Source organism: Silene latifolia, chromosome Y (genome assembly GCF_048544455.1).
Source record: "Silene latifolia isolate original U9 population chromosome Y, ASM4854445v1, whole genome shotgun sequence".
NCBI lineage: Eukaryota > Viridiplantae > Streptophyta > Magnoliopsida > Caryophyllales > Caryophyllaceae > Silene > Silene latifolia.
Genome location: NC_133538.1, coordinates 179,919,264 through 179,991,352, shown reverse-complemented (window position 1 = coordinate 179,991,352; position 72,089 = coordinate 179,919,264). Strand labels below are relative to the sequence as shown.

The window sequence follows — 72,089 nt, the reverse complement described above, 5'->3', positions numbered from 1 at the left end:
TAAAGGATGTGTTTGAGAGATGTGATTATGGATATGTAATCACATTGATGCCTTATATGACTAAACAGTTAGTCAACATGTTGATGAGACGATTATTTAATGCCGATTAAATAATATTAGCTGAGACGAATTAACTGTCAATTCGTAAATTGAATATAATAAGTTATATTAATTAATGTATATAATGTTAGCTTGGACGAATTAATATGTTAATTCGTAACTAAATGTAATCGGTTAAATTTAATAAGCTAATTATAAATATGCGATATTTATAATTAAAGTATATATTATACAATATTGTCACAGACCGACATTAATAAATCGACTCCAAGCTGTTGTGTGTAGACTTATTAATACGGAATTAAATAAATGACAATTTATATATAATACATTTTATACATTTTGTATACTACCAAAATAAGAAGATTTAATCTCCTTATTTTTGGTAGGTAGAAAAAACCGAAAAAAAGAGAAAATATCTCCCTCATTCACTCTTATTTTCGGTTACAATAAGAGGAGTGTAGAGATCATTTTTCTACCCTAATTCTAACCTAATCTTGCCTCTCATCAAAACACAAAACCCTAAATAATTTTACAGAAAATTGGGGATCGATTCTAGCAAAGAACAAAGCCATATCTCATATCATCTTGGGTGCAACTGATACGAGAATATCATTGCGATATTGTTCATAGGTCATATTAGCTAGGACCGAAGGTTATTTCTTCATCCTCTTCAATTTTGTTTATGTAATTTTCTTTTATGACTCGTATTCGTCATAGTAAATTCGTTATAATCCTTATAATTAAAGGGAAGCATACAGATAATTCCCACAGAGTGTACTTGGTTAAGTGGAAGAAGGAAACTCGGCCGAGCTATAAGCACTCGATCGAGTGCTCCTACCACTAGACTTAGTGGTCGATTTTCCAGAATCTAGGAAAATCTTGGAGATGGTGCACTTGGCCGAGTAAGGGGCATACTCGATCAAGTGTGGTCCACTCAACCGAGTGTCCCCGGGCACTCGACCGAGTGGACTGTGTGGCAGAATTAGTGTCTTCCTTGAAGGTTGGGCACTCGGCAGAGTATGGTCGGGAACATACTAGACTGAGTGGTATCTCACACTCGACCGAGTGGATCCCTAATTGGGTAAATGTTGTTTGCCTCTTATTGTGAGACTTATGTTGACATTTGCCATGGTTATTGAAGCTATAATGGTTCCAAGAAGAGCTAACTCGGCATCCGGACCACCCTGTAGGTCCGATGAGGAGGTGGAGAGAATAGTAGCACAAAATGAGGCTCTCACTCAGGCTCTTAAGAATGTTGCCAAGGAAAGGGAGGTGGTGGTCGATGCTTCGGCTATAAGTATGGCCATGGCTCGCTATCGGCCTACCAAGTTGATGGGATAGGTGAACCCAACCTCTTTGGTAATTGGGTGAGGGAGATGGAAAACATCTTTGAAGTGTATGCGGTGTCCCGAGGAGCTAAAAGTGGAGCATGCCGCCTTCTATCTTAGGGGTCAAGCGGGAGTGTGGTAGTACAAGGAGAGGCAAGCTATGAAGGAGTACTATAGGAGCAAAGGAAAGTTTGCCATCCCTTGGGGAAACTTCAAGGCCGAGATGAGGGACGAGTTCATTCCCGAAAACGTCTGGAGCAACCTCCGAGCGGAGTTTGATAGCTTCGTGATGACCGAGGGGATGACCATACAAGAGTATTACGTCAAGTTTAACGAACTTCTTACCTACGTGAAGGACCTACATCTTAGCCTACCACTCTTGGATCTTAAGTTTGAGAAAGTACTAACCTTTAAAGTTCTCGAGAAGCTTCCGGCGGTCGTGTTTGCGGATGTGAAGGATGTTTACGCTAGAGCCGGAAATGCGAAAAGGCTAGTCAACATGACTTGGGAAACTAAGGAAAGGTCTGGGGAGAAGATATCGATGGTGAAGGGGTGGATCCCTCCAAAAGAAGCTCAACTATCATCAATCGAAGTCATACTCTGGAGGACCTCACATGGGCGGCTATGCAAAGTCAAGTGGCAATGGAGGAAGGACCGCTAGAGAGGGCGGAGGATTGAGATGTTTTAACTGTGGTGGCCTTGGCCACAAAAGGAATGAATTCACTAGTGCCGGAAGAAGGTCCAACCGAAGATATGGGCAAGAGGGCTCCTACCAAGCTCCCTCCCAAAGTATGGTGACCAACCGAAACTCATGGTCTTCGACCAATCAAAGGAACCCGAATTCGAACTTCAGCAGTGGATATGGATGTGTGAACTTTAACTGCGGAGAACCATCACAAAGGCCAAGCTAAAATGGGAGTCAAGCCTCAGAAGCTAGACCTACTACTTCGGCAAGTACCGTGCAAGGGGCGCCTAAGGCAAGTGGAAAGCTATTGCCATGGAAAAGCAAAGTGCCGAGGAGGATGCTCACGTGGTTTCGGGTACATTTCTTGTCAACTCTCAACCTTGTTTTATTTTATTTGACTCGGGGGCTATGCATTTGTTCGTCTCTAAGAGTCATGTGTTGACCCTAGGTTTGGGGGAAGGTGAGTTGGTGAGTGACGATGTAGTGTTACTTTCGGGTGAGTACGAAGTGTGTTCAAAGTTGTTTAAAGAAGTGTCGGTCATGATAAGAGAAGTGAACTTTCCGGTCAATCTTTTTTAGTTTCCTTTGGAGGTGTTTGAAGTGATATTGGGAATGGATTGGCTAAGTAAACACAAGGCCAACATATATTTCCATCAAAAGAAGATAGCTTTGAAAGGATCCAAGGGTATTAGAGTGTCATATAAAGATTTCGTGGTTAAACCCAAAGTCAAGCTCATTATAGTGATGACTTTTAAAGTCATGTTTAAAGCGAGGTTGCCAAATGATTTGTGTCATGTATGGGACACGAGAGTGGAGGGACAACAAGCCCAAGATATACTGGTGGTGGGAGAGTTTGTGGATGTATTCCCGGAGGAGTTTCTCGGATTACCTCCACCAAGAGAGATCGATTTTAGTGTGGACTTGATACCGGGAGCGGGACCAATCTCTAAGGCCCCGTATCGGATGGGTCCAAAGGAGTTGAAGAAGTTGAAGAAGCAACTTTGTGAGTTATCGGATAAGGGATACATTAGGCCAAGTGTTTCGCCATAGGGATCACCTGTACTCTTTGTGAAGAAGAAGGATGGTAGCATGAGGCTATGTATTGATTATCGAGAATCGAACAATGTTAGCATCAAGAACAAGTATCCATTGGCAAGGATTGATGACTTGTTTGATGAACTAAGCGGAGCTGGAGTGTTTTCCAAGATAGACTTGAGGTTGGGTTACCATCAACTAAGGATAAGAGATGTGGATGTTCCCAAGACTGCGTTCCGATCAAGGTATGGACATTACGAGTTCGTGGTGATGCCGTTTTGGTTGACAAATGCTCCATCCGTGTTCATGGACCTAATGAATAGGGTGTTTAGTTCGTACTTGGACAAGTTTGTGGTGGTGTTCATAGATGATATCTTGGTTTACTCTAAGACCAAAGAGGAGCATGAGGAGCACTTGAGGATGTTGGGGTTGGTGTCCTTAACAGTTAGTGCAAGGACTTATAAACCTCTAAAAGGATCAAAGGGCATACTTTTGGTATTATTATCAATTGATCCACGTTTATCAATAACGGTTGACTTGCTAGATAAGTTTGACGTTATTGTCATACAGATGGCGGTGATCAACTGGTCCCTAAAAGTCACACCTATAGGATACGTTTGAGAGATGTGACAAGTATAAAAAATACGATCATGTAGATGCCAAATTTGACTAACCAGTTAGTCCGAGTTATTTGACTAGTAATTAGTCAAAATATGATGTTGAGATATTATATTTAATACGGATTAAATATTATGGGCTAAGGCGAATTAAACAGTTAATTCGTAAATTGAATATAAGCGTTTTATATTTAATTAAATGTATATTGAATATAAATTATACAATATCATCTTTGTCGGACATGTATTAATACTTCAACTAACCCGTGTTATTAGTTGATGTTTTAATAGCCGATAACCGATGACGATTTATAATAAAAACCGCGTCATATACATTTTAGCGAGTGGGGTCGGTTCAATCGGATCACGAGTTAAATGAGGAGAAAGTGGAAAGCCCACTCCCTCCTCTCATGACCCGCGGACCGAGGCAACAAAAGGAGAGGCTCCCTCTCCTTTTGACCTAGACAATTTCATTTACAGAAAAACTAGGGTTTTGGAGATCAAGCTTTCTCTGAAACCGAGATCTCACATCTCGAGAAAAACTCACATCAAGTTCTCCCAATATTGCAAGGCAATCGGAGAACACCTTCTAGCACAAGGGCATTTCTCGGACAAATCTTGGGTGCAACAATTAGGAGGGAATCTCGTTTGATTTCTGTTCTTTACGCCGTGCATCAAAGGACCCGAGGTTGATTCTTTATCTTTATCGTTTCTTTACTGTATTTCGTTTATGACCATATTTCACATGTTAAATTTACGTTATAGTCCTGAATTTAAAGGGTCTTATACGGATATTACCCCACAAGTGGTATCAGAGCGAGGCCACGTAAATTTTCATTGTGATTTTTCATAAAATCGATTTGAGACGATCTCGGATTGCCTAGAAAACCGTGAGGCAGCAACTTTTTCTCTCGGCTGAAATTTTTTCTTTTGCTGTTGCGTTTTCGTGCTTTGAAAACCGTGCGGCCAAACGTGTTTTCATACATTTTTTGTTTACGTTTTCAATTTATTCTTTCACATATTGTTATTTTATACGGAGATTATAGCAATATGTCAAGTTTTGTATTTTATAGAATTGATTTTATGCGGTTTTGATCAAAATCAAAGTAGGTTTTGCATTGTCAAACTGTTTTCACGAGGGTTTGGAATTTTCAGCCATGTTTGCATTCGATCGAGCGTATTTCTACTCGATCGAGTGCTATTTATGCCTTGTTTTTGCTCGATCGAGTCCCTGTTGTACTCGATCGACCCCTTTTCAAAACCCCTCTGCTCGATCGAGATGTCCTCGTACTCGATCGAGCAGATTTGCTGATAAAGGTACTCGATCGACCACCAGTTTAGTCGATCGAGCACTTTCTGTTTGGCAACCCTCTCGATCGACTTGCAGTTCAGTCGATCGAGCCCTTTTGTTCCTCGATCGAGCACTTATGTCCCTGGATCGAGGGTTTTTGTTTTGGCAGCTTTGAAAATTTATTCTTTTTGCTTTAAATTTTCTTTTGGCCTTATTATGTACTTTATACGGATATTGTACACTCGCTATGATTGTGAAACGGTTCACACACGTACCATTAAGTTATTTTAAAGCGTATTTAAAGTAACGGACTGTATTAGATTAAAATTAAATTGATAGAAGCAGTTTTATCACATGAATTTTAATCATTAAAAGGTGGTTTGGATAAATTTAACATAATTACGGAATTATGTCACGAATGAATTTGTTTTTAGTTGATGCATTTAATTATCGTTTTGTTGAATGCCTTGAATGCCTTTTATTACGTATTTATTTATTTTTGCAAACGGTTGTAACTTAGTGTGGCCTTAGTAGAACGTGTTACCGTAATGATGGAACACGGTCTTGGTTGTATTTTGAGATCTCGTATCTCCATTTTATTTCTTTTAATTACAGTTTTTAATTAGAATGTAAATAGGTTTATATTTGTAATTTTAAATTGTAATTTTTGAGAAGACCAAAGATGGAGACCAGATGCTCACTCCCGCTACTTGGATCAAGATGGAACATCAAGACAAGCTTCTCGGGTCCAACGGTGGATTCCAAAGTTGTTTTATGTTTTGTTTTACTAGGATAGGCCACACTAGGAATTTTTATTTACGTATTGCATTCTTTTATTTATTTTTCCGTAACGATAGTATGCATCATATTCCGCCTAAAAACCAAACCACCTAATTATTGCATGAAAACTGACACATATAGAGGTCACGAATTAGTTTTCATTGACATTCTCTTGTCACACGATTTTTAAGCCATCACCCAAATTAATTCATTCACGCAGACGCTAGTTATTCGTTCACTTAATATGAATTATAATTTAGTTGATGGGATCTTCCTCGTATAAACAAAAATTGAGAACGGTCTTTATAGGTCAAACTCCAATGAGTCCCTTCTTCGTCGGTAGGCATAATATGACCCCTTCTACGTCGGGTAAGTTGGAACCGATTGACCTATTTTATCTCAACACTATGGTCACTCGTACGATCCTGTGACTATGGTGGACTATAGATAGGATTTACGGAAATCTATCGACCAAGAGTTCTTACGGAAGAATTAGCTAAACAGTTGGCTTATCAATTTAATGAAATTGAATCTTGGGATCACTTGTATCATTCTTGAGGGAGATCAATTATGCAAGTGCGAGAGTCTACATGTTTAAAATGAATTTTAAAATAGACTTAAATCACCTCGATGAGTTGCTTATTTCGTTTTGTTTTTCTTTCTTTTTCGGTGTAGATCACGAATTATTAAACTGCTAATATCAAATGGTGGTTCTCCGATAACCCAATGCCAAGTGCCACATTGGACCGTGAGTCCGGCCGGATCTTCATGAATCGGATGAATCGGTCTACTCGATGAAGAATGATGGATCAAACTTCGCGGACTGGGAGGCGGCATTACGGAATCTGCCGCCGCTGGCGACGGAAGCTCAAATATCTATTGGAGCCCATCCCGGCAAACCCAAGTCCCACGGCTAGAGTCTCTTTGAAATCACCAAGTTTAATGATTTACGTATGGAAGCGGGTGCGATTAAAAACGTACTCATTTTTGCAATGGAACCCAATTTGCGAAACGCTTTATAGCCCATGGTGCAAACAAGATTTTCACCACGCTCACCAAGGAATTCTCGAAAGCACCGAGAATCGTGACCTATGAGCATACCACTCGCTTCTTTGATGCGAGACTCGAAAGGGCCAACTGTTAGCCCACACATTCTCAGCATGATTGAGAATGTCGAGAAGTTGGAGACCTTTGATTGTAAGATCAGCGAGAACATTGTGATCGACCGCATACTTCACTCACTCCACGATGGTTATTCGCAATTTAGAGCGAATTACTATATGAATGATTTGAAGAAAACTCCCCATGAACTCCACTCCCTCCTCGTACGGCACCGAGAAGGACATGAAGTTCGGTGGGAGCATGAAACAGGATGTTCTCGTTGTGACAAACAAGGGAAAGGGTAAGGGCAAAGCTCGTGCAAACCTAGCAAAGAGGTAAGGCGAAGTTCAAGAAGTCGGGTTCGGGTAAGAGTGGGCCTGGTGAGTCGAGCACCTCATCGGGCACGACAAAGAGCAAGAATGAAAACATGGAATGCCATCACCGCCACAAGATGGGCATTGGAGACGCACATGTCCTGTTTATCATGAGGACATAAAAGCGGTCGCGTTAAACCTGTTGGTATGTCTTCTTCTTCTACTTTTATTCATATGATTGAGATTAACCACGCAAGTTACGGAACTTGGGTACTTGATACTGGTTGTGGTTCTCATCTGTGTAATCATGTGTAGGGCCTCCGAAATCTCGAGCCTCTCGTAAAGGGTGAGATTGACCTGCGTGTCGGGAATGGAGCAAGAGTGGCTGCCGTCTCGAGGGGAACATATGTGATCCAGCTTCCTAGCGGATTTGAGTTATCATTATATGATTGCTATTATGTACCCAGTCTTTCGAAAAACATTATTTCAGTTTCTGCACTTGACAAACTTGATTTTTCATTTGTAATAGAGAATAATACTTGCATTTTCTCTTTACACAATATGATTTATGGCAAGGCAGTCTCCATGAACGGAATTTATGTTTTAGATCAGACCACCGAAATATTACACGTAATGAATAAAAGGTTAAAGGTTGGTGACAAATATCGACGTATCTATGCACTCTGCCGTATGGGACACATTAATGAGAAACGCGTAAAACAGCTCATTAAACATGGAGCTATCTCGGCCTTTGATTTTCAATCATTTGGCACGTGTGAATCATGTCTCATCGGTAAGATGACTCAAATTTCCTTCAAAGGTGTTGGAATGCGCGCTGCTGACCTATTAGGACTCATACACACGGATGTATGTGGACCTATGTCAATCACCGCACGAGAAGGCTATAGGTATTTCATCACTTTCACGGACGATTTAAGTAGATATGGATATGTCTACTTAATGAAGCACAAAAGTGAATCCTTTGAGAAATTCAAGGAATACCAGAATAGGGTGCAGAACCTATTAGGTAGGAAGATTAAAACACTGCGTTCGGATCGTGGTGGCGAGTATCTTTCTCACGAGTTTGATCAACACCTAAATTTGTGGGATTGCCCTACGTTAACTCCACTGGAACACCTCAGTTGAACGGTGTGTCCGAACGGAGAAATCGAACACTACTTGATATGGTTCGATCCATGATGAGTCACACCGTGTTGCCTGACTTATTGTGGGGTTATGCTCTTTTGTCAGCCGCTCTAATACTTAACCGAAGTCCGTCTAAAGCTGTTGACAAGACTCCATATGAACTATGGAAGGGAACGGTCCCTAACTTGTCCTTTATACGGGTTTGGGGCTGCGAGGCTTATGTCAAGTGGAGACCTGAAGATAAGCTCGGCCCGCGATCGGTCAAGACATACTTTATAGGTTATCCTAAAGGAACACTTGGTCATTACTTCTATTCGCCAACCGAACAGCGTGTATTTGTTGCGGCTAGTGCGACATTCTTAGAGAAGGAATTTCTCGAGAATGCAAAGAGTGATAGAACCTTCGACCTGTCGGAGATTCCAGAACCAAACACCGAGCAACCATTGGAGGAACCTGTTCCTTCAATCCCGGCTGCGGTGAATATTCCTGAGGAACCTAGGAGGTCGGGAAGAGTCTCTATTCCTCCGGACAGATACATTGGTATGGTCGAGGAACATGACATAGATGACGTTCTACTCTTAACGAGTAGTGAACCCGCAACCTATAAAGGTGCCATGACTAGTTCTGACTCAAAGCTATGGCTTGAGGCCATGCAATCCGAGATGGACTCTATGTATGAGAACAACGTATGGGATCTTGTTGACTTACCTGCTAAGGTTCGTCCCCTTCAATGCAAATGGCTTTACAAGATAAAGCATTCGTTGGAAGGTCAACAAGATATCTATAAAGCACGACTAGTTGCTAAAGGTTTCACCCAAGTGCCAGGTTTGCACTACGATGAAATTTTTGCACCCGTAGTCATCTTTGCGTTCCATTCGGATTATCTTAGCGATCGCCGCTTTTCATGACTATGAAATTTGGCAAATGGATGTGAAAACCGCCTTTTTAAACGGCTTTTTGGAGGAAGAGTTGTACATGGTACAACCCGAAGGTTTCATTGATCCACAACATCCTAAGAAAGTGTGCAAGCTTAAGCGTTCCATTTATGGACTTAAGCAAGCATCTCGGAGTTGGAATCATCGCTTCGACCAAGTGATTAAAGAAAATGGATTTACTCGATCGGTCGAGGAACCATGTTTATATATCAAGTCGAGTGGGAGCAAGACTGTTTTCCTAATATTGTATGTTGACGACATACTCCTGATTGGGAATGACATACCTCTCTTAACTTCGGTCAAAGTATGGTTGAAAAACCATTTCCAGATGAAAGATCTGGGAGAGGCACAAAGAATTCTAGGCATCCGTATCTATCGAGATAGATCACGACGGATGCTATCTCTCGATCAGAGTCTTACATAGACAAAGTCCTAGAGAGATTCAGCATGACTAACTCCAAGAAGGGGTTCCTTCCTATGGCTCCAGGGGTGCATTTGAGCAAGTCTCAGGCACCAGAGACACCGGAAGAGAAAGAGCGCATGACACGGATTCCTTATGCTTCGGCTATAGGATCAATCATGTATGCCATAATATGCACACGTCCAGACGTGGCATATGCATTGAGTATGACAAGTCGATTCCAACAGCACCCAGGTGAATCACATTGGTTAGCTGTCAAGAACATTCTTAAGTACCTCCGGAGGACTAAAGATTGGGCATTGACTTATGGAGGCGAACAAAAGCTATGCGCAACCGGTTACGCAGATGCTAGCTTCCAAACGGATCGTGATGACTCGAAATCTCAGTCTGGATTCGTTTTTACTCTTAATGGCGCTGCAGTCAGCTGGAAGAGTTCGAAACAAACTGTTACAAGCAGATTCTACGATCGAGTCCGAGTACTATGCCGCGTACGAAGCTACAAAGGAAGCGATATGGATGCGTCAATTCTTACATGGACTATCTGTAGTGCCTAGTTCGAATGACCCGATCACCATCTATTGCGACAATAGTGGTGCCATCTTCCAAGCTAAGGAGCCAAAGTCTAGCAACAAGTCTAGACATGTACAACGGAAAGCTCATCTAATCCGGGATTACGTGGAGCAAAAGGAAGTAGTGATAGAAAAGATTGCTACAGATGATAACATAGCAGATCCTCTCACTAAAGCATTACGACAAGATAAGCATGAAGGGCATGTTAATTCCATGGGAATTAAACGTGTTCCTAAGTTGTAGTACTCTTTTATGGATTAGATTCATTCGCTTTTTTACTCTATACAACATCATCGTTTTGATATTTTATATATATTTTGTTTTTCATGTGGATTTGTACGACAAATTTTGAACACCACAAAGTGAACTGAACGAACATTATATTTTTCAGTCCTTAATTGCCCACATGAGTGATAACTCGGCAATTATTTTGTGATGTTGGTTGATGGTGGGTTCAACGAGCCATAAGTCAACCGGTTGTGACCAATCACGAGAGGCGATTTATACGGATATCTCGTAGGACACAATTGTGACATCGACGTGGAGTCCTAAATGTTTTATAACATTCGGTGCCCGGTCGTGGATAGGACTTCCATGGTGATCCTAAGAGTCGATTCTTTTGACTATCAATTGTCTCTTGAGACTAAGGCAGATTTTGGGTGACTTTGGTTTCTTTCTCACGGTCATCCGTAACAGGGGGCCAAGTAGATTTTTTCTGGGTCATTTCATGCTGTGCTTAGATCGGAAGGAATTCGAGTTGAAGGAAATATTCAGCCTTTATCAGGTACTCGATATTTCTCAGGGCCACTCGAGGAGTCAGAATCGAAATGCATGGCCATGCTCGAATACGGATTCGTTTTATCGGTTAAGTTACTCTCTAGTCGGGGAAACCACTCTAGATACGGATCGATTGTAAAATACGACCTTTGCGGATCCGGATCTGCAAATTGTTTTACATTGAGTGGGAGAAATTTTAAATGAATATGAGAATCGGTTATCGCACATACACTTGTACGGACAAGTGGGAGTTTGTTGGAGCTTGTGTCCTCCAGTTAGTGCGGATAACGTCATTGCACATACACTTGTACGGACAAGTGGGAGCTTGTTGGGGTTGGTGTCCTTAACAGTTAGTGCAAGGACTTATAAACCTCTAAAAGGATCAAAGGGCATACTTTTGGTATTATTATCAGTTGATCCACGTTTATCAATAACGGTTGGCTTGCTAGATAAGTTTGACGTTATTGTCATACAGATGGCGGTGATCAACTGGTCCCTAAAAGTCACACCTATAGGATACGTTTGAGAGATGTGACAAAGTATGAAAATACAGTCATGTAGATGCCAAATTTGACTAACCAGTTAGTCCGAGTTATTTGACTAGTAATTAGTCAAAATATGATGTTGAGATATTATATTTAATACGGATTAAATATTATGGGCTAAGGCGAATTAAACAGTTAATTCGTAAATTGAATATAAGCGTTTTATATTTAATTAAATGTATATTGAATATAAATTATACAATATCGTCTTTGTCGGACATGTATTAATACTTCAACTAACCCGTGCTATTAGTTGATGTTTTAATAGCCGATAACCGATGACGATTTATAATAAAAACCGCGTCATATACATTTTAGCGAGTGGGGTCGGTTCAATCGGATCACGAGTTAAATGAGGAGAAAGTGGAAAGCCCACTCCCTCCTCTCATGACCCGCGGACCGAGGCAACAAAAGGAGAGGCTCCCTCTCCTTTTGACCTAGACAATTTCATTTACAGAAAAACTAGGGTTTTGGAGATCAAGCTTTCTCTGAAACCGAGATCTCACATCTCGAGAAAAACTCACATCAAGTTCTCCCAATATTGCAAGGCAATCGGAGAACACCTTCTAGCACAAGGGCATTTCTCGGACAAATCTTGGGTGCAACAATTAGGAGGGAATCTCGTTTGATTTCTGTTCTTTACGCCGTGCATCAAAGGACCCGAGGTTGATTCTTTATCTTTATCGTTTCTTTACTGTATTTTGTTTATGACCATATTTCACATGTTAAATTTACGTTATAGTCCTGAATTTAAAGGGTCTTATACGGATATTACCCCACGGAGGATTGTGTTGCAAACATTGAGGGACAATCAACTCTATGCCAAGCTAAGCAAATGTAAGTTTTGGTTGGAGAAAGTGGCCTTGTTAGGGCATATGGTGTCAAAAGAGGGAGTGTCCGTGGACCCTAGTAAGATAGAAGCCGTGTCAACACCAAGGAATGTAGCGGAGATACAAAGCTTCCTTGGTATAGCCGGATATTATCAAAGATTGGTAAAGGATTTCTCGAAGATTGCTAGGCCCTTGACGTTCTTGATGAGGAAACAAAACCGTTTCAAGTGGGACGAGAGTTGTGATACATCCTTCCTAACCCTAAAGGAGAGCCTAACCACGGCTCAGGTGTTGGCTTTGCCGGAAGGAAGTGAGAATTTCGAGGTTTACACCGATGCTTCAAAGAATGGACTGGGATGCATACTCATGTAAAGTGGTAGAGTTAACGCATATGCGTCACAACAATTGAAACCATATGAGGAGAATTATCCAATTCATGACTTAGAATTAGATGCCATCGTGTTCACCTTGAAAATATCGAGGCATTAGCTTTATGTAGCAACCTTCAAGGTATTTTCCGATCATAAAAGTTTAAAGTACATTTACATCCAAAAGGAGTTGAACATGAGGCAAAGGAGGTGGATAAAAGTTATTGGGGATTACGACATGAATATTGTGTACCATGAACAGAAGGCTAATGTCGTAGTTGATGTTTTGAGTAGAAAGTCGGTTCACTCTTTATGTACCGCTTTATCCATGATGAGGTTAAAGGAAGAAGTGGGAAATATGGGTATTCATGTGATCCGAAAAAATAAGGCTATGGTGACTTGACATTGGAGCCCGAATTATATGATGAAATCCGGGAGAAAAAAGTGAATGATCCCAAGATTCAAGAGTGGAAATGAGCTTTGGGGAGGAACGAAACATCAAGATTTGAGTTAAATGTGGATGGTAGCCTTAGGTTTAAAGGAAGATGGTGTATACCCAATGATGATGAACTTAAGAAGAAGATTATGGATGAAGCTCATAATACATCTTACTTAGTGCACCCGAGTGGTGATAAGTTGTACAAAGATTTCAAGAAGACGTTTTGGTGGCCAGGTATGAAGAAACAAGTAACGGAATTTATGGCAAGATGTTTGACTTGTCAAAGGATGAAAGAGGAGCACAAGAGACCGCAATGGAAAGTTCAACCTTTGGATGTGCCAGAATGGAAATGGGAATCGATATCAATGGATTTCATAGTGGGACTACCTAGGATCCAAAAAGGTAACAGCATGATTTGAGTTATTGTAGATAGGCTTACCAAGTCGGCTACTTTCTGCCAATGAAATATACTTGGAACAAGGTAGAGTTAGCTAACGCCTACCGAAAGAATGTGGTTAAGTTGCATCGGATACCAAAGGACATTGTGTCAGATCGTGATTCTAGATTCATCTCTAGATTTTGGCAAGAATTGCAATGCTTCATGGGTACTCAATTGAAGATGACTACGGTACGGTGATTCACCTGGCAATGGATGGAAAAACGGAGAGAACTATCCAAACTTTGGAGGACATGTTGAGAGCTTGTTTCATGGAGTTCAGAGGTACTTGGGAGGAAAAATTGGACTTGATTGAGTTTTCCTACAACAATAGCTACTATTCAAGCATTGACATGGCCCCGTTTGAGGCCCTATATGGGAGAAAATATCGAAGCCCAATATGTTGGGATGATAGTACCGAAACCGTCATGTTGGGACCCCAAATGATCCAAGATATGATAGACCAAGTGCATGTGATCCGGGAAAAGATGAGAGCGGAGCAAGATAGGAAAGACTTATGCCGATTTAAGGAGAAGCAATATCGAGTTCGCGGTGGGAGATAAGGTTCTACTTAAGGTTTCTCCTATGAGGGGAGTAATGAGGTTCGGGAAGAGAGGGAAATTGAGCCAACATTTCATCGGCCCATATGAGATATTGGATATGGTCGGGGAAGTGGCCTACCGTTTAGCACTTCTCCCGACACTTGAGCGAGTTCACAACATATTTAATGTGTCTCAATTGCGGAAGTACATAAGTGATCCTTCCCATATTCTAGAAGCGGAAACAATTGAGTTGGATTATGCCTTACCTTATGTGAAGACTCCCAAGGAAATCCTAGACCGGAAGGTAAGAAAGACGAGGCACGGGGAAACGGTGTTGGTGAAGGTATTGGTATAATCACCAAGTGGAAGAGGCTAGATGGGAAGCCGAGGAAGCCATGAAGGAGCGGTATCCTCACCTTTTCGAGCAGGTATGAGTTTGGTTACGGGGCCGTAACTTTTTTTTAGAGGGGTGGAGCGTATTACGCAAAGTGCAAATTTCTTTTGTTTAATTAGTTTACTAAACCTTAATATTCGGTTGTTAGTCGTGTTAGTCTTTAGTTGTCTTGACGTATGTGGGTATCTAAGTGTCACGAGTAGAAGAGACCTTCCCTTAAGGCTTTATTGAGACATAGAGAATAGTGTTAGAGGTACCTTGTTTGAGTCGGATGTGAACTTCTTAGACGAAGTTCATTTTAAGGGGAGGGGGGGAAACTATAATACTCCGTATTTTCTAGTAGTGCACTCGGCCGAGTACAGCTGAGTACTAGACCGAGTGGCACTCTACTCAACCGAGTACACTAACCGAGTGTCGTCTGGGCATTGTACCAGCTTCTGTTAGTGAGTCACTTGGCCGAGTGGCTGATGCACTTGACCGAGTACAACCGAGCACTCGACCAAGTGTACGGGCTCAGCCTTGTTTTCGCGTGTGAGCTTTGTGTTGTTAGGCCTTGGTATATATACTCCAATTTTTAGATTTTTCCCTCATTTCATAACCATAAACATTCCACCATCTCTCAAAATCTCCCAAAATCCTCCATAACCTTATCCTCTCAAGATTCTCACCATACTTTGAAGATTTGCACTCAAACTCCATTCCTTTTTCATTTGTTTAAATTTGTAAGTAACTATTCTCCCTTTTTCCTTTATTTATTGTTAGTAAACCCTAGTTTTTGGGAATGTTGTCTTATAGAATTTTAATTAGTATTTTGGTTAATTAAGTGGGTTAATTAAGGGTTAATTAGTATTATTAATATTCTAGAACATGTTTGTGATAGTTAGTTCATTGATTGTTATAGGAGGAGACTTCATAGAGGAAGCCTTCTAGTGTGCTTGCCTAATTGCTTAGAGATTTGCAAATGTAGGGCTTTCCTACTCGGTCTTAGTAATATGATTGTTTACATTTGTGTTAGTTGTCATGAATTACGTAAAACATGTCATATATCCCTAAAGTTTGGTTGCATACTAATGTTGAATATTCATCATATCATATGGATAGGTAATTGGTATTAGCATCACACTATCATTTGGTTCCATTATAACATGAATTAGGAAGATTATTGGTTCATTGGTTGTGTAATAGTAAATATGTGTATTCTTGTCATATGATGGCTTATAATTGTGTGAAAAGTCATATTGGGATATTGTGCATACTTGGTTATTTCTGGATGTTGGAGGAGACGGATGGAGGAGTTTGGTGTGTTGTGTTGGATTGTTGAGGAGACGTATGACGGGTCGGGAGACCGTCTTACACTTGGGTCGCCTCTTGGAGCTTCGCACTCCAAGAGGGACGTGCACGTTCATAACTTGAGTATGGTGGGACTCGTGTAGTGTCACGACGTCTGGCGGGGGTCCGATTAGCGCCCGAGCTTGGCATTGTGGTGAGTCCCTAGTCTCTTGTTACGGACTGTGGTCCAGCTGTTGGTGGCGGTGTTGCGATGCCGTCACCGATTTTGTGTTGGAGGAGTAGTGGTTGGTGGTTACATATGTTACTCACATTTATGTTTTGTAACACCCACTTGTTACCCGACAAAGGTAATTGGGAGATGTTACCATCTCGGTTTCCCGAGGCAGTGAAATCGAAGTTGCAATTAAGAAACAATTGATATAAATAAAGTATTTATTGGATTATATAACCATAAATGAATAAAAGAAATGAATGATACAACTCGTGACTACTATACTATTCTAGTGAGCTGAAACTCGGCTCCAAGTCCAAAGCTCGTCCCGTCTCCCACGTCACACCAACTCAACCTGCTCCGCATATGATCGAAAATATCATATGGATCGACACAGGGGATGTAAGTTTAATTACCTCGCAAGTGAACGAGATTTGTTGCATTAATTGAGGGTCGAATCCACAAAGAGCATGGGTGAGTACTAATCGTTTATATTCTAATGTTTAGCTATGTCAAACGCAACTTGATTGTAGATTATCTAAATGAACTAAACTAAGTAGCAAGTAAATGTAATCAACTAATGCAAATGCCAAAAACTAAAGACAAGTGAATGATATGGTTTTACTCAATAGATAAAAAGCCTAGGGCACGATCATTCCACCGACACTTGCAATTTCCGTCTTAATTCCGTTATTTGGTTGTGTAGGGGTACTAATTAGGAGGAAACGCCTCTAATTCGCCTACTAACTCCCTCCCGGGCTCATAGTATGAAACTAGTCACCCCGGCCTACCTCCCTCCCGGGCTCGTAAGTCGGATTCCTCAACACAACACTCAAGTACCTGAGAACACGCGCTATTCTCAAAGTACCCAAATATTGGTCAAGGTCATTAAGTCTACGATAAATCCCAGTCATCCCAACCCTTCTCCCAAAGGTGAAGTTCAAACCAATAATTAATAGGCACCCTCCTCAAGTTCTCCCTCCCGGGTTTAACTCGAATCGACAAATGGACTAAAAAGGGTAGTCTAATCTTAGCCTAATCAATTCTCATTGATGGACAAGGGTCAAGAGTCAACTACGGTCCTAAATAGAGCATTAACAAATCAATTCCTTTAACTAACCCCAACCAATCCTTCTATACAACCAACCAAGTAGAATTAATTAGACAAATCACTCATGTCGGGGTTTAATCAAACCCTAGTAAAAATACTACTCACTAACCATTATTAATCTAACACAAGTCACATTAAAAACTATACTAAACATGATAAGGTAATAAAGACTTAAACTTTAATTAATCTAATGACTAAACATGAAAATACTACTCACGCACTATGTGACACCCCGCGATAAAGCGGAAAATATAACTAATAAAATGCGGAATTTTAAGGAATTTTTAAAACTTTTAAAATTTAAAGCGCGGGTTCACCAAAATCTAAAACATAAATAAAGAATGCGGAAAGAAAGTTTAAATTATACAAACGTGATAGTCGAGGTGAGGGAAAATATATCCCTCGAAAGACAATACAATAAAAGGTAGGTCTAAACAATCCTAATAACCAACTACTAGGCCGAAGTGCTCGCTAGCTCACACATGTCTTCACCCCATGAATGCATCACTAATACCTGTCATTCATGTAAACATGAACGCCACAGTCATAACAAGGAACTAAAACAGGTAAGTCATATAAGGTACATACCAAAGATAAGAATATCAAGTTTATATGTAAACATGGCAAATAATTGAGATGGAACAAGATAGGCCAACCTTAGCTTAATAAAGATTCAACTGATCATGTGAAACAATTAAATAATATGAAAGACAGGAATATGGTCATTTATACAAAAGCACGCATTTCAAAGAAATACAATATAGATATGAGATTAGAATCCGAATCATGTGAAGCAGTTAAGTAAGGGATCAACCAATGCAAATTACAAGAATAGAAACCGTAGCCATTATTTGAAAAACCACTTAGCAAACATTGCACGGGACGTGGCTACTAATGTCACATTCATACTTATGGCTTGCATCTCACCATAAGAACGGATGGGAACATCAATCCCGACGATCATGTCGCAACTAGAGGGCTTGTAGCTCACCCCTAGTATCCGATAGGACCAAGACAAACAACACAAGGCACAATTCTTACCTTGAAAGACAAATACCAATATCTATAACCAAGCAAGACCTTTACTACTCATATATCAAAATATAATTCCCCTGGTAGGACGACAATGGTACTCCCAAGACTCAGTCCTAGTCTAAATCGCTTGAGACTCTCGGGCGAACGGTCCCCGATTCGACATGCGGCGAACAGTCCGCATCCAAGACTCGATCGACGAACGGAAGTCGAGAACCCACAATCGGCGAACAGTCCGAAAGAGGCGGAAAAATATGAGCTAAACCCACAATCGGCGAACGATCCGAAAGAGGCGTAAAGATAAGTCAAGCAATACGGTATAGCATAAGGGCATCATCAAACGAATATGACTCAACCAAGCGATACGAATCAACTTGGAAAGAGACTACTACACGACCCAACCAAGCGATGCGAATCAACTTGGAAAGGGACTACTACACGACTCAACCAAGCGATGCGAATCAACTTGGAAAGAGACTACTAATGTAATGAGCCGATGATAATCCAAATAAGACATGACATGTCCAATACATAGAACATATGAGACCCAACCAGTAAACCATGTAAAGCCCAACAAAAGTGACATAACAAGCCCAAACTAATGAATATGTTAAGCCCGACATAAGAAGCATGTGAAAACCAAATAGCCCAACACAACAAGTCCAACAAAAGAATCAAGGTGAGCCCAACAAACAAAACCAAATGAGCCCAATTGAAGAAATATGTAAAAGAAAGATAGTTAATGAATTACGTTATATAAAATACGAGACGGATATTTAATTATTTCAAATAACACGAAATGGACCCAACAAGCAAAGCATACCAAGTCCAATGGATAGGACAAACTCGGCCCAACAAGTAAGCTAGACAAGTCCAATCAGATTAACAAGACAAACCCACTCCAATTAACATGCCGGTTAAATAAAATATGATAAGCGATAATGAATAATTTATGTTATATAAAATATACGGGATAAAATGTGACCAAGTTCAAGTGACCCATTTATGAGCCAAATAAACAAATTATAAGGAGCCCAACAAATCAAATATAATACCAAAAAGGCAAAACAAGTCTTCGTCAAAAGGTTGTAGCCAAACAATTGTTCTTTGTTCCTTTTAACACTCATACTCACATTCTAATGCTTTTCATCATCAAAGTAGTGTCACTCCTGCTAAATCTCTAAGCCAACCTCAATGATCCATTAAAACCAGAATAATGTCACAACATCATTACCTTAAATCTTGGACACCCAAAACAACAACTCCTTATTTAATCTCATGCTTATCCTAACCAACTCCAATAATCTGGCAACTAAACCCACCCCTCCAACAACGTAATAAACTAATTAATAGGAAATATTAGTTATCTATATAATAATCAATCAATTAGTCCAACCTATAGAAAAATCTGAGCACATAAAAACCGTAATCAATCAACAACAATAACTTTGTCCAAAACCGAGCCAACAAGGAACAACCCGACACTTCCTCTCATGTCCCGCCCAAAAACAGGGCACCCATCTTCCATACGGCTCCATTTCCCGCATAAAGACAGACCCCAACCAGCTATAACCACGGTCCGAGTGAGCCATAGCCCGAGCTCAAGACAGACAGAGTTCATGACCGAACTTTCGCACCCAAGTCGACCCATTTCAAACACCAAATTAAGACGAAGGTTACCATACACAAGAGACGAGTAAAGGACCAATCTTTAACAGAAAAAGAACATACAAAACGACCCATAAGGCGTAAATTTCGACCTTGTCGAGTAACCTATCACCGTTACCTTTTTGCCCTTCAAAACTCCGAGAAAACGTCTAAAAAGTATGAGCTTCCCACCGGTTCTTCAGTTTCTTAAACTAGAGGAAAGAAAACGAGATAAAAGAGCTAAAAATCAGAACTTTCATGAGACGGGTCAAACTGAAATCACCACAAAAACAAGACTTTAATACCTTGAAAGATGAAGGAGGAAGTAAGGATGAGAATGGTACAAAAATTAAGAGGAAAAGTGGAGAAAATAGGCGGAAACGGGTTTGAAGCTCGGCCAAAATGGCGTCTGTTGAAGCTGCCTGCATATTGTTGTTGTTGTTTGTTTTTACGCAGGAAGAAGAAGAAAAAGAAAGGAGAAATGAAAGGAGGTGGGGACGGGTGTATTACACAACAACCACAAATAATATTAATAATATATAATAATAATAGTAGATATTTTGAAGGTGGGTGAATGTGTTGTTGGTTTTTGATTGGTCCAGATTAAAGTGGGTGCAAGGTGAAATGTGACGGTCTATAGCTAGACGGAATAAGGTCTCGAGTTTACTTTAACTTGAGACGGAAACTAATATTATTACAGTCGCTATTATTATCCACCAAAAATATGTGTGCATATATTATTATATAAATCGTGCCTTAAAAATATAATTTAATCGTACGTATTTTTATAAAAAAAATGAGCTTTTATATAATACGTTTATAAAAATCGTGTTTGACATAAAATTAATTAGATAAAATAATTCAAAAATATATAACAAAATAATTAAACGGTTTAATAAATTTCAAATGTCAAAATGGGAAATTCGCGGGTGTTACAATCACCCCATCTTTTAAAAAGTTTCGTCCTCGAAACTTGAAAGTAGAAATGAAAGGTTATTTAAAATGAAACTGGAACTGGACTCGGTAGCCGAATCATTTAAAAGGTTGCTTATGGTAAGAATTAAAATTCTTTCAAAAGTTTCAAATAAAATTTTTCGACAAAACTAGATCGAAAGGTAAATCATTGTATAAATCAGAAATCAAAGCACTTTCAAAATCAATAACGAAGAGTTTTCAAAAGTATACGTCTCATTCATGGAATGAAATTGCCCTTGTCGTGCACACAAGAACGCTTACTTTCCAAATCGAAGACAAATTTAAAACAAAAATCAATTCGCCGACAAGCGTAGAACAAGTTATTAAACGTCTCTAATAACGAGTTCTAACATCCGATCAACGTCAAAATCAAAAGAAAAAGTAATTCACTCAAATTCTCTCCTGCAAAAGCCAAAATAGAGATAGAGGTTTCACTTTTAAACTCAAAAGAGAATTAAATTCCTGAAAATATAACATTATACTTTGACAAAGAAATCATAGATAGGTCAAAGTTAACAGAAATTGGATAAAGTTAAAGAAATCTCGGGTTTAGTAATCAAAATCACGATAGATAAGTTTATATTTAAAGAACGAGTAGGGAATTAAACCAAGTTTTCATTTTCAAACCTTTAAAATAGGTAAGGTTTACAAAAGTAACATAAACTTTTAACAACAAATCAAAACTAGTAGCATGAAAGTTTAGAAATTGAACAAAAAGGAAGGTAGCTTAGATAGCATAAAAACAAAGTACGTTAAGAGAATTCAGACTCAACTAACAAGAGAGCTATGATGAACTTCCTAGGCGTAAGAATTGATGTCAAGTCTACAAGGATGTAAAAGGTGGAGTTTCACAGGTTACGAGTACCAAACTTAAAAGAGGAGTATGATGAAGCAAGGAAACGAGGTATGAACAGTAACACTTATGATCAAAGAAGAAGGGAACTAGACAACAAGGAAACGCCAAGTACTCAAACTTCAAACAACAACATCATCCTAAGCGGTTCTGAAAACTTCAACACCCAAACTTATGACCAAAACACTCCCAAAATTTTCCTCAAACACTCATGTTACTTCACCCCAAGCAATTCCATGAAACAAGGTACTCCACTATAAGTGAGATTTCATCACTCCAAATCCTCAAACATCCACAAACAACTTCCACGAGATCAAGGTCAAACTTCCAACAAAGCTATACTCGTATCTAACTAGCGTCAACCATGGGTTCCTTAGAAAGTAAACCCTCAATCAAGAATCACAATACCAAGCTCTAAACTCCCAGAAAAGGTTCCTCAATTATTTCTCAAGGTTCTCATTTCAAGACAATGTAGTAACACGCCAACCCAAAGTCTTCTTTCAACTCAAGAACTCCCAAGAGCCAACTAATAATCCCACAATTAGCATCTATCACATGGTAACCAATACATTATCAAACTCTCATGTCCAAAGCGATTATGGGAGCCAATCAAAAACTCGACTTACCTAGTCAATCCTATATCCTCAAATCCACCATTCAATTTCAACCATTTTATGTCAAGTACTAAGCACTAGTATCCCAAGACACGTCTCACTACACTTCCCAAGGTTTTCAAATCCCAAACATAAACAACAAAGCCAAGTTCCATAACCTTAGTAACAAACGCAACTCACACTTGACAACACAAAAACCACCAATCAAATATACTCGCTTTATCAAGGGTCTAGGTTTAAGAACCATCAAGTATGTCTCATCACACTACCTAAGTCTCTCCAACATCAAATCATCTCAAAACCAGGATTAAGGGTCAACCACAAGCAATCTCCTCAAAAGTCAAAATCCCCAACCAAGGTCAACATTCCTTAAAAGAAAGAATACCATCAATAGGCGTTAAGGGAGGATTACCAAGGAACAAAGGACAAGTTAGGGAATACAAGAGTGACTTACAAGGAAAAGAAAAGAGGGTTTAGAAGAAGGGATAAGCATTAAGAAGTGAAGAATATGGCGAGGTACACAAGGAACGAGATACATCTTCATGGAAGTAGAAGCATTCTTCAAAGGTTGAACAATTCTTCAATCCTCAGCAATAGGCACCAAATCTTGATCTTCATGTAGATAAGCTCACGGTAATTGATCCAAGGGCACAACAATTATTAAATGACATTCAACAAACAGGTTAGAACCTAACAAAGAGCAAACACACTACAGACTACCATCTTAGGTCCTTAAGTCTACCCATCTCTCATTCATTATTCAAGGTCAAGTTCAAATTAAATTTGGGGTACACGTGTGTGCGTCGGGAGCAACATAGGCTCGATACCAATGTGACACCCGCGATAAAGCGGAAAATATAACTAATAAAATGCGGAATTTTAAGGAATTTTTAAAACTTTTAAAATTTAAAGCGCGGGTTCACCAAAATCTAAAACATAAATAAAGAATGCGGAAAGAAAGTTTAAATTATACAAACGTGATAGTCGAGGTGAGGGAAAATATATCCCTCGAAAGACAATACAATAAAAGGTAGGTCTAAACAATCCTAATAACCAACTACTAGGCCGAAGTGCTCGCTAGCTCACACATGTCTTCACCCCATGAATGCATCACTAATACCTGTCATTCATGTAAACATGAACGCATACAAATCATAACAAGGAACTAAAACAGGTAAGTCATATAAGGTACATACCAAAGATAAGAATATCAAGTTTATATGTAAACATGGCAAATAATTGAGATGGAACAAGATAGGCCAACCTTAGCTTAATAAAGATTCAAGCGATCATGTGAAACAATTAAATAATATGAAAGACAGGGAATATGGTCATTTATACAAAAGCACGCATTTCAAAGAAATACAATATAGATATGAGATTAGAATCCGAATCATGTGAAGCAGTTAAGTAAGGGATCAACCAATGCAAATTACAAGAATAGAAACCGTAGCCATTATTTGAAAAACCACTTAACAAACATTGCACGGGACGTGGCTACTAATGTCACATTCATACTTATGGCTTGCATCTCACCATAAGAACGGATGGGAACATCAATCCCGACGATCATGTCGCAACTAGAGGGCTTGTAGCTCACCCCTAGTATCCGATAGGACCAAGACAAACAACACAAGGCACAATTCTTACCTTGAAAGACAAATACCAATATCTATAACCAAGCAAGACCTTTACTACTCATATATCAAAATATAATTCCCCTGGTAGGACGACAATGGTACTCCCAAGACTCAGTCCTAGTCTAAATCGCGAGACTCTCGGGCGAAACGGTCCCCGATTCGACATGCGGCGAACAGTCCGCATCCAAGACTCGATCGACGTAACGGAAGTCGAGAACCCACAATCGGCGAGAAACGAGTCCGAAAGAGGCGGAAAAATATGAGCTAAACCCACAATCGGCAGAAACGATCCGAAAGAGGCGTAAAGATAAGTCAAGCAATACGGTATAGCATAAGGGCATCATCAAACGAATATGACTCAACCAAGCGATACGAATCAACTTGGAAAGAGACTACTACACGACCCAACCAAGCGATGCGAATCAACTTGGAAAGGGACTACTACACGACTCAACCAAGCGATGCGAATCAACTTGGAAAGAGACTACTAATGTAATGAGCCGATGATAATCCAAATAAGACATGACATGTCCAATACATAGAACATATGAGACCCAACCAGTAAACCATGTAAAGCCCAACAAAAGTGACATAACAAGCCCAAACTAATGAATATGTTAAGCCCGACATAAGAAGCATGTGAAAACCAAATAGCCCAACACAACAAGTCCAACAAAAGAATCAAGGTGAGCCCAACAAACAAAACCAAATGAGCCCAATTGAAGAAATATGTAAAAGAAAGATAGTTAATGAATTACGTTATATAAAATACGAGACGGATATTTAATTATTTCAAATAACACGAAATGGACCCAACAAGCAAAGCATACCAAGTCCAATGGATAGGACAAACTCGGCCCAACAAGTAAGCTAGACAAGTCCAATCAGATTAACAAGACAAACCCACTCCAATTAACATGCCGGTTAAATAAAATATGATAAGCGATAATGAATAATTTATGTTATATAAAATATACGGGATAAAATGTGACCAAGTTCAAGTGACCCATTTATGAGCCAAATAAACAAATTATAAGGAGCCCAACAAATCAAATATAATACCAAAAAGGCAAAACAAGTCTTCGTCAAAAGGTTGTAGCCAAACAATTGTTCTTTGTTCCTTTTAACACTCATACTCACATTCTAATGCTTTTCATCATCAAAGTAGTGTCACTCCTGCTAAATCTCTAAGCCAACCTCAATGATCCATTAAAACCAGAATAATGTCACAACATCATTACCTTAAATCTTGGACACCCAAAACAACAACTCCTTATTTAATCTCATGCTTATCCTAACCAACTCCAATAATCTGGCAACTAAACCCACCCCTCCAACAACGGAATAAACTAATTAATAGGAAATATTAGTTATCTATATAATAATCAATCAATTAGTCCAACCTATAGAAAAATCTGAGCACATAAAAACCGTAATCAATCAACAACAATAACTTTGTCCAAAACCGAGCCAACAAGGAACAACCCGACACTTCCTCTCATGTCCCTGCCCAAAACAGGGCACCCATCTTCCATACGGCTCCATTTCCCGCATAAAGACAGACCCCAACCAGCTATAACCACGGTCCGAGTAAGCCATAGCCCGAGCTCAAGACAGACAGAGTTCATGACCGAACTTTCGCACCCAAGTCGACCCATTTCAAACACCAAATTAAGACGAAGGTTACCATACACAAGAGACGAGTAAAGGACCAATCTTTAACAGAAAAAGAACATACAAAACGACCCATAAGGCGTAAATTTCGACCTTGTCGAGTAACCTATCACCGTTACCTTTTTGCCCTTCAAAACTCCGAGAAAACGTCTAAAAAGTATGAGCTTCCCACCGGTTCTTCAGTTTCTTAAACTAGAGGAAAGAAAACGAGATAAAAGAGCTAAAAATCAGAACTTTCATGAGACGGGTCAAATTGAAATCACCACAAAAACAAGACTTTAATACCTTGAAAGATGAAGGAGGAAGTAAGGATGAGAATGGTACAAAAATTAAGAGGAAAAGTGGAGAAAATAGGCGGAATGCGGGTTTGAAGCTCGGCCAAAATGGCGTCTGTTGAAGCTATTTGCATATTGTTGTTGTTGTTTGTTTTTACACAGGAAGAAGAAGAAAAAGAAAGGAGAAATGAAAGGAGGTGGGGACGGGTGTATTACACAACAACCACAAATAATATTAATAATATATAATAATAATAGTAGATATTTTGAAGGTGGGTGAATGTGTTGTTGGTTTTTGATTGGTCCAGATTAAATTGGGTGCAAGGTGAAATGTGACGGTCTATAGCTAGACGGAATAAGGTCTCGAGTTTACTTTAACTTGAGACGGAAACTAATATTATTACAGTCGCTATTATTATCCGACCAAAAATATGTATGCATATATTATTATATAAATCGTGCCTTAAAAATATAATTTAATCGTACGTATTTTTATAAAAAAAATGAGCTTTTATATAATACGTTTATAAAAATCGTGTTTGACATAAAATTAATTAGATAAAATAATTCAAAAATATATAACAAAATAATTAAACGGTTTAATAAATTTCAAATGTCAAAATGGGAAATTCGCGGGTGTTACAATCACCCCATCTTTTAAAAAAGTTTCGTCCTCGAAACTTGAAAGTAGAAATGAAAGGTTATTTAAAATGAAATCGAACTGGACTCGTGAGCGAATCATTTAAAAGGTTGCTTATGGTAAGAATTAAAATTCTTTCAAAAGTTTCAAATAAAATTTTTCGACAAAACTAGATCGAAAGGTAAATCATTGTATAAATCAGAAATCAAAGCACTTTCAAAATCAATAACGAAGAGTTTTCAAAAGTATACGTCTCATTCATGGAATGAAATTGCCCTTGTCGTGCACACAAGAACGCTTACTTTCCAAATCGAAGACAAATTTAAAACAAAAATCAATTCGCCGACAAGCGTAGAACAAGTTATTAAACGTCTCTAATAACGAGTTCTAACATCCGATCAACGTCAAAATCAAAAGAAAAAGTAATTCACTCAAATTCTCTCCTGCAAAAGCCAAAATAGAGATAGAGGTTTCACTTTTAAACTCAAAAGAGAATTAAATTCCTGAAAATATAACATTATACTTTGACAAAGAAATCATAGATAGGTCAAAGTTAACGTAAATTGGATAAAGTTAAAGAAATCTCGGGTTTAGTAATCAAAATCACGATAGATAAGTTTATATTTAAAGAACGAGTAGGGAATTAAACCAAGTTTTCATTTTCAAACCTTTAAAATAGGTAAGGTTTACAAAAGTAACATAAACTTTTAACAACAAATCAAAACTAGTAGCATGAAAGTTTAGAAATTGAACAAAAAGGAAGGTAGCTTAGATAGCATAAAAACAAAGTACGTTAAGAGAATTTGGACTCAACTAACAAGAGAGCTATGATGAACTTCCTAGGCGTAAGAATTGATGTCAAGTCTACAAGGATGTAAAAGGTGGAGTTTCACGGAGTTACGAGTACCAAACTTAAAAGAGGAGTATGATGAAGCAAGGAAACGAGGTATGAACAAAGAACACTTATGATCAAAGAAGAAGGGAACTAGACAACAAGGAAACGCCAAGTACTCAAACTTCAAACAACAACATCATCCTAAGCGGTTCTGAAAACTTCAACACCCAAACTTATGACCAAAACACTCCCAAAATTTTCCTCAAACACTCATGTTACTTCACCCCAAGCAATTCCATGAAACAAGGTACTCCACTATAAGTGAGATTTCATCACTCCAAATCCTCAAACATCCACAAACAACTTCCACGAGATCAAGGTCAAACTTCCAACAAAGCTATACTCGTATCTAACTAGCGTCAACCATGGGTTCCTTAGAAATTAAACCCTCAATCAAGAATCACAATACCAAGCTCTAAACTCCCAGAAAAGGTTCCTCAATTATTTCTCAAGGTTCTCATTTCAAGACAATGTAGTAACACGCCAACCCAAAGTCTTCTTTCAACTCAAGAACTCCCAAGAGCCAACTAATAATCCCACAATTAGCATCTATCACATGGTAACCAATACATTATCAAACTCTCATGTCCAAAGCGATTATGGGAGCCAATCAAAAACTCGACTTACCTAGTCAATCCTATATCCTCAAATCCACCATTCAATTTCAACCATTTTATGTCAAGTACTAAGCACTAGTATCCCAAGACACGTCTCACTACACTTCCCAAGGTTTTCAAATCCCAAACATAAACAACAAAGCCAAGTTCCATAACCTTAGTAACAAACGCAACTCACACTTGACAACACAAAAACCACCAATCAAATATACTCGCTTTATCAAGGGTCTAGGTTTAAGAACCATCAAGTATGTCTCATCACACTACCTAAGTCTCTCCAACATCAAATCATCTCAAAACCAGGATTAAGGGTCAACCACAAGCAATCTCCTCAAAAGTCAAAATCCCCAACCAAGGTCAACATTCCTTAAAAGAAAGAATACCATCAATAGGCGTTAAGGGAGGATTACCAAGGAACAAAGGACAAGTTAGGGAATACAAGAGTGACTTACAAGGAAAAGAAAAGAGGGTTTAGAAGAAGGGATAAGCATTAAGAAGTGAAGAATATGGCGAGGTACACAAGGAACGAGATACATCTTCATGGAAGTAGAAGCATTCTTCAAAGGTTGAACAATTCTTCAATCCTCAGCAATAGGCACCAAATCTTGATCTTCATGTAGATAAGCTCACGGTAATTGATCCAAGGGCACAACAATTATTAAATGACATTCAACAAACAGGTTAGAACCTAACAAAGAGCAAACACACTACAGACTACCATCTTAGGTCCTTAAGTCTACCCATCTCTCATTCATTATTCAAGGTCAAGTTCAAATTAAATTTGGGGTACACGTGTGTGCGTCGGGAGCAACATAGGCTCTGATACCAACTGTGACACCCGCGATAAAGCGGAAAATATAACTAATAAAATGCGGAATTTTAAGGAATTTTTAAAACTTTTAAAATTTAAAGCGCGGGTTCACCAAAATCTAAAACATAAATAAAGAATGCGGAAAGAAAGTTTAAATTATACAAACGTGATAGTCGAGGTGAGGGAAAATATATCCCTCGAAAGACAATACAATAAAAGGTAGGTCTAAACAATCCTAATAACCAACTACTAGGCCGAAGTGCTCGCTAGCTCACACATGTCTTCACCCCATGAATGCATCACTAATACCTGTCATTCATGTAAACATGAACGCATACAGTCATAACAAGGAACTAAAACGGGTAAGTCATATAAGGTACATACCAAAGATAAGAATATCAAGTTTATATGTAAACATGGCAAATAATTGAGATGGAACAAGATAGGCCAACCTTAGCTTAATAAAGATTCAATCGATCATGTGAAACAATTAAATAATATGAAAGACAGGAATATGGTCATTTATACAAAAGCACGCATTTCAAAGAAATACAATATAGATATGAGATTAGAATCCGAATCATGTGAAGCAGTTAAGTAAGGGATCAACCAATGCAAATTACAAGAATAGAAACCGTAGCCATTATTTGAAAAACCACTTAGCAAACATTGCACGGGACGTGGCTACTAATGTCACATTCATACTTATGGCTTGCATCTCACCATAAGAACGGATGGGAACATCAATCCCGACGATCATGTCGCAACTAGAGGGCTTGTAGCTCACCCCTAGTATCCGATAGGACCAAGACAAACAACACAAGGCACAATTCTTACCTTGAAAGACAAATACCAATATCTATAACCAAGCAAGACCTTTACTACTCATATATCAAAATATAATTCCCCTGGTAGGACGACAATGGTACTCCCAAGACTCAGTCCTAGTCTAAATCGCCGGACTCTCGGGGCGAACGGTCCCCGATTCGACATGCGGCGAGCAGTCCGCATCCAAGACTCGATCGACGTAACGGAAGTCGAGAACCCACAATCGCGAAACGATCAAAGAGGCGGAAAAATATGAGCTAAACCCACAATCGGCAGAAACGATCCGAAAGAGGCGTAAAGATAAGTCAAGCAATACGGTATAGCATAAGGGCATCATCAAACGAATATGACTCAACCAAGCGATACGAATCAACTTGGAAAGAGACTACTACACGACCCAACCAAGCGATGCGAATCAACTTGGAAAGGGACTACTACACGACTCAACCAAGCGATGCGAATCAACTTGGAAAGAGACTACTAATGTAATGAGCCGATGATAATCCAAATAAGACATGACATGTCCAATACATAGAACATATGAGACCCAACCAGTAAACCATGTAAAGCCCAACAAAAGTGACATAACAAGCCCAAACTAATGAATATGTTAAGCCCGACATAAGAAGCATGTGAAAACCAAATAGCCCAACACAACAAGTCCAACAAAAGAATCAAGGTGAGCCCAACAAACAAAACCAAATGAGCCCAATTGAAGAAATATGTAAAAGAAAGATAGTTAATGAATTACGTTATATAAAATACGAGACGGATATTTAATTATTTCAAATAACACGAAATGGACCCAACAAGCAAAGCATACCAAGTCCAATGGATAGGACAAACTCGGCCCAACAAGTAAGCTAGACAAGTCCAATCAGATTAACAAGACAAACCCACTCCAATTAACATGCCGGTTAAATAAAATATGATAAGCGATAATGAATAATTTATGTTATATAAAATATACGGGATAAAATGTGACCAAGTTCAAGTGACCCATTTATGAGCCAAATAAACAAATTATAAGGAGCCCAACAAATCAAATATAATACCAAAAAGGCAAAACAAGTCTTCGTCAAAAGGTTGTAGCCAAACAATTGTTCTTTGTTCCTTTTAACACTCATACTCACATTCTAATGCTTTTCATCATCAAAGTAGTGTCACTCCTGCTAAATCTCTAAGCCAACCTCAATGATCCATTAAAACCAGAATAATGTCACAACATCATTACCTTAAATCTTGGACACCCAAAACAACAACTCCTTATTTAATCTCATGCTTATCCTAACCAACTCCAATAATCTGGCAACTAAACCCACCCCTCCAACAACGTAATAAACTAATTAATAGGAAATATTAGTTATCTATATAATAATCAATCAATTAGTCCAACCTATAGAAAAATCTGAGCACATAAAAACCGTAATCAATCAACAACAATAACTTTGTCCAAAACCGAGCCAACAAGGAACAACCCGACACTTCCTCTCATGTCCCTGCCCAAAACAGGGCACCCATCTTCCATACGGCTCCATTTCCCGCATAAAGACAGACCCCAACCAGCTATAACCACGGTCCGAGTGAGCCATAGCCCGAGCTCAAGACAGACAGAGTTCATGACCGAACTTTCGCACCCAAGTCGACCCATTTCAAACACCAAATTAAGACGAAGGTTACCATACACAAGAGACGAGTAAAGGACCAATCTTTAACAGAAAAAGAACATACAAAACGACCCATAAGGCGTAAATTTCGACCTTGTCGAGTAACCTATCACCGTTACCTTTTTGCCCTTCAAAACTCCGAGAAAACGTCTAAAAAGTATGAGCTTCCCACCGGTTCTTCAGTTTCTTAAACTAGAGGAAAGAAAACGAGATAAAAGAGCTAAAAATCAGAACTTTCATGAGACGGGTCAAACTGAAATCACCACAAAAACAAGACTTTAATACCTTGAAAGATGAAGGAGGAAGTAAGGATGAGAATGGTACAAAAATTAAGAGGAAAAGTGGAGAAAATAAGTAGGAATATGGGTTTGAAGCTCGGCCAAAATGGCGTCTGTTGAAGTCACTTTGCATATTGTTGTTGTTGTTTGTTTTTACGCAGAAGAAGAAGAAAAAGAAAGGAGAAATGAAAGGAGGTGGGGACGGGTGTATTACACAACAACCACAAATAATATTAATAATATATAATAATAATAGTAGATATTTTGAAGGTGGGTGAATGTGTTGTTGGTTTTTTATTGGTCCAGATTAAAGTGGGTGCAAGGTGAAATGTGACGGTCTATAGCTAGACGGAATAAGGTCTCGAGTTTACTTTAACTTGAGACGGAAACTAATATTATTACAGTCGCTATTATTATCCGACCAAAAATATGTATGCATATATTATTATATAAATCGTGCCTTAAAAATATAATTTAATCGTACGTATTTTTATAAAAAAAATGAGCTTTTATATAATACGTTTATAAAAATCGTGTTTGACATAAAATTAATTAGATAAAATAATTTAAAAATATATAACAAAATAATTAAACGGTTTAATAAATTTCAAATGTCAAAATGGGAAATTCGCGGGTGTTACACACTAAACATTATTAATCTAACACAAGTCACATTAAAAACTATACTAAACATGAAATTAAACATGATAAGGTAATACAGACTTAAACTTTAATTAATCTAATGACTAAACATGAAATAGTTAACACTAAACATACTACCCACTACTCTAATTATAACACAAAACATGACAAGTGTAGTAAAGATTGAAACTTTAAATAACTAATTGCATAAAGTGATAAAAATAATAACTTGAAATTAAGTAAAAGGGAGAGAAAATTAGTTACCCACTTGAATTAGGGACTTGCTAAATCTCGCGCATCAATTTACTATATCCTGTGCATTTTACCCTTGATTTTCCATAATTGCCCTTCATCTTAAAAGATAATTAAAAAAAGTTCTTTCATCTTTTTCCTCAAAACCTAACCAACTCGTTAAACGTTCGACAATAATGGATCGTAATTCGCGCTTATCACGTAATTTTTCCGTTTTATCAACAATTTTCTTAAGACGGTCTTTTAATTGACTTGATTTAACTTACGTTTTTTATAATTAAAAGAGGTTTATTTCCAAAATTAGGGTTTAGATTGTGTTTGTTCACTCCGTTACTTTGTCAAAATGCCCATGGGTCTTTTCTATGGACCAAAAACACCGCCATCAAAGGCACTCAAAACAAGCAGTGCCATGGACTATTCAAAGAGTGAACAACACAGGTTTGGTTGTGTGAATGCTACTGTAATTATTTTGCCTAGGAGGAAGAGTATTATCTGCGTCATATCATTAGCCATTTTGCCTAAATCAATTGTTTCTATTTGATCGATCAAGCAAGATAACAATTCCATATTACTGTATTTTAAAAAGGGTTAATTACTTGATTATAACCGTCTCTAATTCTCTGGACGATCAACATTTCTCCTGGTCGGCGCTGGGAATGGGTGTGGAGGAGGGGTGGTCGGCGGGGCTGGGGATTGCCGTGGCGGGACTAGGGTGTATTGACATTTCTAATTTTTGGGGGTTTTAATTCTCTCTTGTTTCTTTCTCTTAGTAGGGTGAGAAATGAGAGGGGTATACTAGGAAGAAAGGAAAAAAATGCGCGTGATTGACTGAATTGGTGCGCGGGATTTAGCAATTACGTTGAATTAAAGAGGAAATGAAATAGTAAATTTTAATACAAATGTTGAAATTAACAGGATACGCTACTAATCTAAGCTTAAAACAACAAAAAGAAAGTTGAATTTTTGATTTATTGAAGAACTAGATCTAAAATACCCTAAACTAATACTCCCTCCTATTCTCTAACATCTTCCACATTTCCTAAAATGACAAATTCACTAAGATCTTTCACTTTCTTTATTAGTCTATAATTTGTGGTTCTTAGGACTTGTGACCCTAAATTTTCTCTCTTACTTTCCATATCCTTTATTTTCTTCCACAAATCTCATTCCTCTTAAAAACTACTCAAAAAGCAGTGTAAAACATCATAGTATATAGGAGGAAGTAATACTCTTCTCGCATTTTTCTCGTTCTCTGCCCAAAACACAAAACAGATTGAAGAGCTGCCTAACTCTATCTACTACCTACCCCTAGAAAACAATTATTGTATTTGTTTTATATGAAACAGCAAAAAATGAGTGGAGCATTACAAATTTTACGCAGTACAATGCAATAGGCCCACATTACAATACCAAGGCAGCCCAATTCAAGGAAAATTGTGTGTAAACTGGTGCAGTTCAAAACTGACGGGCCAAGTCTTCGTTTAGCTAATTTTCTTTTTCATCTTTCTTTTATCCATCTTGGCTCGTCTTATTGCACTTGTTTTCACTCATCTCGGTACCTACATGACAAAAAGACGGAAGCAGTACCGAAATTCCGGAAGATAATATAGCTTAACACAAATTAACGTAAAATCACTAATATTCTATTTTATTCAAATAAGAGTTAATAATTGTTAGTTAGGCTACTAATTTGACCAAATAAGAGATAAAATGTGAAGAAAAAAAGCGAGTATAATAGGGTGTTATCAACAGGTCACCCCGGAAATAGGTGACAATTATACAGACACACAACACGTCAGTTTCAATAATTTAATATGAGACAAAACATAATAAATAAGTATGCAATATGCCAAAATGTAAATGAGATACAATTACCATATCGGTACCGGGACACGGCCAGATCTACCCACTACCACCGGTGTCAGGGACATGCCCACGACGCCACACCTCACGCAAAGGTACCGGGACACGCCCAGACGTACCGGGTCCGGAAGCTAACTGGATCCCCTGCCAGACGTCATGTCTCACCCACACGCGTCCCTTCATACTCAAGCCATTAATGTGCATATCCCTCTTAGAGTGGGAAGCTCCAAGAGGCGACTCAAGCCTAAGACGGTCTCCTAACCGTCCTACGTCTCTTCAACAACCAAGTACCACCACCAACGACTTCAAATACAACACAACAATAACCACACATGGAAAATGTAATACAACACTAATTATATGACTCATCATAAACTCAATCCCAACATGTTATGGATAACAATTCCTCAAATACCAACATAATATACATATCGACTCGCACATGAAATGATGATGAAAGACACACAAATATGCACACTAAATATTGAAACTGAGTAGGATAAACCTACCTTTTAGCATTCTTCACAAGCAACTCGAATCCCATATGATTCCGTCTCGCAAGACCGTTTTATTCTTCAACAAACTATGTAATACCATCACAAATACATCCTACACTATTATACAATACAAAACCCCTTATTATTACCCACTAATTACCCATATTATATATACTAATTACTAATTAATTACCCAAATCAAAACCCCCAAAAGTTAGGGTTTACTACAAGATAAGAAAGGTTAGATCTTGACTTACAAGGTGGAAAGGATGAGGTATAAGGTGAACAATACCGTAGAGCAAGTTTGAATCTCATGAGAGTGTGTTTGTGAGAGTTTTAGAGTGAAGGGAGAAGATTTGGAGTGAGAAAGAAGAAGATAGAATGGATAAGGATAAGGATTTAGGATTTCTTATCCCGTATTCTGATTCAGGGTCACTTGACCGAGTGCGAGTCCACTCGATTGAGTGTCACTCACTCGATCAAGTGCCACTCACTCAATCGAGTGTCACTCACTCGATCGAGTAAACGCTTTACTCGGTCCACTACAGCCACATTAGGTCTAGTCTAGGTCACATTTGGTCTAGTGCACAGTCATACTTTCACTCTCGAGTACATCTTATCTCATCTGATGGTCCTCTCATGCATCCCAAGGTACATTTGTGGGTCCCAAAAGGTACGGGTATTACAATCTTCCCCTCTTAAAATGAACTTCATCCCTGAAGTTCGCCTCACTCTCTCTTTCCCACCGTTCTCTCAAGTCTCTTTCTCCGTCTCGCTACTACCTCTCTAGTCTCCTCTCTGTCTTAAGCCTTTACCGTATTCACTCTTTTACATTCAACTAATTGCCGACTCAAGGTCCCCTTAACATTGTCGCTTTTATACTTTTGGTTTCACTCTTTTAACTTCTTAATTGTTACATTTACTCCCCCTAAAAGAGAACTTCATCCCTAAGTTCACCGCTAATTAACCATGACACTTTTACGGGTTCTATTGTACTTTTTACTATATGTAAGTCCTATGATTAATTCCATTATATCATAATATTGTCTTTTTGGTTTTCACACTACGTTTCCCCACATGGTCAAAGTACGAGTCAAGCTCAAGTGTTACATCCTAATTTCATAGGTAATCCCGGCTCGTGTTACTATTCCCATGTATTACTCATTATTATATTCAAAATAATAGTGCATACGTTTATACGCGATAAAATAAGGATTATACTACCATGATTAAAACATGCTATTTTATAAAATATTTGTCAAAATTTGACCAATCATTTCTTAATTAAACTCGTCTATTATGCGCACATCTCATTTCCGTATACAACATGTTACTTATGTACCGCGTCAAATCCACCATATGATCACACATGTGTCCATTTCTATCTCCGCTTTATACAATCATTCTCGCTTATGATTCTGAAAGACTCGATCACGCATACAAAATCATTATATCACACCTCATATGACAACGCTTTATGCTATCCTAACATTACATGCACCTTATTTCACCGAGTATAATCATGAAAGTTAATGCATATCACACAAGTCCATCATCTTATCTTTTGTTATCTACTTAATCATGCCATATTACCATAGATTAATCACCCATCTTGAAGAATGATACACCAAGCCATAATCAATATACTAAGCACATTGTCAAACATAAATAATTCATGAAAACTAATTTCGTAATGTTTCTATGGGCATCCAATAATCAAGAGGGCGTTAGAGTCTCAAAATAGGGGTACCTATAAAATAATTTGTCGAAAACAAGCAAAATCATACGCTAACAGTCCACTCGGTAGAGTAGACGGGCATAAACTTTTCGATCGAGTGTCCACTGGGCAGAAACTTTTCGAGCATCCCTTGCTTCCTAACTTTTCTATTTTCCTTCATAAGTGCAAATAAGTTCCGATGGTGATTATCACACCATACAACATCCTAAAACAATCAAATTCTAAGCCTTATGGCCATAATTACAACATCCAAAGATAAATAGTTCAAGTGTCAAACCGACACAAATGTTAAACAAGTTTATTCAAAACAAACAAGACTAAGAACATGACTTTCTCCTCTTACCAAGCCTCTTCACCCACCAGACTATGGCTCCTTCATTGTTTATTGGTGACTCTTCTCTTCGTGTGTTATGCTCCTCATTCCTTGTCTCGCCCGAGGTGTCCGTTGCCCCATCCTCCACTATCGCGTTAGTATAGCCGCCCTCATACTCCATAAGTCCCGGTGCCCAACCCGACGCTTTTCCTACACTCCCACTTCCATGTTAAAAACCATACCCACCCTCTTGGGAGGCACCACCCCCACCCCCTTTATAAGCATTGCCAAAGAAACTCCCAGTGGCATAGTGAGGTCCCGCCCAAGGGCCAAGCAAGTGTCTATCACCATGGGGGACTCTAGTACCCTAATCCGAGGGTTGGATACCATAAGCTTTGAAGACCCCTGAAGTATTCCTATCCCCAGACCAAAAGCTAAGGCGTTGGGTGGGTCTTATACCTTAGTTGTAGGTGAACTCATGTATATCCCTTAGGACTAAGGAGTGCTTCACCCTCTCAATAAGGTCCGCCATGGGGTATTGGTGATCATAGGCTGGTGGGGGTTAGGTATATCCCTCGGTGTATGATGGCATACGCATAGAATGCCTAGGAGGGTCATGGAGTGGCAAAGGCTCGCGCATATAAGAAGATGACGGGGCATAAGTAGAGTGCCTAGGGAGATCATGGGGCGGCGAAGGCATGGGCATATAGGAGGACGATGGAGCATGTTGAGAAGTCCTAGGAGGGTCGGAAAGGAGTGGTGGTGTCCGAGCCCGTTCTACCTCCTCATCACTAAGGGTATAAGTAAGCTCATTCGGAATGAGATATGTCCGGGCCAGAGGACGAGGTGGGGTCCTCTCGGGTAAATAGGTGGTCTCGGGCAAACTCCCCGACGTGGGAAGCTTCATAAATAAGTCTACACTTACCTTCCACGAATAGCCAACCTTATTTTTCCTATCCGTGAGCCAAAAACATACCCTTCATATAAAGGATGCCAAAGTAAGGCACCTTGGTACTCATCGGCCTATCAATCTCCCCCGGATCATATCCTAATAGTTTCTTAACTAACCTAGTCACCAAAGCACCACATTCAAAAGAGCATTTATCCGACTAAGTCATCCTCTCAATGGCCAAGCTCACCATAGTCACGGGACTAAAGTAAAATCACCTCTCATAGAAGGGGTTAAGGTAAGAGCTCAAAAGTAGTACCTCGGTGGAGTTTAGCTTCCTAGAGTCTTTCCTCCCATGGAGGATATGGGTCAAGGTGCGGAGAAAGATCTTTAGGACGGGGTGCTCAACATCATTGATTTTGATTGCACTCACATCGGTGTCTTGGTTTTCCGTATAAAGGTCAGTATTTTGTGGCTTTTAGCACCTTATCTACCTTGTCAATGGTGAAGTCGGTCCTCTTTCCCACACCTAAACGCTCCTCAAAGGTATCACTCGATAGGTTAAAGGAAGCGTTCTTAAGACGGAAGCTCACGGAGTGATCTCTCTTGTTGTAGACAAAAGAGCTCCAAAATTCTAGGGTGAGGTTTCGGTAACTTATCTCCGCTAAGTTATATAACCCATCCATTCTAAGGACCCTAAAAATATCATGCACCTCCTCTTCTCTTCCCAAGGATACCAAGGAATCTTCCGACACACATCTAGTGGCATTCATTCTTCGTTGGGTATAGGCTAGGAAAGCGTTCTTATGAGGTTCACTCTCAAAGGCTATTCCAGGGTATCCCGAGAGAGTAAAGGCAGGTGGTGCTTCCGATTGGGGTTGGGGTTGTTGTTGACGGGTATTCTTTCCGCGTGTACTCTTTGTATTCCATGACATGCTACAAAATCAAATCACACAACAAGATATAGAATAGGAAAAATAAGAATTGGAAGCCAACTTTTGATATGAATGAAAATTTTCTCCAACTTCTTACATTGGTAAATGGCAACTTAAAGGAAATTTTAGCATAGCTCCCTTTGTATTTTAACAAAACCGAAATTTTTCTCATGTTACAAGTTTTCCGGAAATTTGTAAGTCTTGTGGAGTAATATGACTTCAAAACATAACTTTATTCACGTGCATTACCTCTATTTATCATCCAATTTTGTTCAAACTTGACTCAACAATGAAATACTACACTAAACTCTTAGCATGATGGTCATTTATCCTGAAAATCTTGAAAATTTTAAGACGGAAAATTTCAACATAAGAGGGTACATTTTATTACAAACCAAGTTTAAATTATTAAGAAGCAATTAGGACAAGAATTGATTTGACAAAAATAAAAAATCTGGGTAAGTATAATACTTTTTTCCGACACTTTAAGGTCTTTAAGACGGAAAAATTTTCTATGTAAAGCTTCCCCAAGCATCATAAGTTGGAGATTTAAGGTAAACATGAGTAAGTAAAACATGTAGTGAGTATAAAAATCAAGATTTTGACATGGTTAGTACCAAATTCTTGAAAAATTGGTCGTATTTTTAAGATGGAAATTTCTTCGTTTACACCATAGCATAACAATAACCATCAAATTCATAGCTTAACTACATACTTAAACCATATTAAGACATGAATTAAAATTTGTTCATGGGTACTTAGGAGAATTTTTGAAAATTTACCCAATCTTAAGACGAAATTTGTTTCGTTTTTAGATAATACACCACATTACTAACAAGGATGGTAGTCTTATAAGGCAAATAAACCAAGTTTTGCACATGAAAAATCAAAATTTGGGCATGACCTCCCTATATTTCGAAAATTTAAGACAGAGTTTTAAGACGAAATTTTCACATACCAAACAAGATCCATCAATAACAACAAAGGTTAAGCCTTTGTTGTTCAATTAAATCCAACAACAAGCACCAAAAATAAATTTATAAATCAAAACACCATTTTCTTGTTCTTCATTTTAGGTGGCAAAATCGACAAAAAAATTTGATATTTTGCAACAACAATGGTGTAGAAAACTATTTACTATATATTAAATAAAAACATGTAAATAATTGACAAATATTGAACAAATTAATGTAGATCTAAACAAATTAAGATGGAGAAAATAAGAGGAAAGATGGTCTAGTTACATTGCTAATTAGGAAGAGATTTGAGACGGAAAATGAAGTAGAAAGCTTAACCCAAGTAACAAATTACAAAATTGGAGTTTTGGAATTAATTTTGGAAGAATTTTGATGTTGAATGAGTGAGATGAAAAGAAGATATGAAGAAGATAAGAAATGAACAAAGGGTTAAACCCGTCTAAAATTCTTAGCCCAGCACTCACTCGATCGAGTGGATTTTCACTCGATCGAGTGGCCGAGTTCACTCGGTCGAGTGCCCTACTTTCCAGAATGTTTCCAGCTTCTGGAAACTGGTCCACTCGATCGAGTGGCAGGGTCCACTCGGTCGAGTGTGGACTTGTACTCGGTAGAGTGATTTCTTACGGCTTGAAATTTTGAGTCTAATTAGAACGATGAAGTCCCTGCAACACAAAGAGAAGGTTCAGGAGTCCATCGGCTATCGGTGACTCACCCGAGTTAGTCCATACGTCATCGTACTTGTCGTCTTTGGTACACTACCGTAGCACCCGTAGCTACTCTATCAACATTCATTACTAATCATACGTTATTGATAACACTAGTAGACATTCAATTAACACGCGGTGTAAGTTCAAAGAACGAAATCATTATCCGTATACTAACATATGTTAGCCATTCTCAAACATATTATTCACATCAATCTAAGCATTCAACTTCCACACACATTCACACATCATTGGAAACAACTATGTAATACAAGAGACTTCATACTAATCACACATTCAGGCAACCATACAACGTTCCACATAGAGTTACCCATACTCATAACCACCCACGTAGTGACAACCGAGATAATAGGCACTAGTTTTGATATGAGAGCGCCTACTCATCCAAAACCGATCTCCTATTGTACTCATGTCGGGTTCCTTTTATTAGACACTCCTAGATTCATTTTGGTTCATTTGTGTAGGTTCCAAAATCGTCGCTCTGATACCACTATGTAACACCCCCTTCTTACCCGGCCAAAGTAATTGGGAGATGTTACCATCTCGGTTTCCCAAGTAGGTGAAATCGAAGTTGCAATTAAGAAACAATTAATATAAATAAAGTATTAAGTGGATTACATAACCATAAATGAATAAAAGAAATGAATGATACAACTCGTGACTACTATCCTATTCTAGTGAGGTGACACTCGGCTTCAAGTCAAAAGCTCGTCCCGTCTCCCACGTGCTACCAACTCAACCTGTACTCAGCCTGCTCCCTATATGAATGGAAATATCATACGGATCGACACAGGCTACCCAGGAAATAGGTGACAATTACGCAGACAAACAACACCTTAGTTTCAATAATTTAATATGAGACACAACATAACAAATTAGTATGCAACTTGCCAAAATGTAAATGAAATACAATTACAATGTCGGTACCGGGACACACCCAGACGTACCTATAACCACAGGTGTCAGGGACATACCTGCGACACTACACTTCACACAAAGGTACCGGGACACGCCCAGACGTACCGGGTCCAGAAGCCAACCGGATCCCCTGCCAGACGTTGTGTCTCACCGACACGCGTCGCTCCGTACTCAATCCATTAATGTGCACATCTTTCTTGGAGTGGGAAGCTCTAAGAGGCGACATAAGTGTAAGGCGGTCTCCCAACCATTCTACATCTCCTCAACAACCAAGTACCACCACCAACGACTTCCAATACAACACAACAATGACCACACATGGAAAATGTAATACAACACCAATTATATGACTCATCATAAACTCAATCCCAACATGTTATGGATAACAATTCCCCAAATACCAACATGATATACAAATTGACTCACACGTGAAATGATGATGAAAGACACCCAAATATGCACACTAAATATTAAAACTGAGTACGATAAACCTACCTTTTAGCATTCTTCACAAGCAACTCGAATCCCATATGATTGCGTCTCGTAATACCGTCTTATTCCTAAATAAACCATGTAATACCATCACAAATACATCCTACAATATTATACAATACGAAACCCCTTATTATTACCCACTAATTACCCATATTACATATACTAATGACTAATTAATTACCCAAATCAAAACCCCCAAAAGTTAGGGTTTACTACAAGATAAGAAAGGTTCAATCTTGAGTTACAAGGTGGAAAGGATGAGGAATAAGGTGAACAATCCCCTAGAGCAAGCTTGAATCCCATGAGAGTGTGTTTGTGAAAGTTTTATAGAGAAGATAGAGGATTTGGAGTGAGAAAGAAGAAGATAGAATTAATAAGGATAAGGGTATATGATTTCTTATCCCGTATTCTGATTCACCGCCACTCGGCTGAGTGCAAGTCCACTTGATCGAGTGTCACTCACTCGATCGAGTGCCAGATCTATCGACCACTCGATCGAGTTAACGCTTTACTCGGTCTACTACAGCCATACTAGGTCTAGTCTAGGTCATATTTGGTCTAGTGTACGGTCATACTTTCACTCTAGAGTACATCTTATCTTGTCTGATGGTCCTTTCACGCATCCCAAGGTACATTTATAGGTCCCAAAAGGTACGGTTATTACATGTTTTATATTCTGTTGCATTTCATATTATATAATCATGTCATTGTAGGCACTCGTCTTATTAAGACTGACATCAAATATTTTCAAAATACATGTGGTGAACCATATGATATTTCCAATCATATGGGGAGCAGTGGTTTTACAGGTAACTTGTGCATTTGGATGAGTCGGGGCTTGGAGCTGTCTCCTTGGAGCATGTTACCATTTCTCTTCTCTAGTTTTTGACATTGATACTTAGAGTCCATTTTATATTTGGTTTGTATATTTAGGATTTGTAGTTAGATTCTTAAATGTGTAATAAATTTAATTAACGCTAAGCTTATCTATTTAAATTGAAACCATTTTGATTGTTCGCACTACAACCTTGGAAAACCAAGTTGCGTAACACCCTCATTGACTAGGATGGCCTTGAGGAAGGCCTCCCAATTAATGGGGGGTGTTACTTCGAGTGCCCTTTGGGCAATTTAGACCAGCTCCTGATTGTGTCTACTCAGCCGAGTGGCTGGTGCACTCTACTGAGTGCGGTGCACTCGACCGAGTGCCACCCAGCATTCGACCGAGTGTACGGATGCAGTTGCGGTTTTTGCGTGTCGGGCTTCATGAGTGAGACTTATTATAAATACCCTCTTTTTCAGATTTCCCCTTAATTATACAACCCCAAACATTTCCAAACTTACTCTCTACCTTTCAAAACCCTCTCAAAATATCCCAACAACCTTATCCTTGGAAATCTTATCTTATCTTGAAGATTTAGTGGTCAAGTTTCAACAGTTTTCATTTCTTTACATTTGTAAGTCATTAATTATCCTTTTTTCTTTATTTATTTTGTTAGTAAACCCTAGATTTTGGGAGAGTTGTCTTATGAAAATTTAATTAGGGTCTTGGTTAATTAAGGATTAATTAGTAGTATTAATATTGTTGAATGTATTTGTAATAGTTATTACATTAATTGTTGTTGAAGGAGACTTCTTAGAGGAGCCCTTCTAGTGTGCTTGCTTTGGTTAATTGAAGATTTGCAAGTGGTAGGGTTTCCCTACTCGGTCTTAGTAAAATGGTTGTTTACAGTGTGTTAATTGCCATGAATTCCATATTACATATCATAATTGCATTATAACATGATTAGTTGGAAAATTTAAGTTGGTTGCACATAAGTATTAGACATTCATCATGTTATAATGTTGGGTAAGTAGTATTAATTTCACATATTCATTTGAATTGCACTATAACATAAATTGGGAGAATTGTTGGTTATTAGATCGGTTTAAATGTTGAATTTGTGCATTCATGTCATATTATGATTCATGATTACGTGGAAAAGTATAATTTGCATTTTTTGTATACATTGACTACTTGTGAATGTTAGGGGGGATTGTTGGTGCAGTATTGGTGTATTGTGTTGGGTTTCTTGAGGAGATGTATGACGGATCGGGAGACCATCTTACGCTTGGGTCGCCTCTTGGAGTTTTCCACTCCAAGAGGGACGTGGACGTTCATGACTTGAGTATAGAAGGACCCGTGTTGTGTCACGACGTCTGGCATGGGTCCGGTTAGTGCCCGGGCTCGGCACTTGTGTTATCATATTTCATTTATGCATATCATATTTACATTTTATATTGCGTACACTTGTCATATAGTAAGCACTCATATGATTAAGACTGACCGTAAATATTTTTGAATATTTGTGGTGAACCGTATGGTATTTTCAATCATATGGGGAGTAGTGGCTTGACAGGTAGCATGTGCATATGGATTGGTTCGAGGCTTGGAGCGGTCTACACTTCAGCGTGTCACCACTTTTCTTGTCTTAACTTTTTGACTTTTTAATTAGACTCCATTTTATTTAACTTGGGTTTTTATATTGGGATTGTTATTTAAATCCCCGAATATGTAATAACTTCATTTAACTATATACTTATCTATCTTAAATGCTTCCATTTCGATTGTTCGAACTACTACCTTAGGAAACCAAGATGTGTAGCACCGTCATTGACTAGGATGACCTTAAGAAAGGTCTCCCAATTAATGGGGTGAAGCTTCCATTTCGATTGTTTGAACTACTACCTTATGAAACCAAGTTGTGTAGCACCCTCATTGACTAGGATGACCTTGAGAAAGATCTCCCAATTAATGAGGGTGTTACAGTATACATATTAGATCTGATCTTTTCTCGATTTTATTTTAATCTTTCTTTTTAGTTTGGTTACCTTTTTAAAATTTCTATACAATTATTGGGAGTTAAGCCAAAGACTAGGGATTGAACTTTAAATTTTTTTCAACAAGGACCTAAACTATCAACTATTTCAGTTAAGGACCTCTTCTTCATTTCCCGTTACATTTTCCGTCAAAACTCACGTTACTAACTGTCATAGTGGACCAATTGAATTCAAAGTAATGATTAATTTTCTCTCATATATTCTCTCATGCGTATTAGAATCCATCCTTTCTAAAACCCTTATAAATGTCCAAACTTTGGAAAATCACTCGAAGGAACGGTAGAACAGTGAAAGGCGTGCTGAACATGTGCTGAACAGTACTACTTCATTTCCTCTTCTACTCCTGCTTCTCCCTCTCCCTCTCTCTTCATTCTTCATTTCTTCATCGCTCTCTCATCTTCATTTGTTCATCTCCCTCTTCCTTCATTACTTTAACTAATTATTGATATCGATTAGTTATTCAAACTGAATCATCAATCATTGTAACCTTTTTCCCTAATTTCCACATCCCTCTTTCCAATCTCCACATCCTTCATACAGCAAAATTGGAAAATGGTCATATTGTTGGGTGATAAAGATGGTCATATTATTGCTGGCCATAAGTCAAGTGAAGAATACTCCGGACCTTCGCCAATCTATTCTCAGTCACAATTTTCCCAGATATGTACCATATTTAATTCTTTTGCTTGAGTATGCAATTACTTGAGTTGTGTGTCCATTTTACAATCTTTGTTGTTCAATTTATTGAGGCTCAGTTTCTTTACTAGATTTATGCTAATCTTTGGAAGTGGGAGATGCAATAACAAGCGGATGGTTCACATTAGGCTGGTAATGACCCCTTTTCAATTTACTATCTTCTTAATTCTTACTTCATTATCATGCCATTTTATTTCCTTTTCTTTTTCCTGATATATAAGTCGTAGTTTGATAATCAAGCTTCTAGGTTCAATGCTGATTTTTGGATCCATGAACAATCATGTTTAAGGGTTTAGGGCAGATTAGTGAACCAAATTTTTTTAAATCTATGAAAACATGTCCTTGAATAGCCCTACATGGAATGAAGGGAAGAAAAGTTGCAAAGTGAGGAGCTTTTGATGGATTTTATGGTAATTTAAGGGATAAGTGTTTCGCAGGGAGTACGAACTATCGAGATGGCAGTAATGGCAAGGAATGTGCCTGCTACTGCACATTGTTTTACCATAATACCATAGCTAATGACTTTTTTGGTATGTATTTAATTTACACAAATTTTCATGGATATATGTGTGTTTGCAAGATATAGTTAATAGTAGGTTATGTGTATGACAACTGAATAAGATTGAGTTATTATATGGCTGTTAATGTGCAATCAAAGTAGAAATACTAAAAGGAGAGTTTCTTGGTTGCGAAATTTGTAAAACTTTACCTAGGTGCTGCCAAGCAAGTGTCCGTAGGTCCTTGCTTTCAAGTTTTCTTCATTGTAATATCTTGTCCATAATCACCGATCGATTAATTCGTAGGTTAGCTTACTTTCTTCTGGATTTTTTTTTTATTTCTATTCATTGTCAAATGTCGTTTGGTAGAATCGGTCATTTTACATAAGATACAAGATCAACAAGGGCACACTACTTAGACTACTACCTCAACCTAGACTTTTTTTTATCATTGGTCATTTATTTTGATTTATAATTTTTGGAAGGAATGATTCTATACGGCGATTAGTTAGAGGAATTTTTAGGCAATTGAAGCTTATAATTATAATGTGTTGAACAGTCTTTCTGTTTTGGCTAGGGTTGAGTAACATGTATTTTCCTTTCTTAGTTTATGTAAAATACATCTAAAATAAAGAACAAAGTTTATTTTGCGTTATTTTGCTCTTTATCTCTATTTTATATAGCCATTTTTTTCCGTGTATCTATACATTCAGTTACAAGAGTATCCATTGAATTTAGATCAGTGGCAGGGATTCAAGTCTCTTGTCATCTTATCATTGACCTTACTATCCTGCATTATTTCTACCCTACTCATAATTCTGCTCATTTTGTTAATAAATTCTCGACCTTCCATTACTCCTGTTTCAGCTTCTTGGTTTGAACATTTGAGTAGCATGATATTCTTGAGTAGTGCTGAAATTTTGATGGATTCTTCGCTGGCTTGTTGCAATCAGACTGTAGGTTCTTGTTTGGAATAGGGCTAGAAGCCTGACAAAACCTTGCACCTACTATAAAGTTTAGTTCCAGCCACGAGTCAATGCAAGTAAATTTATTTCGTATGTTCTTTGTTCATGAGATTCTATTGGAGGCATTCATTAATAGGGTTTTCCAATTTAGAGGTTTGGATTAGACTTCGAATTACACCTAAATTTATGAATTTTTTTAATGTTTTTCGGGTTTGTTTAGTAACTTTATGGGCAAGATACATTGTTAGTGATGTCATATTTGATTGACTGGTTATTCATGACTGGTAATTGGGCTCTTTGCAAGGGTAAAAACAAAGGGGTATTTGACGGAGTGGGGGTGGGGGCCAGCGAGATGGTACAGATAAGATTGGAGATGGACCACTACATGAATGAGTGTGGGAAGTCGAAGGGAAGAGGCGAGGGCGGGGGAAGGTCAGCGAAGACGATATGGAGAAGGGTTTTAGTGAGGGTTGGAGTTGGTCCACACAATGTCGGAGTTGGTCCACACAAAATCTGTGTAAAATGTTGGATTCGATTTGTATATGTTTGCTCAGAAGTTGTCACATTCTTAATTCGATGTCATGTGGACTTTCTATGTTAATAAATCATATGTATATTTGATTATTTGGCGATTGTTCCTTAAAAATGTGCTTTTTTTTCAGTTGTATCGGATTCAAGATGGAGATTGATGCCTTGTAGGGAGGCCATGTTACTTTCCTGAACTATCATGCTACGGTGAGTTCGTGATAGCTGATACTCATTCATGTTTCTTGAAGCCTGGTATTGTTTGGCCATACCATCTGTTTTTATCTATTATTAGTCTTACTGCTATTTAGTTTCAAAATTTGGTATTATCTTTTTCTCAAAGGCCCGTGCTGATACTAATACAGCCGAGGATTTAAATATCAAAATTCTTGTGGTTTGACGTTTTTTTTAAACACGTCCTTTTACTTTTGGCAGAGAAAAGGTTTTAAAACTAGGGAACAGCTCAAAATAATAGTACAACGTCTAGGCATTATTTCAATGAAAGGGGAACTTGATGTTTGTTTTTCACTTTGCCTATTCCATTGGGATGTTGAATGTATGGTTGTGAAAAACCACCTGCTAAATATAACGTATACAATTTTATAAAAAGAGCCATTAGGAATGTAAGTGTCGTCAATGTGTCAAGTGACTCTACTTCAATTTATAAGCATTTGTCATCTTGCGTACTTAAAGTCTCAACATCATTTGTAGCAGATTATAGCAACTAGACGATGTCAAAATGAGTTTTAGTTTTTAAAGGACTTGTTCATACTGCCAAATTGATGTGATATTAGTATGAGACTAAAAAAAGGGAGAGTGAAAACAAAATCAAACAAGAGAGTGAAAAGATTTAGAAAGATAATTATGTTAATCAAATGAGAGTGATAGGCATTAGTACAGAGGAAAACTTTATACTCATTGAGAAACTTTCATGTAAAATTCTGATTCCAAGCCAGTCATTTTGATTTTGTTAGGGACATAACCATGTGTTCGTATAGCATTTCCAAATCAGTGATGGGATAGCCTTTCTTTGCTCAAACCTTATTAGTCTTAGGTGACAATTTTAGTGTACAAATCTAGATGATAATTCGTTCATCGTCATCTTGCAGAGTTGCAGGTTGTAAGAAAGGCAATCATTGTATCCTTAAGTGCTGTGTCGGACAATGGTTAACCTGACACCAAGACTGACAAATCTAATTTATATTGATCTTAAAGCAGATAAAGAATTCACAAAGTAGCCGTGTTTGATACTACGACACTTGCGACCAAGCAGCATAAGGTGTGTACTCCTGTGCTATACAGTTAGACTTGATGGTGTGTATTAGTCAAATATCCTGTAGATATGTATCTTTTCTATTATAAGCTAGTGTATTATTTAGTTAGGATCTTTAGCCTTGAATATAGCTAACCATATGTAAATAATATCTTTGTATGCTTATATATTGGAATGAGAAGATCAAACCCTAGCTAAGGGATTACATACTTTCATGGTATCAGGTTGTTTTTCGATCCTTGTGCCTCTTTCCGGTTTTTGCCCACGGTAAAACCCCTTTTGCACCCTCGCCGTTACCTAGCCTCATGCTACCATGGTCGACGGCGACACCTCGAACTCACCTAAATCCTCTCTTCATCCCGTCTATACCGTCACGAACATACAAAACAAGGTTCGTGTCTTAGACGGTGCCAAAGTATCCTACGCGCCATGGGTCAATCTCTTCACACTTCATGCACGCGGATACAAGGTCTTGCACCACATCGATGGCACGCCGGCTCCTGCCAAGACCGACCCACTGTATGCGACATGGTATGAGATCGATGCCCACGTACTACAGTGGATATACGGCACGATGTCCGATGATCTGCTGCCCCGTGTCCTTGAAGCCGAGTCCACTGCCCAGGAAGCATGGGATCGTGTTAAGAACATCTTTCTTAACAACAAGGGCGCTCGCGCTGCTAGCCTCGAAAGCGAGTTTCACAATCTCAAACTTGCGAAATTCCCATCATTCGATGCCTATTGTCAACGACTCCGTGAGCTATCCGGTCAATTAAAGGATGTTGGTGCTGCCATCACCGATCAAAGGCTGGTTCTCCAAATGGTCCGCGGCCTGCCAAAAGAATACGACACGGTGGCTGCGTACATCAATCAAACACTGCCTAATTTCGAGACCGCTCGCAGTATGATTGAACTCGAGAACCATCGTCAGTCTAGCCGCGACGATGTCACGGGTCTTGTTGCTTCCTCTGCCCCGGCTGCTGACACGAACACCTGGGATGAACCCTCTGCCCCTTCACGCAATAATAAACGTGGAAACAATGGCAAGCGCGGTCATCACAAGGGTGGTAACAACAACGGCGGTAAGAATCACTCCAAATCCCCATCCTCCACGAATTCTGTTCCGCAAGGTTTTTCGTGGGGACCCATGCCTGGCTGGCCTGCTCCCTGGACCCCACCACCGTGCCCGTATCCAACTTTTCCGGGTTGGAGTAATCCGTGGCGACCTTGGCCAACACGGCCCGATCCTCGCTTCTCGCTCTGTTTCCACCCGTGGCCCCGCTCGCTTGACCTAGCTCTCCTTTTGGACAGGCCCACGTCGCATCTGACACGACCCAACAGCAGCAGCAACAAACGGATTTGGCCCAAGTTTTTGCGGCCCTCCAGATGCAGCCGTAGCCCTATTCATCAGGTCCGTTTTATATGGACACCGGTGCTTCGTCTCATTTGAGCGCGGATGCAGGTATGTTTCGTTTCCCACTCAATTCAAGCACAATTAATTCTATTTACGTCGGTAATGGTGCTAGCATTCCAGTTCTTGGTTCCGGAACTACCCACCTAGCAAGCCCCAATAGGACCCTACACCTTCATAATGTCCTATACACTCCTAAAATAATCAAAAACCTTATCTCAGTTCGCCAATTTACCAAAGACAATAATGTTTCCGGTGAATTTGACCCCTGTGGTTTTTCTGTGAAGGATTTAGCGACTGGGAATCTGATAATGAGGAGCAATAGTGATGGTGACCTTTACCCCGTTTCAACCGAGCCCTCCCAGACGCCATCCAAGCCAAGCCCGCACCTTCTTGCCTTTTCTTCCGACGTCGGCATTCCGTCTTGGTCATCGGGAACCAATATTTTAAGTTTTCTTAAGTCCAAGTCTAGCATTGATTGTAGTAGCAAAATAAATTCGTCTTTGTGTCATTCTTGTCAAATTAGTAAACAGATTTGCCTTTTATTGATTCAACTTCTACTACTCTCGCTCCCTTTGATATTGTTCATAGCGACTTGTGGACTTCACCAATTACAAGCAAAGCGGGTTACAAATATTACCTAATTTTAATCGATAACTTCACATAATTTGTTTGAGTGTATCCACTAAAATTCAAATCCGAAACAGTCACCAAAATTCTAAATTTTCGAAAATATGTAACCACGCAATTCCAACGAAATATCAAAGCTTTTCAGTGCGATTTAGGCCGAGAATTTGACAACAACGATTTCCGCAATTTTGCAAATAATAATGGCCTAGTTTTTCGATTCTCTTGTCCCCAAACATCCTCCCAAAACGGCAAAGCTGAACGTATGATACGCCGTATCAATGAAATTGTCTTAGCCTTACTTCACCATTCCTCCACCCCATCCGAATTTTGGGTCGATGCCCTACACACAGCAGTACACCTACACAACATATTGCCCACCAAACTCCTCCATTTCCGCTCACCCACTTCCGCCTTATTCCACAAAAATCCCTCGTACTCTCATCTCCGTGTCTTTGGGTGTGTCTGCTACCCCAACCTTTCATCAAAACGACCCCATAAACTCGCCCCACGGTCCACAAAATGTGTCTTCCTCGGATACCCGCAAGAGTTCCGCGGATACAAATGTTATGACTTATCTAGTGGCAAACTCATCATCTCGCGCCATGTTACATTTGATGAAACAGTATTTCCTTTCGCCTCCTCCAAACCCGACACCTCTACAACCTCTGACCCGACCCAATCCTCCCTGCCACCCACCCTCATTGATGCCCTTACCAGACCCGTATCCACACCCACACCCAACCCACCCATCCCTCACTCACCACGTTCCCCTGCCACCCCCCAAACTCCCCCTTCCCCTGCCACGCCCCACACCCCACCTTCCCCTACTGCCCATAACCAGTCCCCTCCTCAACTGTCGCCACCACCTGCCACGCCATCCCCACCACCACCACCACCCCCTCCCCCACCACCACCACCACCCCGACAGCATAACATGAGTACTCGTGCTATGCACGGTATTTTTAAGCCCAACCCCAAACCCAACATGGTTGCTACCACCACCTCCCCCGCCATATCCCCTCTTCCCAAGTCCCCAAAACTAGCCCTCCAGGACCCTAACTGGAATGCCGCCATGGCCACTGAATACCGTGCTTTGATTGATAATAAAACGTGGGACTTGGTTCCGCGTCCGCGGGATGCCTCTGTTATTCGATGTCACTGGTTGTTCCGTCACAAGTTCAAATCGGATGGTTCTTTACAGCGATATAAAGCTCGCCTTGTGGTTAATGGAAAGTGTCAACAGGTTGGTATAGATTGCGACGAAACTTTTAGCCCGGTGGTTAAGCCAACCACCATCCGGACCGTGCTCAGTCTAGCTACTTCCCGCTCTTGGCCAATCCATCAATTGGATGTCAAGAATGCATTTTTACATGGCGATCTCCTTGAAACTGTTTTTATGCATCAACCGCCAGGTTTTGTTAACCCCTCCGCTCCGCATCACGTATGTCGCCTTCGTAAGTCCTTATATGGTTTAAAGCAAGCTCCGCGGGCTTGGTATCATCGGTTTGTGACATTTATTCAATCACGGGGTTTCCGAAGTAGCATTTGTGATCAGTCACTATTCATTTATAAGCGTGGGAATCAAACTGCATATCTCTTATTGTATGTCGACGATATTGTTTTAACAGCTTCAAGTGACTCCTTTCTTCGACTGATTATTCGAGCACTATCATCCGAATTTGCTATGACCGATCTTGGGAAGCTTAATCATTTTCTTGGGATTCAAGTTATACGCAATGCACATGGTTTATTTTTATCCCAAGCTCAGTATTCCCGCGACATCCTCAAACGTGCCAACATGGGTTCTTGCAACTCCGTCAGCACTCCTGTCGAACCCGGCGCAAAGTTGTCTTCCACGGCTGGTCCTTTAATCCCGGACTCCACGTTGTATCGAAGCCTAGCTGGTGCACTCCAATACTTAACTATTACTAGGCCCGATATTACCTATGCCGTTCAACAGGTATGTTTATTTATGCACGCCCCTCGTGAGCCACATATGCAGTTCCTCAAGCGCATTCTCCGTTACATTAAAGGAACTATTGATCTTGGTCTCACCCTCTCGAAGTCGTCCTCGCATGACCTAACTGCCTACTCTGATGCGGATTGGGCGGGGTGTCCCGACTCACGACGCTCGACTTCCGGCTATTGTGTCTTTCTTGGTAACAATTTGGTATCTTGGTCCTCAAAACGCCAACCTACCTTATCTAAATCAAGCGCGGAAGCTGAGTATCGCGGCGTTGCAAATGCCGTTGCCGAGACGAGTTGGCTCCGTAATTTATTGTTCGAACTTCACGTTCCCATCTCACGAGCTAGTCTCATTTATTGCGATAATGTCTCTGCGGTTTACCTATCCGTCAACCCGGTCCAACATCAACGGACTAAGCATATTGAAATTGACATTCACTTTGTTCGGGAAAAAGTCCGACTTGGCCTCGTCAAGGTCCTTCACGTCCCCGCTGAGTACCAATATGCGGATATTTTTACTAAAGGCCTTCCCAAGCACTTATTTACTCGTTTTCGTACCAGTCTCAGCGTTTGCTCGCTTAAGATTCATTTGCGGGGGTGTATTAGTCAAATATCCTGTAGATATGTATCTTTTCTATTATAAGCTAGTGTATTATTTAGTTAGGATCTTTAGCCTTGAAATAGCTAACCATATGTAAATAATATCTTTGTATGCTTATATATTGGAATGAGAAGATCAAACCCTAGCTAAGGGATTACATACTTTCAGTGTGTGCTCATGTGCTATATGTAAGATGTAGCCATGACTTATAGCCGATCGAAACAACAAAACTAAACATGCATTGTGTAAGAGAATATGACCAACTATAGTCCTTATCGAATAATGTTTTTTGCCCAAAAAAGATGTAGCCATTATTAACAATTGCATCTATGATCAGTGGTTTAGTTATGTATATATAAGTGTGAACTCTATATTACATTACAAATATACTTTAGACAGTTGTTTAAGAAAATATTATACTACAATCATTTCCGAATTATACACAAGTTTGATAGTTTGTAAAAGATGAAGACAGGCCTTGGAGCTCCGCGCGCAGCGAAGGAACGACTTTATCCTTAACTACTAAAATCCTTAACAAGTTCACATTTTGAGTCTCTTATGAATAGTATGCTCATTGCAATAGTATGCAATAGTATTTTGCAAAATCTAAGCCACTCATTACTCCTTTACCTTTCCCAAAGTTAATCTGAGCCACTCTCCTCATTTTTATTAACTACTAAAAATGCAACAAGTTCACATCTTGGGTCTCTTATGAATAGTACGCTCGTTGCAATAGTATGTAATAGTATTTTGCAAAATCTAAGCCACTCATTACTCCTTTACCTTTCCTAAAGTTAATTTGAGCCACTCTCCTCATTTCCATTTACCCTCGACATGGAATAATATGGAATAGTATTTCGCTTCATCAGCACCGCTCGTTCCCAATTTTCTTTGTTGTGATTTAATCTAAGCCTATCATCTCATTTCCATTTGCATCTAAATTGTTTCTAAATTTACCTAATTTGTTGCCATGATCGCTTCATTCACTTTCTCTTCGAGGATGATCATTCCACAATCTCTCTATTTGAAAATGGGTTTCTACCGGAGGATACAACAGTACTTTACTCAATATCGGTGTTTCATTTGCCTAGCTCGGGAAACTGCGCCTAAGCTATCCAGTGATAAGTCTCTTTCGTATCCAAGTCTTTTTAAATTGGTTTGCTGGATTATTGTCCTTAGGTGTGCATATATCCATGTCTAATTTACTGCTGATTGTGTGCATGTTTCTTTTAAAATATAGATGTTCTTGTAGAGGAACTAAAATTGCTCGGCTTTTACTGGTGCTGTGAGAGGATATTTGTGGACTAAATTGTTGTTTCTGTGGTCTATCTTTTGCTTGATTGTTTCTACTTTGATGACTGATTTCAATCTTAGTAATTCTCATACCATACGTTTTCAGCGGGCACTTGCAATCGACATACACACATTTTAAATTAAGTTATTGAACTATATTATTTGTAAACAAAAATATCTTTCTTGAACAAAGTGGAAGAGCATGGTGGCTGAGTAGAGGATAAATGGGTCCAAATTTTGTATTTTATGCCGCATTAGGATGAGTCTATTCGGTAAAACTGTCCCAAAACAGCTGATAATATATTACTTCCCTTATTAAAGGTTGCTATTATTGGTCATAGGGTGGCTAGATATCTTACATTTATCCCTCCTTATCATTTTGCTTATTTAAATTGGATGAATTCTTTGGTGGCTAGATATCTTACCTTTCTATTATTCCCACCAGTTGTTACGGTTGTCGCTGAGGGAGGCAAAAGTTGGCGCAGAGTTTAGGTTATAGATCATGGCGGTTCCAGCTGACTCAAGAGGTTGGAGTATGATCAACACCATCTCAAGTCAGTACAATGTTCAATCGTTATAGGGACTTGGTCATTATTGTGTAGGGTATAAATCATTTCATTTTAAAATGTTATTGTCTATGAATTTGGTGTGTGGCTAGACATCTTACACATCTATTGATTGTAACAGCCGTTTCCCACTAGCCATTGCGGTTGTTGCCAAGGACGCTAGATAGCTTGCACAAATTTTTGATTATAGATCATAGCATTTCAGATGATCAGGTAGTTGGGGTTAGGCGGCACTATCTGGAGTCAGTATTATGTATTTTATGTCCGGTAATTTCAGAAACTTAGCTATTATTGTTTATGGCATAGATTAGATCAATTTTAAATATTAATGTCCGTGACTTTACAGTAATTCATATTCTAGCGCCTATGTTTGTCGTTTGATAATTCGGCCATTTTTGCAAGCGTAACTGGCTTGTAACAGGTGTCGATGCGGGCCTTGGCGCTGGCACAACTATGTTCCGTGTATAAGGGTGGCTGCTATGTAAGATGCTTCATTGCATCTCTGATATGTAAGTCTACTAACAAATCTTTACACCTTAATATATACTCCATAAATCAAATGAGAATATTAGTGTGAAATAGAGCGAGTATTTATTAGGCATCCATTCAATGACGGTATAATAATACGGAGTATATATTAGTATTCTACAGTTTTATAAGAGACCTACTGTATTTGGGGTAGTGGGAGAGTCTAATCCATAACATTTACATAGTAATTTTTCCTGAACAGAGAGCCTAAAACTCCATTGAAGAAAATGTTCGACTTATATTCATTCGATGCTTGGATAACAAGCAGAATTGCCAAGGGTAACAAGCTTAAGCATATATTACTAAGGCCCGAGTTCACTTTGTATGGAGAAGGTGAATACTTTGTTGCTGATGAAATAGTTTTTAAAGGTATTGTTCATGAAATCACTCAAACTTGCCTCGCTTACAAAGATGGCAGGGTTATTGATGCTACAGTCTGTTACAATAAGGTAGTGCCAAGCGTAAATGTGGTAATTAAATGGGTTATTCCAGACTGTCAGGTCAATTATATATCAATTTGGGTACTTGAAATTGACTGTCATTGGGCCATTTAGAGAGTAAGAAACAGTTCGGAGCCATCAGAATTTATGTTGAAGGTCATATTATGTTTGACTCGGACGAGTTTAGCCTGGTTTAACTAAGGTTTTAGATGAGCAAAACCCATTCAAGAAGTCATGTCGGACAGTTTGGTCAAGCTGAAATTGATCTTGGAGCCAACCCATGCCAAGATTAAAGTTAGTAAGAAACAGTTCGGAGCCATGAGAATTTATGTTGACGGTCATATTATGTTTGACTCGGACGAGTTTAGCCTGGTTTAACTAAGGTTTTAGATGAGCAAAACCCATTCAAGAAGTCATGTCGGACAGTTTGGTCAAGCTGAAATTGATCTTGGAGCCAACCCATGCCAAGATTAAAGTTAGTAAGAAATATAGAAAGTTAAATATATATATATATATGCTAAATATTTTGTGTTGTGAATAAAATGTTACAGATTGTGACAGAAATTGAGTACTCAGAGATTGGAGCGACCATAAAAATCGAAGATGGCAGCATATTCCACGTGAAAACTGCAACTATCTCACCAAGAGTTTGTGTTCTTCAAAGGGTCTAGAGTCGCTTCAAGGCTTCAAGAGGAGCCAGAAGCTGCTGAGCGAATGTGAAGCGTTAGTGTTAGTTTACTCGATATATGAATTAAACAAGGTGGCCAGCAATTACATGTCACTGACTGCAGAAAGTTCTTATGTCTCGGTTTTTCGTACTTACTAAAAGACTGGCCAACTGACTGTTGTGAAGAAACTGGATATGAGTAATGCCAGGATTTGGATGCTGATTTTGCAGCACAGGTAATTTTAAAGTTCGTTAAGAAAATAATCGATTTGATTTGCCCATTGCATCAAATGGTCTTTACACTTTACAGCCTTTGTCTACTAGTTTGTTGCAGCTGTCAGTAGTTTCGGCTCTAAAGGATGATAATCTTACAGAGCTATTGGGATACTGTTTGGAAGAAAATAAGTTCGCAACAATGGGTTCCTTGCATGATGTGTTATAGGGCAGAGTACGGATCGGGTATCTGATCCAAAGTGCTAATTCGGATCAGATATCCATACTAGAAATCCTGAAATTAGAAATTCAATATCCAAACCAAATTTTTCGGATATCCAATGTTTGGGTATCCAAAATAATCGGATCAGATGCGGATATCCATCGGATATCCATACTTTTGAATTTACTTTAAAATTAAGTTTAAAACACAATTATATTCATAGTCTTACATAATGATTTTCTTTAGTATTGTTATTCCAATATTCTCGACATAAAATTTAAGTACACTTAGATATTTTTCTAATATTTTAAACATTAATTAAGTTGTTTTATCAAATAAAATTTTATTTTCTCGAAATTATACTAGAAAACTATAGTTTCGGATCGGATCGGATATCCAAATGTTTTAATTCTAATATCCATATCCAAACCAAACCAAAGATTTCGGATCAGATATCCAAACCAAACTTAACTTTCGGATGAGATATCCAAAAATTCGGATCGGATATCGGATCAGTTTGGATAATCGGATTTTTTGCTCAGCCCTAGAAAACTATAGTTTGTGTTATATGTTATTTTATTTTGCAAGACAAAATTATAGCAAGTCATTTGCCTTAGTCGACCTCAAATCATCTTAAGAAGAATTTTCCCCGAGTATTTATGTGTTCACTAAAGTCTTCATTTTTCTTAAACAGGGAGGAAACAAGTTTACGGCGCAGAGCCAGGACCAGATCTTACGTGGGATCAGAGGGCTAGAATTGCTTATAGTGCAGCGATAGGTCTCAAGTACCTCCACGAGACAGTTGACCCATCTATTGTACTGACATATTTTTTGGGTGGTGTGTGCACCAGTTCAGATAAAAATGGATGCATGCTTTGATTGCTTTCTCACTACGGACCGTGGAATGATCTGGATATAATGAAGTTTAGCCTTCTTAAAACTTAAGATATTACATACTATTAGAGAAAAAACGCACTTCTAATTTATCGCTAATAGTTACCTCTTAATATGGGCGTATAGTTTCTTTGAAAACTAGGTTTTCTTGGTTTAGCTGCTCTAATTTGTAATTCTAATCATACTTTTATGTTGATGCAGATTGTACAAGGGTTTAACTCCTCTATGGGGCCGTCAAATTTCATGTAAGAGCATTATTTCCGTCATTTTGTTTGTAATCTTCACTACCCTGCAATTTGCAGGAGCCCTTAAGCCACTGGACATTTTTGTTTTGGTGGTTGTTGGCCTGTTAGTTTTTCTTACAATGATGTTACAATGATATTAAGACCCTAACATAAGTTTGTATGTTGTTCGTTGTGAATGGTGTATGCGATCAGTTGATTTTAGTTTACAAGTTGTGTGTTAAGAAATTCGAGAAATTAAATAGCTACATTCAATTAGTTTCAAGCTATATAAAAAGACGGACATACCATGAATTTTTGGCTAGCAAGCGTTGATATCATGTACTCTATACAATTTCAAAAGCACTTATTCGCTTTCACTTCTTCACTTTCTATTTGGCATAACTGGAGTATCTATGAATGTATGTGCTATGGACCTTTTAAATTGCATATTTACAACATACTATTGAATTAATTATGTTATATTCCCTTGTCCCGGTATTTATTTACCTTTGATTAAAATAACAATTACTTAAAAAAATAATAATAAAATTTAGCAAATAACTGGGATAGAAGAGGTTATTTGTAAGTACTCCCTCCGTTTTAGTCTATAGTTATCTATATTTGAATTTTCTCACATAAGGCGATTGACTAGGACGGAAGGACTATTGACTTAGCTCTATATGTTTAGGTTCTATCCTTAGTTATTTAACGACGGTGTATTGACTTTAAACTTATGCAATCATGGAGTTCGGAAACCTGCGGTAGAGTATTATGGTGCATGTTCCTGGTTAATCCTGTTTATTCCACGCACAGAGCATTATGGCGTGATGAAAAATTGTTTGTTATATGCGTACGTGCATCGTTCTGCATATCCCACACAACGACAGGTGAAGTGCATTTGTGGTCGTTTAGAAACCATTTCACACGCACAATTACTATGTTTGGTTTACCAACTTAAGAATACGTTATTCCACCTAGGTCGCTATGGCTTGTCTATCCATTACTCGTGGGGTTGAGGATGAGCTAGCTTACCTTATTTTATTAGGCAATTACTTTTTCAAGACATTTTTTTTCACCCATGTTTTCAAATACATTTTCAACGGGTTTGCCGCTAGCTTGTTTTATCCTACCCAAGTAAACTTATCCCACTACTACCAAAAAGGCGCCATTGCCCTGGTTCATTTCTCTCGCCAAAAATACATAAACAAATGGTATAGAACAGTTTAGGCACCATACTTTGTGTATTGTGATAAATGACTCTTATTATACTATGGTTCATTTGCCTTTAAGCTTGATATTCATCTAAACAAAACAATGATATATTCTTAGTCATATTACGGTATTACCTAGCAAAACAGGCGACATTTAAATCATCTTATTCTCTTGTGTTGTGTTTACGTATGCTATGGTTTATTTTATTTTACGCGTTCAACTTATATCATGAATTACTGGATTTACGTCAACTTGCCCAGATGGAACAGTTCTCGAATTACGGATGAGTTGACCAATTACCATATAAAGCTGAGAATGGAAGGTCCGAAACAAAACGACATAAATGGACAAAATAGGAGAGAAATGTCCTGAAATTTGGAGGGAATATTATTAAAAGATGGAGGAAAAATAGCTAAAATCTGGCGGGAAATTGCATGGTATTTGGAGGAAAATGTTTGACAACTAAGTACACATCATGATGTTTTATATACGACATTTATCAGAATTACATATATAAGCAAGCAGTCATATTAAACTAATCGAAGTTGAACGGCAACGTAAACTAATAGAATACCGCGCCCGATAGGGTGCGGACAACTAACTAGTCCTAATCCTAAACTCTTAAAAAGAATGAACTTCCTGGTACTGTAGCGATGAATAGTAATGTCCAAGACACCCCCCCCCCCCTCTCTCTGCCGTTGGATTTCCACATTGAATCTCCACCTTCCATCTCTGCTATACACTCTCATCCACAGATTTAGGTCATCACTTCTCCCTCTAAAAAGCCGTCCTCTCCCCTTTTACTCCATAGCTCCATTCCCGTCTCACTAATCATCTCACTCTCACCCACCATCGGTCATTCTTCATTCTTCACTTCAATCCTCTATCAACGCTCACACCATCGGTGCTGCTGATGATGACGACTACTTATTTTTTTCTGGGCCATTATCTAATTTCTTCTTCTGGGTTAGTTTAGTCTTCGTTTTCTGGGTCATATGACTAATATGAATCTAAGTTCATTCAACTTTTCTTTATTTTTGAGCAGGTTAATTTTTGAGACGATTTCTTTTTCCCTACAGTTGTTGCGCATTCATATAGGTAGTTATCATCCTCTATGATGCTTTTTGTTGTTGATTATTTTCATTGTTGTTTTTGTTCAATTTAATTTAATTTGATCCGATTTATTGTTAATTATATTGTTGTAGTTGAATTAGGCAATCTTTAAAATTTAGGGTTTGTTGATTTCCCCTTCTTTAGTACCATTGGTTCTTTGTTCAGTTTAATCCGAATTTTTATTATTTATGTTGTTGTAGTTGAATTAGGCGAGAAGCTAGATAGAAAAATGGGGTTGTTGGTCTTGCCAACTCTTTTTTTTTCCTCTTTTTAAGAGGTAAGGAACTTTGCTGCATTGTTGTAGTTGAATTAGACAATCTTTAAAAATGATTGTTGTATTCCTGAGGTTTTTGGTGTTTGTTTCGATTTCAATTTCGATTGCAGCTGCTTCTCCGTTGTTTCCTTCCACTTTAAAAAGAATGATTTGATTCTCCGTTGTTTTCTGCATTTCCGTTATTTCCTTCCACTTACTAACCTGTTTGTTGACTAAATTCCAGCTTTTTATGACAACTACAACGAATGATTCGACCCAAATGGTTCCCTTTCAGCTCCAATTCGACAAACCAGCGGCTTCTCAGGTATCCCCCTTACTTTATTCCTTGTTTCTTACTTTGTGAGACAGTCTCATCTTTATTCGATTTTATCATCAACAATTTTGCAGCTTTCTTAGTTTTGATTTCATCATCTATAATTTTCTTTTAATCTATCCTAGCTTCATTGAGATGAGATTGTCTCAAATTGAGGGTTTGTGGACCGGTAGGTGCGTGGTTCATTGCTAAATTTGTTGATTTGTTTAATTTACGCTTTTTTTTTCTAAAGAAATCCCGTTGCTTTCGGTGTTAGTTCTATTTGTTTGGAGTATGTGAGTCTACAAATGTGACTTTCTTGGAGAGATCTTAATGGTTTGTTGCTGTACTTGTCTTCTGATTAGTGTTGCTGTCTTTGTGTCTGGATATCTACAGGTTTTGGCTCTTATTTAATTGGGGGATGATTCTCTTAAATCTCCTGAGCTCCTATGAGGTGAACGATATAACAAACTATTTATTGTTGTTGGCTATGCTTATAGGGTTGAAGGGTCAATTTAGCTGTATTACTCGAGAGATCATAGTGGGTTGTTGGTATGCACTGTGTTTTGGTTAATGCTGTCTTTCTCGTTAAAAATATTCAGGGTTGGGCGTTTTTTCTCGGTACAGCCTTGTCTTCAAAGGTATGGTTTCTAATTATCTTTTGAGCTGAACCATTTTTTGCCAATAAGTTTAAGCATTCGTACTCTTATTATTGCTACTACTACTACTTATGGTGTTATCATTCCTTATAAGCGTTAGTGTGGTTGTTATTATTGACGATGTTGATGTTATTGTTATATTTGATGTTATTATTAGTACTGAATTTTTCAGTTTTTTTTGTATAGGCTTTAGGAGCTCTATCTAGACTTGTCTTCAAAGGTATTTTTTTTATCGTTTAGTTTGGGCATTTGTAGTGTTATTATTGCTATTACTATTTCTGGTGTTATCTTTTCTATGACTATATTTTGCTTATTACTATTAAATCTGTTATATGGATGCTAATTACTATTATTATTGTGGTACCATCGGATTTGTCGCCCTTCCTTAATTGATATGGTTTGTCTTTGTTGTATCTGCAGTTGTTGTGGGCTATAGAGGTTATAAGTACAAAGTGATAACGGCCCCTGATTTGTTAGTGTTGTGTTTTTTGTTAACGAGGAGCGGTAAAGAGGAGTGTAGATGTAACTATAAGGTGAGGGCTCAAACATTATAGTTCCTGCATTGTGTATTGTCCACAGACAGAGGTTTGCTGTTGGTAACGGTGGTAATTGGGTTACCGTCTAACACCTGTCTGTTCCCTTAAACTCTGTTGTCTATTTTTTTCTACCTTTTCGAGAATTTTCTGCGCTTTGTTCAATTGGGTTTCATATATTTCCAGGAACTTACCCTTTCCAGATACCGGTGTGTGTTGTGGGCGCCTAGCGGCGTTGCCGGCTTTTAATATGGCCGCCACTTTTATTGTGTGATAGACTTTGATTACAGTTTCAAGACTATGTCGATTCGTGTTTCTTGGCTTTACAGTTTTTTTTTTTTCAGGAATCAGTTATCTTCGGCTGCAGCGGAACTGGTATTCTGTTTTACTAACTGCGATGCAGATGTTGGGACCTTTAACAATCTCTTACCTGTACTGTGTTGTGGGTGTTGAGTGCTGGCGGCTCCCACTATTAGTGGTGGAGTACCCTTCTTACTCAGAGGAACGTGTACAACGCCTGAGTTTCATATCATTTATAGGTACGCTGAGGTAAGCAGGCATGGTTGTACGATTGTAGGTGCCGCAATTAAGCTTGTACAATAATATGTCCCATTTCTAATCCACCGCCTTTATTGAATTCCAGAGATTTTAGAAACAAACAGGGAAACATCTGACTACTTTTTTGTTTGCTACTGCCATAGCAGGCTTATTTGTGGATATGTGGCTGTTTTAAATAGGGTCGGTGACTATGAGAGTCCTTGAGGTGGGGAATAAGAACCTGCACTTTTTCAGCCTCTCCTTTTTATTAGTATCCGGCTGCTGCCATCATTAAATTGAGTCATAATGTCGCATCATTGCAGATTAGACTCACTTGCACAAAACGACCAAACATGTGTGATGGCGCCTTAGGATTGACAGTTTCATTGACTGCTCCAGGGCTCAAGGCTTAGTCTGTTTGGGAATTATCTACACTGCTTTGTTTGCCTGTTGTTGGTCAGGACTCCTGTTACAATACTGGAGATGGTGGTGTCTACTTTAACACCAGAGTTTTAGGGGTTCCTTAGCGTAGTCTTTTAGGGCGGCAGGTGGTCATCTGTAAATCAATGTAGTGTTAGGGAAATCTTGGTTAGGTGTAGCTTTTAGGGTTTCTTTGTAATTAAAAGAGTTTAGTTATGTGGTTAAAAAAGAGATATACTCGATAGGGAAGCGAGCATGTCTTTTTTTTTTTTTGAGAACTGATGTTGCTGTGGATGCAGTGCGTCAACTTTTAGATGATAACCTGCTATTGTAGTTGAAGTATTTTTATGATCGACATGTTGAATTGATAAAGTGGTATTAACAATGTTATAAGCTGGTCTGAGTTGGGATTGATTGATATCTCTTGAGCAATTGGACATGTACTTTCTGTATCATTTTTATAATGCTTGAGAAACGTTACTGTTACTGATATGCCATTTCTTATCAGCTGAATCTAGGAACTTGGTCCAACAACCAAGACAGCAAGCTGCTGAATTCCGACACAAGTATCGTTACAAAATGCCAGTGGATGTGTTGGCAAGATGGTATGTTTCCCTTGCATTTCAATTTGAACATATGGTTATACATTGTAAATAGTGATTACTTTATATGAGCTATTACTTGCCCAAAAACTACTTTCTCCTATTTTTAGAAATGTCCCTGGGTCCATGTGCGGCCCATTCTATTCTTTATGTGAGCTATTACTTACCTTTAATGCTGGACGACTTTCTTTTTGTTCATACAATATACAATTTCCGTATTCTTGATCTTCTTGTTTCTCAAAGTGATTTAAGATAATTTGCATGCCGTCCCAAGTAATTTTTAATGTCTTTATTCAATCCCTTATAGAGAAACCAATTAGAAATTGTAACTCTTGAGAGTAAAGTTTTAACATGCCCGATGTTGGAAACCATTTTATTGTTTATTGAATTTTGTATAAGCCTCTTTCCATTGAGCAACAACAGGTCTTGTAATTGTCCTTGTTTCTGTCACCAAATTCCTCTTCATCGCCGTTGTCGTCGTCGTGATTGTTGCTTCTTCTTTTTTTACCATCCTATTCATTGTTGTTTCAAGGTCTATCGATATTATATGCTAAGCCTGGAGTTATTAGTATTATACTAGGACTGAGGTCGCTGCTGCACTTTCATCGTATTTTTTAAAGGTTAGCGTGGGTTATGGTTTTATTTAGCTTGATCCTTTGGTCGGTTGAGTATGTATTTCCGGCCCGTTTGCTATCATTGTTGTTTATTATGTTGATATTTAAATTTAGAGTTTCTTAGCTACTCGGTATGGCACCTAGGGATGCTCCTTGGACTGGAACTGCTTTCCTTTTTTGTTTTATAAGGTAAGCGTGGGTATGATTTTAGTTAGCTTGTTGTTTGTTTGGCCAGACACGTAATTTTCGTCACCGTGTACCCTCATTGTTGTTTATTGTGTTGACCTTTAGATCTAGAGTTTCCTAGCTGCTCGGTGGATTCCTAGCTGTTCGGTATGGCACCTCGGGAATGCTCCCACTACTACAATTACTCTCAAAGAGGACGCCCTTTAGAGTACGGTTGGAGACGGAACCGTCTTATATCGACCATTAATTTTGGCGCCATTTATGAATACATACTTAGGACGGTTAATTGGAACATCCGTCATCGTTGTAAAAATAACAAGGACGGTTGGTCAATAAAACCGTCTTCTTAATAAAATACAAGACGGGTCATTAACTTGACCGTCTTCTTCCTCCGTCTTCTTACTTTTTAGTCGTGATTATCCAACTTCCCCACTAAGTTACTCAATCCTCATTCAAACACAGCTTTATACCCTAATAAACCATAAACCTCAATCATCGTCCGTCTTCATCATCATCGCCCTAACGCTACCTTATCACCGCCTGTTGTTCATCGTCCGTCTTCATCATCGATCATCGCCTTAACTGCCAACATGTCACCGCCAATCACCGCCTGTCGTTCATCTCCTTACCGAGGTGTGTCAATTGTCATATTTTTCATCTATTACCTGATAAATGGTTTATTTAGTACAAATTGGTTTCGTAAATACCAAAATTGAACAATGAAATCAATTCGTTTTGCTGAAATCAATTGATAATTTGTTTATTTGTTGATTATTTGTTTATTTGCCGATTACCGCTTGTCGTTTCTTTGCTGTTTGCTTAAATCAATTCGTTTGTTTGCAGCAAAATTGATTTCGTTTGATTGCTTAAATCAATTAGTTTGTTTGCTTAAATCAATTCGTTTATTTGCTGATAATTATTTCCTGATAGTTCGTTTATTTGCATAAATCAATTGAACAATGAAATCAATTTTGCTGCTCCATTATTTCCTGATAGTTCGTTTATTTACCCCCTCAATCTGCTTGTGCTTAACTGTAATTTGCTCCTCTGTGAAGCTCAAAATCTTGTGACTTTCTACAACTTCTGATTGGTTCTTTGTACAATCTTGTATAGCATTAGCTGTCGGTCAGTGCTGCTTTGACACAACAGTAATAGCCCACCCTTTTTTTGGTGGATATGTTAGTAACATTATAAAAACCATGCCAAAAGGCCTCATCACTAGTACACAGACTCTTTCATTCTGTTTCATCAAAACGAAACCAGAACCACACACACATTTTTACATTGCAACTAATATAACCTTTGCTCTTGCTAACTAAATCAGACCTCTCGTTCTACACCAGTCATGGTCCCCTAAGTAGCTTTTCAGGAGTGATTTGTCCCCTAATTTGAACCTGAAGCTAGTCACAAAGAAGCGCATAACAAGTTTGAGTATAACAGCAATTCTGAAAAATATGTTGATGATTTTTATCTTGAGTACCACAAATATAGCAGGTCTTTTGAGTGCGATGCCATCTTGATTAGTCATGTCCAAAGTCGAAGTCTTTTATGATTGATGAGCCAAAGGGTAAATGAGTGTTTAGGAATAGAATTTTTTTCTTAAATGAAGTTGTAAACCAAAATATTTACAAAAATGGGGCTCATTCCAAACTATTTACACGGAATGGGTTCAACGTCACCACTTTATTTTTTTTACAGATTCTGTAACTTCCCGCCATCTCAAACAACGAGTAGTTGTTTTTTTCTAATTTTCAGGAACTTCTCGCTCTTTCAAATCGCGTGAAGTTACTGTAGTAATTGCATTAACATTCTGCGTCGGTTCTCTGATTCTGTGCCCATTAACATCTCGCCATTTGATATAGCGAGTAGTTTGCTTTCCCATGACATCAAGTTTTATGCCCAATTACAACCCTTGTTTGATTCACAGGTGTCCCTTGTACATTTGAAAAAGTATGGTGTTGCTTCTCAAATAAATCATCAACACAAATAGCTCAATCTTTCTTTTCCTCTAATTGCATTTGATCATCCTTTTCATCACTCTCTCTAATACGACACCTCGATAATAAGACCTTCCTCATCTAGTTCGGACTCCACATCTGTCAGTTCTTCGTCTACTTCAGACTTTGTATCCATTAGTTCTTCGTCTACTCAGTTTGTGGTCACCATATGTTAATAAACCCAAATGGATTTCGAAAAAAAACGAGGAATTTTTCGATGCGTTTCATCTCGTATTGCTTTCTCCCACTTCCCATAGGAAATTCCTACATAAGGCTTGAACCTATCCATGGGCTGGAGTCACCAAGAGGCGGGTTCGTGGAAACGGTGCTGAGCATTAGGTGTAGAATCCATTACGGCTTGGATTAAGCACACTGTAGTCTAGGTCTACAATGAAACAATTGAGCTTCTTCCTGTCATTGTTTTCTTTCAGGTTGTTAGGTGTAGCAAGTGCTGACATAATAGCCTTAAAATGTAAGAAGAATTTTATTAAAATAGTAATGAGTAATAGAAAATAACATTAGAAAAAACAATATTATTAAAAAGTAAGAAGAATTTTATTAGGGAAAGTGATGAACTCTATAAAGTAAATTATAAAGAGATAAGATACAAACTATATAACATAACAGCCTACAACGACTTAACTCATTCATGTCGATTTCATGTTTCCATGTCCCTGTGTTCGTATCACTGATTCTGTGAAGTAGAGAATCAGTTAGTCTTTACACATCTGACTTTATCTATATGATTATATAGATAATTATGGCTCGTACTTGGATGTTTGATGCGAAAAGAGGTGACCCAGAATATGATGCCGGGCTAGCTGAATTTTATTCCTTTGTTAGAGAGAATGTGACAAACACATCTAGTATGGCGTGCCCTTGTGATATGTGTCTTAATATGAGTTATATGAGCTTGTCAGATGTAAAAATTCATTTACAAAAGAGAAATTTTAATCCAAAATATAGACGCTGGACTTTTCACGGAGAATCTAGAATCATAAAAGGAGGAATTGAAGAAGGTATAAATCTCCAATTTAGTGAGATGGAGAAAGAAACATGTTTCAATCTAATTGAAAAGGATTCTAATTCACTGGAAGATCCGGATTTGGGTATGAATTCGGAGTCGATTGATGAGTCTGATGATAACTCTGAAAATATATAGGGAGATTTTTTTGGAGACAATGAGGAAGAACAGAACTCATCTATAAATGTTGATGAAGAAATTATAGATGATGATGAAGACCTTAATGAAAATGATTTGGAGGACATAAGTATTGTATTAGATAAGTTAAAAGATACTGAGATGCCGTTGTATAAGAGTTGCAAGAAATACACAAAATTGGCGTCAATTGTTAAGCTATATAATTTGAAAGCCAAAAATGGGTGGAGCGACAAGAGTTTTAATGACCTCCAAGAATTGGTGAAAGACATGCTTCCCGAAGATAATGTGCTTCCCAATCGCACCTATGAGGCAAAGAAGATACTTCGAGGAATTGGTATGAAATATGAAAAGATTCATGCATGTCCTAACGATTGTATATTGTATCGCAAATAATATGAGACATGCACGCACTGTCCAGTTTGTAAAGAGTGGCGGTATAAAAAGAAGGAGGGGATACCAGCAAAAGTTTTGTGGTACTTTCCAATAATTCCAAGGTTGATACGCCTTTTTGCGAATAAGGAAGATGCGAAGCTATTGACATGGCATAAAACTGCCAAAGCTAATGATGGGAAGTTGAGACACCCGGCTGATGGGTTAGAGTGGAAGTACATTGATTCTAAGTACCCGGAGTTTGGCAAAGAACCGAGAAATCTCCGTCTTGCATTATCAACCGACGGGATGAATCCTTATGGAAATTTGAGTAGTCAGCATAGTACTTGGCCAGTACTTTTACCTATTTACAACTTACCTCCATTTTTATGCATGAAACGCAAATACTTGATGTTGTCCTTGTTGATATCTGGGCCTAAAGAACCTGGTAACGATATAGATGTTTATTTGGCTCCTCTTCTTGATGATTTGAAATTATTATGGGATAAAGGGATAGAAGTTTTTGACGCTTATCAGAATAGCGTATTCAATTTAAAAGCAATGTTATTGTGCACTATATCTGACTTTCCTGCATATGGAAATCTCTGTGGGCATACGGTACATGGGAAGGAGGCGTGCCCTTTGTGTGGTGAAGATGTAGATTCTTGCTATTTGACATTTTCTCGGAAGCAGGCCTACTTAGGATATCGTAGGTTTTTAGAAGAGGATCATTCTTATCGTAGGCTACAAAAAGCGTTCAATGAAAAACCCGAACATCGTCCACCTCCTAAGATATTAACGGGGAATGAAGTATATGAAAAGGTAAAAGATATTCAGATTACATATGGGAAGAAAGGTTCCAAATTGGCGTCTCGTGGTTATAAGAAGATGAGTCCTCTTTTTGAACAACTTCCTTATTGGCGTGACCTCTCTATAAGACACTGCTTAGATGTTATGCATATTGAGAAGAATGTATGTGATAATATCATCAACACTCTTCTCAATGTTCCAAATAAGTCAAAAGACAACAAGGCGGCTAGGAAAGATATGATGGATATGAAAATTAGGCCTGAGCTAGCACCACAAGAAAAGGGTACACGTTCTTATTTGCCTCCGGCTGCTCATACGCTTTCAAAAAAGGAGAAAATGGAGTTTTGTCAGTGCTTGCATGGTGTTAAAGTGCCAGAGGGATATTCTTCAAATATAAGCAACCTTGTATCAATGCGAGATCTCAAGCTTACTGGTTTAAAATCTCATGACTGTCATGCATTGATGCAACAATTACTACCTGTAGCTATTCGTTCCATTTTACCTAAAAAGGTTCGATTTGCTATAAGTAGGTTCTGCTTTTTCTTCAATGCCATATGCAACAAAGTAATTGATCCCTCAGAGTTGGACTCCTTGCAAAAACTAATTGTTTCTTCTCTTTGTCAATTGGAAATGTATTTTCCTCCTTCTTTTTTCACGATCATGGTTCATCTAACTGTACACTTGGTTAGAGAGATTAGATATCTTGGGCCAGTTTATTTGAGGTATCAATATCCATTTGAAAGATTGATGAAAGTGTACAAGTCCTACACTTCTAATAGATATCGGCCTGAAGGGTGTATTGCTGAGCGTGCAATTATTGACGAAGCACTTTCTTTTTGTTATACTCACTTATCTGATGCAGAATTACTTGGGGTTCCTAAGAGTCGGCATAGTGAGTGGATGACGGGAAAAGGGCTTAGAGGTCATGTTTGTCAAGATATGACAACAGAGAAGTGGCATATTGCACACACATATGTCCTTCACAACGAGGATGAGGTACAACCATACATCGAAGAACACATGGTGTTCTTAAGGGATAACCACCGAAATAAAACCGAGAAGTGGATTGCAAATGAGCACAATAAGACTTTTAGAGTTTGGTTTAAGGGTCGAATCATTCAAGACTTGCAAGAATATCCAGAAGCTATCTCTTTCAGATTAAAACGACTTTGTTTTGGGCCAGATATTTATGCTTCTTCTTATACTGGTTATGCCATTAATGGTTGTACGTTTTACACTCGTAAGCAAGATGACATTAGCACAATGCAAAATAGTGGGGTTTGTGTAGAAGCAGAAGCAATGTACTTTGCTAGTTCGAAAGATAAAAATCCTATTTTGGGTAAAATGAATTAATATGGAGTTATTGAGGAGATTTGAGAGTTGAATTACAGAGAATTCGAAATTCCTATATTTGGTTGCAAGTGGATTGAAAGTAATAATGGCGTTCGCAAGGATGAATTAGGATTCACGTTGGTTAATCTCGGTAAAGTCGGTCATAAGGAAGACCCTTTCATATTAGCCACTCAAGCAACACAAGTGTTCTATGTAATGCATCCGGTGGACAAAAATTGGTCCGTTGTTTTATCCGTACGGGGTAGGCGTTCGGATACTTGTGATGAAGATGTTGTATTTGAGGGCTTTGACCATCAGTTATCACGGTTCGACGACGTTGATATTGTTAACCCTTCAAGTTTATATGCGCGTGATGATCACAATGAGGGCATATGGATTGAGAGTGAAACCAATTCAAAAAAACGTCCCCGTGATGCTGATGTTTGAGTAAACATGGTCAAATTTATATTTTTATTGTTTATTTCATTATTTTATTCAAGTAATTTATTTTGTAACTTTTTTTTTCATTAAATGTACGGTATATTAATAAAGTAATTTAATTTATAAGAGAAGAATTTCGCCTTGCGAGAGGACAAGACATTTGTTTTTTTGTCAACCGAGGGCTTCCTTTTCCATATGGTTAAGTCATCCCTGCATTTGTTCTTTTATTCCTTTGCTCTCGCATTAGCTCTTTGGTTCCTTTGCTTCTTTGCTACAAGTTTACTCTTATGCCAACTGTCTAGGTTGTAAAGAGTGGTGGTGACTTTGTGAATTAAAAATACTAATTCAATACATTTATGTGCAGGTTTAGCGATGACACCACAAAAGAGAAAAAGAAGTAACAGAAAAAACAGATCCGGGCAATCTGGTGATGGTACGACTAAGAGAGAAAAGCGTTCCCAGAGAGGTCGATCGGTCTTAAAGTTAGCATCAAAAGCTCTTAGAGATGAGGACCCAATAAAGTTAGAATGGGATAGTGAGTGAATCTGAGAATTTGGAGTTTGGGCTGCGAAGTTCGAGTAGTTGGATTGGAATTCTTGTTCGGGACACATTAGCTGCACGGTTGAAAAATGGGATGATGTGGATCAGCCGACAAGAAAAGATATGTTAGAAGTTATCACAGTATGTAGAAAATTACTTGGTTTTTAAAATCATTTATGTTTTCTTATACAAAGGGTTAGTTTTTATCAATATCTATTTTTGTTTTACTTTGACCATGTAGGGGGCATTCACAGTTAGAAAGGAACGTGAAGAATGGTGTCTTAGTAAGGCAGGAGAGTTATGGAGAAAGTGGAAGAGTAAGTTAGTTTGTGAGTGGTTATACGATGAGGAGACAGGAGCTATCCGGTGGACACCGCCGAGCTTGTGGAAGCAGATAAAACGGGATGAATGGAATTCATTTGTGGCCTCCCATACTACTGATGCATTTAAGGTAATTTCTGAAATTCACCATTATTTTGGATATATTTTACCTCAATACAATCTCCTAATAGGAACATTAGCGCAAAAGGTAAATTTCTGAAATTCACCATTATTTATCCGAACAAAAGGTAACAATGGGTTGGGATGC

General features: G+C 38.5%; 2 protein-coding genes and 5 long non-coding RNA genes across 18 annotated transcripts; 4 read left to right on the top strand and 3 right to left on the bottom strand.

The window, feature by feature from the left end:
* Nucleotides 1–12,483: 12,483 nt before the first annotated feature.
* Nucleotides 12,484–12,810, top strand: LOC141629532 (putative mitochondrial protein AtMg00860). The gene has a single exon (XM_074442515.1). It carries the CDS (start codon nt 12,484–12,486, stop codon nt 12,808–12,810), a length of 327 nt encoding a protein of 108 aa, XP_074298616.1.
* A 4,740-nt stretch (nt 12,811–17,550) lies between these two features.
* Nucleotides 17,551–20,282, bottom strand: LOC141626362 (uncharacterized). The gene is made up of 3 exons (XR_012535952.1): nt 20,214–20,282; nt 20,048–20,120; nt 17,551–17,743 (listed from the first exon to the last, which is right to left on the bottom strand). It is a non-coding gene; the product is annotated as an uncharacterized LOC141626362 (long non-coding RNA).
* Nucleotides 20,283–23,277: 2,995 nt separating this feature from the next.
* LOC141626361 (uncharacterized) lies at nt 23,278–26,018 on the bottom strand. The gene is made up of 3 exons (XR_012535951.1): nt 25,950–26,018; nt 25,784–25,856; nt 23,278–23,470 (listed from the first exon to the last, which is right to left on the bottom strand). It is a non-coding gene; the product is annotated as an uncharacterized LOC141626361 (long non-coding RNA).
* A 3,000-nt stretch (nt 26,019–29,018) lies between these two features.
* On the bottom strand, nt 29,019–31,749 carry LOC141626447 (uncharacterized). Its single transcript, XR_012536028.1, has 3 exons — nt 31,683–31,749; nt 31,517–31,589; nt 29,019–29,211 (listed from the first exon to the last, which is right to left on the bottom strand). It is a non-coding gene; the product is annotated as an uncharacterized LOC141626447 (long non-coding RNA).
* A 17,577-nt stretch (nt 31,750–49,326) lies between these two features.
* LOC141629531 (uncharacterized) lies at nt 49,327–50,488 on the top strand. The gene is made up of 2 exons (XM_074442514.1): nt 49,327–49,882; nt 50,451–50,488. Exons 1-2 carry the CDS (start codon nt 49,327–49,329, stop codon nt 50,486–50,488), a joined length of 594 nt encoding a protein of 197 aa, XP_074298615.1.
* Nucleotides 50,489–54,072: 3,584 nt separating this feature from the next.
* On the top strand, nt 54,073–58,653 carry LOC141634288 (uncharacterized). Of its 12 annotated transcripts, none has more exons than XR_012539020.1 (5): nt 54,073–54,484; nt 55,098–55,727; nt 55,949–56,115; nt 56,738–57,089; nt 57,984–58,653. It is a non-coding gene; the product is annotated as an uncharacterized LOC141634288 (long non-coding RNA). The 12 variants fall into 12 exon arrangements; XR_012539019.1 differs by having other exon boundaries at nt 54,073–54,538; XR_012539018.1 differs by having other exon boundaries at nt 54,074–55,255; nt 55,340–55,727.
* A 3,744-nt stretch (nt 58,654–62,397) lies between these two features.
* LOC141633060 (uncharacterized) lies at nt 62,398–62,904 on the top strand. The gene is made up of 2 exons (XR_012537863.1): nt 62,398–62,490; nt 62,835–62,904. It is a non-coding gene; the product is annotated as an uncharacterized LOC141633060 (long non-coding RNA).
* The last annotated feature ends 9,185 nt before the right edge of the window (nt 62,905–72,089 follow it).

Coding starts and splice junctions, on each gene's coding strand:
- LOC141629532 (XM_074442515.1), top strand. CDS start 12,484: ATGGTGTCAAAAGAGGGAGTGTCCGTGGACCCTAGTAAGATAGAAGCC.
- LOC141629531 (XM_074442514.1), top strand. CDS start 49,327: ATGTCCGATGATCTGCTGCCCCGTGTCCTTGAAGCCGAGTCCACTGCC. Junction 49,883..50,450: donor CACGAATTCTGTTCCGCAAG/GTTTTTCGTGGG, acceptor TTTTCTGTGAAG/GATTTAGCGACTGGGAATCT.